Source organism: Mus caroli, unplaced genomic scaffold (genome assembly GCF_978045245.1).
Source record: "Mus caroli unplaced genomic scaffold, Mus_caroli_1 scaffold_8, whole genome shotgun sequence".
NCBI classification, from domain to species: Eukaryota; Metazoa; Chordata; class Mammalia; order Rodentia; family Muridae; genus Mus; species Mus caroli.
The window spans coordinates 41,493,256-41,562,683 of record NW_028227263.1 but is presented as its reverse complement, the minus strand read 5'-3'; the positions used below and the strand labels follow the sequence as shown (position 1 = coordinate 41,562,683).

At 40.1% G+C, this 69,428-nt stretch overlaps 2 protein-coding genes and 1 pseudogene across 3 annotated transcripts; 1 reads left to right on the top strand and 2 right to left on the bottom strand.

Annotated features, from left to right (window-relative positions):
• Nucleotides 1-8,873: 8,873 nt before the first annotated feature.
• Nucleotides 8,874-13,647, bottom strand: LOC110298020 (ubiquitin carboxyl-terminal hydrolase 17-like protein A). 2 transcript variants are annotated; one of them, XM_021167069.2, is made up of 3 exons: nt 13,626-13,647; nt 11,200-11,313; nt 8,874-10,417 (listed from the first exon to the last, which is right to left on the bottom strand). In XM_021167069.2, exons 2-3 carry the CDS (start codon nt 11,237-11,239, stop codon nt 8,874-8,876), a joined length of 1,584 nt encoding a protein of 527 aa, XP_021022728.2. In that variant the 5' UTR covers nt 11,240-11,313; nt 13,626-13,647. The 2 variants fall into 2 exon arrangements, with proteins under 2 accessions (XP_021022728.2, XP_085698653.1); XM_085842527.1 differs by lacking the exon at nt 13,626-13,647 and having other exon boundaries at nt 11,212-11,239.
• Nucleotides 13,648-37,723: 24,076 nt separating this feature from the next.
• Nucleotides 37,724-40,085, bottom strand: LOC110287778 (ubiquitin carboxyl-terminal hydrolase 17-like protein B). The gene is given in 3 exon segments (XM_021154314.1): nt 37,724-38,024; nt 38,026-39,268; nt 40,058-40,085. Coding segments are annotated over 3 exon segments (1,572 nt in total).
• A 20,841-nt stretch (nt 40,086-60,926) lies between these two features.
• LOC110298021 (ubiquitin carboxyl-terminal hydrolase 17-like protein A pseudogene) lies at nt 60,927-65,867 on the top strand (annotated as a pseudogene).
• The last annotated feature ends 3,561 nt before the right edge of the window (nt 65,868-69,428 follow it).

The window sequence follows — 69,428 nt, the reverse complement described above, 5'->3', positions numbered from 1 at the left end:
CAGCTTGCAGAAAACCCACCTCAGGGACAAAGTAAGACACTACCTCAGAGTAAAAGGCTGGAAAACAATTCTCCAAGCAAATGGTCCAAAGAAACAAGCTGGAGTAGCCATTCCAATATCAAATAAATTGACTTCCAAACCAAAGTTATCAAAAAAGACAAGGAGAGACACCTCATGCTCATCAAAGGTAAAATCTACCAAGGCAAACTCTCAATTCTAAATATCTATGCTCCAAATGCAAAGGCAGCCACATTCATTAAAGAAACTTTAGTAAAGCTCAAAGCACACATTGCACCTCACACAATAATAGTGGGAGACTTCAACACCCCACTCTCACCAATGGACAGATCCTAGAAACAGAAAGTAAACAGAGACACATGGACACTAACAGAAGTTATGAAACAAATGGATTTAACAGATATCTACAGTACATTTTATCCTAAAACAAAAGGATATACCTTCTTCTCAGCACCTCATGGTACCTCCTCCAAAATTGACCATATAATTGGTCACAAAACAGGCCTCAACAGATACAAAAATATTAAAATTATTCCATTCATCCTTTTTTTTTTTCTTGATATGGTTTTCATCACTCAGGATGACTTTTTTTTCTAGTTCCATAGACTTCTCTGAAATTCACAATTTCTCTTCTTTCTTAATGGTGGGGTAATGCTCCATTGTTGAACTGTACAACATTTTTAAAATACACTTCAGTTGAAGGCCATTCGTTTTTTTCCAGTTTCTGGCTATTGTGAGTAGCAGCAACAAACATGGTTGAGCAAGGGCTTTTTAGGTGTGATTAAGTGTCTTTGAGTCTTTGTCCAAAAGTGGTATAGCTGAATCTTGAGGTAGATTGATTCCTGTATTCCTGAGAAACTGCCAAACTAATTTCCACAGTGGATGTACAAGATTGTATACCCATCAGCAATGAATGAGTGTTTCCTTTCCTCCATATCTTTGTGAGCATAAGCTATCACTTGTGTTACTGATCTTTGTAATTCTGATGGGTGTAAGTTGAAATCTCAAAGTACTTTTGATTTGCATTTCCCTAATGATTAGGGATGCTGCACATCTCTTTAAGTGTTTATCAGCCACTTGAGTTTCCTCTTTTGAGAATTTTCTGTTCAGATATGTGGGAAAATTTTAAAATTATTATTATTATTCTTTAATCTTTTTCTTACAGAACAGTCATTACCCACCTGTTTGCAATTTTTAAAACTGAGTGATATGTTTTCTTGATATTTAACTTTTTAGTAGTATCTTATGTATTTCTCATGTGAATCTTGTATTGGAGATGTAGTTGGTGTAGTAAAAAAAAAAAAAAAAAAAAAAAAAAAAAAAAAAAAGTCCACTCTATAGGCTGCTGCTTTGTCCAAATGACCCTTTGCCATGCAGAAAGTTTTCCTTTTTATGAGGCCCTAGCTGTATGTGTAGCCAAGGATAGCCTCGTCAGTCATTAGGAGGAGGTCTTTTGTCCTGTGAAGGCTCTATGCCCCAGTATAGGGGAATGCCAGGACCAGGAATGGATGGGTTAAGGAACAGGGAGAGGAATGTTGAGCATCTCTTTAAGTGTTTATCAGCCACTTGAGTGGCTGATAGAGGTAGAGAAGAGGGAAATGAGGGAGGTAATATGTAGACAGCTATAATTAATAACTATTTGAGAAGTATTTTGCAAACCTGATACAGTAAAAATTCTCTCCCTTTATTTTGAATTTTTTTATTAAATAATTTCATCAAATAATTAACTGATGTTCTTAGTGCCTGTGCTAATGATGCTCTGTTCAGAATGTCTCCTCCTGTGCCTGTACAAATTCATAGCTATTCCCTACATTCTTTTCTTTCATGATTAGTGTATCTGGTTATACATTGAGCACTTTTATTTGGTGTTGAGTTTTGCTCAGGATGATTAAGTATATATCTATTTGGATCATTTTATGGTAGTGTCTTATCTTTCAGTTTGTTTATATAGTAGATTGCATTTATTGATTTACATATGTTGAACCATCCTTGGGTCTATGGAATGAAGGCTACTTGATTGTGATGGATGGACTTTTGGTATTCATTCATAAATATTTATTGAGTATTTTTGTACCTATGTTGATAAGAGAAATTGGTTCATAATTTTCTTTCTTTGCAGTGTCTTTATGTGATTTTTGGTATCAGTGTGACCGTACTTTTGTAAAATTATTTAGGCAATGTTCCTTCTGTTTCTATTTTGTAGAATAATTTGAAAGGTATTGACATTAACTATTCTTTGAACAGATTGCCAATCTTATAGATTTTCTTAAAGAACTAATTCTTTTATTCATTAATTGTTTGTATTGTTTTTGTTCTTGTTTCTATTTTATTGATTTCAGGCATGAGTTTAATCATTTCTTACCATATATTTTTTTTTAACTTTGAGGTATGCTGCTCAGTTATTAGAGTGAGATATTGGCAATGTTTTTATCTAGGCACTTAGTGCTTTGACCTGACCAGTTAGAACCAATTTCATGGTGTCCTTTATGTTGTGTATATTCAGTTTTATTTCTTTCTTAATTTCTGTCTTGATATATTTTATTTCTTTCAATAGTGAGTTGTTAGGTTTCTGTGAGTTTGTAAGCTTTCTGGTTTTTCTCCTGTTGTTGTTAACCAGCTTTAATCTATGGTGGTCAGGATGCAGGGAGTTATTTCAATTTTTTTATATTTGCTGAGACTTGATTTGAACCCAAGTGTGTGTTCAATTTTGGAGAACATTCCATAAGGTACCAAGCAAAAGGTATATTCTTTTGTGTTTGTGTAATCTTCTGTAAATATACGTTAGGTCCATTTGATTTATAGCATTAGTTAGCAGCAGCTTTTCTGTTTAGATTTTCTCTATTGGTGAGAGTTAGATACTAAAGTCTCCTCCTATCTTTGTATAATTCCAATATGTAATTTGAGCTATAATAGTGTTTTATGAACTTGGGTGTACTTGTATTTAGTGCACAGATGTGTAGAACTAGAATGTCCTCTTAGTGGACTTATCCTTTTAAAAGTATCTTTGTTAGAGTTTTGCTGCTCTGAATGGACACCAAGACCTAGGGAACATTTTTAAGGGCATATAATTGGGGCTGGTATCTTTCTAATCACAGTTAATTTCCTAGATCCAGCTAACCAGCAATTGTCCCAGTAAACAGGTCTATTTTTCAATCTAAAGCCAGAGCTACATGATGGAAGTTGTCAAGTTCTTCTGCTTGCAGGAAATGAAACATGGTCCCCTTTATTGAATCACCACCTTTCTGTGTTTAAACTCACTCTCTGCCTAAGCTTGGCTTTCCTAGAACTTACTCTGTAGATTGACCTTGAACTAGGAAGTCTTCTTGGCTCTATCTCCTGTACTTCTGGGATTAAAGGTGTGTACCACCATGACTGGTTTAAGCTTAAACTGGAACCTGCTTTGTCTCAGGTTGGCCTTGAAATCAGAGATCTGCTTGGCTTTGTCTCCTGGGATTAAAGGTGTGGAAGACCATGCCTGGATCTAAATTTAGCTTGGTAGGATCTTGCCCCCAAGTGCCTTAATCTGTTATCTCCTAGAACATAGAATTCATTTCCATTTCACTTCCTGGTACCACATTACTACTTGAACCATATATTTTACATCTTTCCTTTCTAAGCTTCTTCTTCTAAATGTTCTTCATGAGACTTAAACAGAGAACAAAGTCTCTGCTGGGCTTTTTTTCTTTCTTCTTCTTTTTTTTTTTTTTTTTTTGGATTTTTGAGAAATTTGCCTGCCTCGATCTCCTGAGTGCTGGGATTAAAGGCATGTGCCACCACTCCTGCCTTGTGCTGGGATTTTTTAAAACTTCTTTTGTCAATGCAATTTTCTGAGTCTCTTCACCTTAGTCTCAGGAAAACTTTTCGGACCAGGGCAAAAAGTAGCCACATTCTTCACCAGAATACCACAAAAACAGTCTTTATGCCACATTCTGAAATTCTTCTCCTTTGAAATCTCTTGAGCCAGGTCAACACAGTTCAAATTACTCCCAGCAATAACGTCTTCCATATTCCTACTAGGATGACCCATTGAACCCCATTAAAAGCATTCTACTGAGTTCCCAATCCAAAGTCCCAAAATCCATACTTTTTTTTAAATAAAAGCATGGTCAGGCCTATCACAGCAATACCCCTCTTCTGGTACCAACTTCTATATTAATCAGGGTTCTCTAGAGTCACAGAACTTATGGGTAGTCCCTATAAGGTAAAGGAATTTATTTATGGGTCACAGCCTGCGGTCCAACTCCAAACAATGGTCAGTAGCAGCTGTGAATGGAAGTCCAAGGATCTAGCAGTTGCTCAGTCCCATACAGCAAGCAGGTGAAGGAGAGAGAGAGAGAGAGCCTTCCTTCCAATGTCTCCAGCAGAAGGTGTAGCCCAGATTAGAGGTGTGTGCCACCACAACTTTAATCCCAGATGACCTTGAACTCAGAGATCTCCCTTTCTTAATCTGCTGGAATCCATAGCCACTATGCCTCAAGATCTCCATACCAAGATCCAGGTCAGAAACTTCTATCTCCCAGCCTCCAGATTAGGGTCACTGGTGAGCCTTCCAATTCTGGATTGTAGTTCATTCCAGATATAGTCAACTTGACAACCAGGAATATCCAGTACAGCCATCATACCAGGGTCTAAATTTAACTGGGTAGGATTTTGCCCCCAAATACCTTATCTGTTATCTCCTAGAAGATAGTATTCAGTTTTGTTTCACTTCCTAGCACCCCTGTATTAATTGAACCATATATTTTATATTTTTCCTTTCTAATATTGCTACACTTTTCAAAGCAGTCTATTTCTTATGGCCCAGTTAAGGTATTTTGATGGAAGATGTCATCTAATCTACTGAGTATACTGCAGTTAACATTGGGGTAAAAAATGACCTTCAACCTACGTCTGTTTCTTTAGTGTTTATCAGTACGGGCTTAGGCCCAAGCATTATGTTGTTGAGAATCTACACAAAGAATTCTGTAATTAGTTATAATGATATTTTATAGTGGTTTTTATCAGCCCTTGACTATATATACACTTGTCAGGTGATTCAGTCACCCATCTAATTCCATCATGCTGACACACTCCCACTGGAGTAATAAGATTAACTTTTAGGTGGACCATACCAGGCAAATCCTACATTTCTGTTTATTTTTGAGAAAAGGGTCATTTGTGTTTGAGAGTCCAGATCCTTTGATTTCTTAGAAAACCATCTTAAAGAACCTGACCTAAGGTTGAACACCAGTTAAATAACAGGCCAGTACCTATTACCAGTTTCCAGGTTACCTGCTATCCCAATAAGACCTGTGTCAAGCACTAGTTTCCAGCAGGTTACCTCTCAAAAATACCCAGGTGTAACACCAGTTCCAGGTTATTCCAAACAAATCTGTACCCCCAGGTAACAATCCTGCCCCTGGCACTTCACTTACTAACAACCACCAATAAACAAACAAACAAACAATCCAAAAAACCAAAGAACAACAACATCAAAACAAAAACCAAACAAACAACAAAAACCAGAACTTAAGTTTATGGTTTGGCTCCAAGCAAGAGACAAAAATATTAAAGGCCATAATGGCTTCCCAGTCAGATGTGTGCAATGATACCCATCTCTTCTCTCTATAAAACTCGCTTGAATAATGCAACCACAATGCAATTGCATGGGAATCATTCTTAGGTGATCTTTCAGGGGTTCACCAACTTTACTTGCACAAAATGGTCCAAATTGACCTTGAGCTTTGTCTCATCCTATGATGGCTTCAGCTCATGATCACTCAGTTGGCTGTCATTACCTGTATCAAATAGACACAAACACGAACATACACACACACACAAACACAATCACAAACAAAACACACACACACACTTCACACAATAAACACACATAATAAGCTACATCTGAAACAAAATTTGTATTGGTAAGTGTTGTATCTCCTTATGAAGCAGTGAAACCTGATTTTGTTTTTCTCCATTTTGAAACAGAGTGAACAAAATTCACACCATAGTTTTAATAATATTACCACTTAAGTTCAAATTTATCTTCTTGTTTTTAATGGTTGAATATCAATGATACAAATGTAGGCCTTGCACATTTGCTCTAAATCCTTTACCTCTGCCATGCAACTGCAGATCATTTCCATTATTACTTTCAGTCAGGAATTGTGTAAATTATCAGACTGTCCTTGAAGACAGGATATATACAGAATGCCAATTGCTTTCTGTCTAGTATACTAATCCCAAATGAACAAGGTATTAATTTTAGAGGAATGTTCAAGTTACTAAGATCTTTGGGTGTGCTGAGAAATATCGATCACTCCATTATATTGAAATTGTATTTTATCAGACTTGTAAGGAATTGATCATTATTCACATAGCATTTCAGAAAACTTGGAAAAACCAATCAGGCTATGGTGTTAAGAAAGTGGTAGATGATGGGAGAGTTCTGGTGTCTGTGTCTAGTTCTGCAGATTGCCATCTTCTAGCAATATACACAGTGTGAAAAAAAAGCCAAGCCTTTGGCCTTCATATTGGGGCCTCTCATGATGGGTCTGGTTTAAACACACCACACAAATGCCCTTACATTGGGTGGTATTCTACCTACTTGCCCTCTACCCATATCATATCTAATCGGTTCCATATGCATCTTCTGAACACTGCTATGTAATGGATGTTGGGTTTGAAGTGGATTCCTCCACTTAAAAGTCTCTCCTATGTGGTCATGGAACAGTGGTTCTCAATCTTTCTCTGATGCCATCTGAAGTTTCAATACATTTCTTCATAGTGTGACCCCACCCCAGTATAATGTTGTTTCCCATGCTCCTTTGTTACTGTGACTTTTCCACTGTTGAATTTCCAGGTGAATATATGATAGGCAGGATATCTGATATGCAACCCTTGTGAAAGAGCCATTCATCCCCAGAGAGGCTGAGACCTACAGGTTGAGAATACCATACTAAGCTTGTGTAGCCAGTAATCAAGTTGTGTTTAGTAAGCATTTTTCATACCAACTCTATATATCGTTCAGAGTGGTGCTTCCTCTCCTTCAAAGAGGCAACCTTTTCATTCCAATAGCAGAATTTGTCTTCTTTCAGCTTCTTAACAGGTTTAAGAAGTTTGGGGCCCGTGTGACCAGAAGGCACACTGAGGCTGATGGAGTCTTTGGCAGAGACTTGGAGGCCAGGCAGTTTGTCAGTCACAGACACTGCGAGTCCCACCTCAGCCTTTTCCATTTGTCTTTGATGAACACCTGATGCCACACAGGTGCTGATCCTCAACCTTTCTCTTTCAATCTCACAGCCTGAGTCTAGAAGCCAGGATTTCAGTGGTGCCTATGACCTCACCCCCACAGACAGGGTAGGTGGCAACTCTCTGGGAGAAAAGGATCCTCATTTAAAAACTTGTGAGTGATGATTCCTGTCTACACCTATGAGACCATGTTATAACCAGGTTCAGTACACTCTTCCAAGAGTATAAAATACTGATTTACATTCATGATAAGAACAAAACATAACATAACATAACAAAGGAAAAGAAAACAGAACAATAAAGAAGCAGACAAGATTGTGAAGTAACAGAATTTATTTGATCAAAGAACTGTCGATCACACACAAAGAATAAGAACATCTATCTCTACAGTGTGCACTACATAATTTTTGGGTAAGAGATTAGAAAGGGCAGTCGAAAAGCAACTTGTTGGCTGAGCGAAAAATCCAAACATCAAGAGCTCCAGTGTGTTCTCTTAGGGTCTCTAGCTGCATATGTAGCAGAAGATAGCCTAGTCAGCAATCATTGGGAAGAGAGGCCCCTTGGTATTGCAAACTTTATATGCCTCAGTAAAAGGGAACACTAGGGCCAAGAAGTGGGAGTGGCTGGGAGGGTGGCAGGGCAGGGGGCGGGGGGTATAGGGAACTTTCGGGATAGCATTAGAAATGTAAATAAAGAAAATATCTAATAACAAAAAATAAATTAAAAAAAGAAAAGAAAAGAAAAGAAAGGAAAGGAAAAAAGAAAAGAAAAGAAAAGAAAAACAATGCTCCAGTGTGGTGATTTAGTCTCTAAGCTGCTCAGATCCCATGAGTTGCAGGAGAGGCTATGCAGACCTCCCCTGGGTGTCCAGCTTCTTGTCTTTAACCTGTAGCAACAACCTGGGCAGTTTTTTCCACATTCAAACGATCATTCTCACAGAGTCAGTCAGCAAAATCAGGAAGGGCCCAGAGGATAGGTAGACCCCATGTGAAGGGTGAGGCATAGCCTGAGCAAAAACTCCAAACCTCAAGAGCTCCAGTGTGTTCTCTTAGGGTCTCTAGCTGCATATGTAGCAGAAGGTGGCCTAGTTGGCCATCATTGGGAAGAGAGGCCCCTTGGTATTGCAAACTTTATAAACCCCAGTACAGGGGAACGCCAGAGCCAAGAAGTGGGAGTGGGGGGGGGGGTAGAGTGGCAGGGTGGGGGGAGGGTATGGGGAACTTTTGGGATAGCATTTGAAATTTAAATAAAGAAAATATCTAATAACAAAAAATAAATTAAAAAAAAAAGGAAAGGAAAAAAAACAAAAGAAAAGAAAACTCCAGTGTGGTGATTTAGTCTCTATGCTGCTCAGATCCCATGAGTTGCAGGAGAGGCTATGCAGACCTCCCCCGAGTGTCCAGCTTCTTGTCTTTAACCTATAGCAACACCCTGGGCAGTTTTTTCCACATTCAAACGATCAGAAAGTCAGTCAGCAAAAACAGGCAAGGGCCCAGAGGATAGGTGGATACCACATGAAGGGTGAGCCATTGTCCCTGCCTGAAACAGAGGTCCAAACCTCTTGTTCCAGGCACCCTGGGTCAACAGTGTGTCCATAAGAGCCTGTGTGAGTGGGTGAGTGAGCACTAGCAAACAAGCAGAAGCCTCTGCCCTTGCTTGTTCTTGTTCTTCCCCTTCTTCGATCTTCGTCTTCCACCCTGACTACAGAGCTGCCCAGTGTTCACAGAGCCCTGAGAGGTGAGGAGCCTGTCAGCATTGTGCAAGGATTGATTCTCCTTGTCTGGAGCATCCCAGCCCCAGTTGGCTGTGGATCTGGGATGGTGAATCACAATTGCATCAGCAGGCAGATCAAGTTCACCTTCAGTATTCCTGAGGTTCTGCCCAGGTTTCTGGTGGTTCTGTTCCTGAGGCATGAGTTTGGTATTCCCGTGATTCTGCCCAGCTTTCTTGTGGTTCTTTTCCTGAAGCACTTTCCCCTCCCCAAAGGAGGTTTCTTTGGTTTCTCTCTTCTCCCTGATTTCCCAGGGCTCTCCCACATCATCTGTGCAACGGTATTTCTTCTTATGCTTTTTTCTCCAGGATTTCTTCAGCTGGTATTCAGGGTCAAGAACATCATTTATTCTTCCCTCTGGCATGTCAATACTGACCTGTTTGAGGTTGGCCTGCTGCACATAGAAGAGCACATAGGCATTCTCATTCAGGACAGAAGTCACATCACACCTGGTGACTTTAGTATCATCCATCTTGTACCACTTCCCATGACCAGCTTTGACACAACAGAAGTAATGTCCACTGTGAGAAGTTGCACCATCATGGACCAGGACAGCATAGAGGGCATAAGGCAAAGGTCCTCCAGTAGGCTGGGACAGGTATGGCTTCAGGTCAAGGAACTCAGGGTAGCTTACTTTTCTGTCTAACTTGTTACCCATGAAAGCCGAGAAGCGCTTTAACACTAGCATGAGTACCTTTGGGGCAATATGAACATGCAGGGTCTTGGAAGCTGGCATCTTCTGTCTACACCTACCACAGTAGTAGGCATTCTCTCCACGTAGCTCTTCTGACTTCTCTGTATCCCACAAGGCTTGCTTTACACTCTGAGCTGAGCTGATATCCAGGGGGACATCCAGGAAGGGATCGTAGGTATCTGAGGTGCCCTGGCAATGGAGACACTTGATCTGAGACCTCCACAAGCCTCCAAATATGTCATGAATGGGTGAGCTGTCCTCAGAGGTGGGGCACGATTGTCTGTGCACTTGAAGGCAGGATTCATGCATTGTTTCCAAGGTGAACATGAGAAACTCATGGGCATCTTCCTGCTGGTACTTGTGGAAGGCAGAGGTCAAAATCTGGGAGGGCTTCATGACATCCCCCGAGTGAGAGTGTAGGAGACTCTGGGTCACATGAGCTTCCATAACACACATCTTACAGCCTTCTGGGGAACAACAGGTTTGACTGTGCTTCCGGGACAGCATGTAGTGAGCTAGAGGTGGTGTGTGTGTCAAGCACTGCAGGGCTGCATTCATGTAACAGCTGTTGCCTGTGTTCTGGAGCCCGCATCCCGGTCCTTGGGGACTCTTCCAAATCAGACTGTACTTTCCATTGACAGTTAGCTCCTCCACCACCTGAGCTTCATTCTGATGCAGCTCTGGGGCACCAGAAGATGACAGGGCTGTGTTTGATATGGGACAAGAACACGAAAAGACTTTAGGGTATGCCAGTGACCAAATCCTTTACCTTCAGACTCCATTCTAGAAAACCTGACCTAACTTTCACCTCAGGAATACTAACAGGACAGTACCTAGAATTACATTCCAAGTTAACCGACCCCCTCCTCCGAAAATAAAACACTCACATACAACCCATCCCAAACTAAACATGAACATAAATCCAGTCTCTAGGTTCCACTCCCAACAAGACCAGTGTCTCCATGTTATTACTCCAACAGATCTGCAACCCCAGGTTCATAACATGCTCCCTCCCTTCCAAACCCCAATGCAGAGGGAAGCAGAAATCCAGCCTATGACTCCCTGGACCCACCAATATGTTACAGGCCACAAAATCTACCAAATTAGATGCTTGCACACTCACCCACATGCCACTGCTTGCTGCTTACTGTAAACTCTTACCCTGAGAGATATTCAGGGCTCATCATCACCAAAGCCTCCCTGCTAGACAGTGGCTATAGTAGTCTCCTAACTAGCTGGTAAAAAGGCCACACAGTGATTGCATCTCATCAGTTCCTGTCTAGTTTTGGGTGATGACTACTCTTTTCTGGCACTACACATGCAAACTGCAAAAGGCCTTATGATGAGACTCAACCTCTTAGAAGAGCAGAGCAGCCCCTTTGTCAACAAAAGTCTGTCCCAGCACACTCAATTCATCCTTATGTATGTCTAGGGCAGCTGGAGATGACAAGGCTGCTGGGGGACACATAAGACATAAAGACCTAACAGTGAGACTCACCTTCTGGGAAGGAAAGAGAAACCACCATGTCTCCAAAGACCTCTTCAAATAACTTTCTGGAGTCTTCTAAGGGAGCAGAAGGAATTTTTTCCCCTCCAATCTCTGCAAGTGACAACAAATGCTCAGTCTTTTATATCCCAGTCTTGTGACCACGCCTACAGTCTTCCCAAGACGGCCAATCCCAGACAAGCCTCTTACAAGTTGGGTGTGGTTTCTGCAAAGCAGCTCAGAAATATCATCTCTTTGGAGTGCATTTCCCTGAATTTAACTCCAATTTCCTAGGTGTCTTAAGCTTGGGTCTTACTTTGGAATAAAGTTACAAAACCATGTCAAATAGATGACTACACATGCCATACAACAGTTCCTATTACATTGCTAACCACACAGAACCAGTATAAAGAGCCTAGGCCTGGTTTTCCTTCCGTTTCCTCTTTCTTTCTTTCTTTCTTTCTTTCTTTCTTTCTTTCTTTCTTTCTTTCTTTCTTTCTTTCTTCCTTTCTTCCTTTCTCCCTTTATTCCTTTCTTTCTCCCTTTCTTTCTTTCTTTCTTTCTTTCTTTCTTTCTTTCTTTCTTTCTTTCTTTCTCTCTCTCTCTCTCTGTCCCTCCCTCCCTCCCTCTTTCCCTCCCTCCCTGCCTCCCTCCCTTCCTTCCCTCTCTCTCTGTTTCTCACTCTCTCTGTCTCTCTCCTCCTTCTGTGTTTAGATTTTCATCTTTGTTGACTTTGATTTGTAAGTAGATCATTTCTCTCTAGCAGATACATTTCTAGTCAAGGTCATATGTTCTATGAAGTCATCTAGTCCCCTAAGTAGACTGTTGATTCTCTCAGGAAAAAAAAAAATGACCTTGAATCTAAACTTTGCTTCTTTAGTGTGTTATCAGTACTCAAGATACGGAGCATTTTGATGTAAATGTTTTACCCACAACTAAATCTCTAATTACTTATAAGAAAATTTTTGCTGGCAATGGTTATGAACCCTGTGATCCCTGCACTTGGGAAGCAGATGCAGGCAGAATTCTCAGTTGGAGGCTACCCTGGTCTACAGAGTGAGGTCCAAGAAAACTACAGCTACACAGAAAAACCCTGTCTCAGACAACAAACAAACAAACAAACAAGCAAGCAAACAGAATATTTTTATAGTGCCATTGCCTCTAATGCTGCAACTGCTGAGTAGGTGATTCAATCACCCAGTTAGCTCCATTATGCAAATTAAGTCTTACTTGAGTAATAAGATTCACTGTAGGTGGACCAAACCAGGCAAATCCTCCCTTCCTGTATGTTTTTGAGACATTATGACTCATTCTCCATTCTGACCTTGAGCTTGGTATCAATCACACTATGATGGCTTCAACTCATAACAATTGGCTTTATTACAATGAAAAGAAAACAAACAAACAAACACACACACACATACTCAAACAAATAAACACACATCTTTAGCAAAATCTGTCTTAGTCAGGGTTGTATCTCTTTATAAAGCAGTGAAACTTGAAACTTTTTTTTTCCATTTCTACTCTCAGTGAATAACCTTCATACCTTCATGCCACAGTCTTAGTCATTATTTCCTGTTATATCCTTACTAGTTTCTGAATCTAGTGGCCTCTTTGTTTTTTATCCAGTAAGTTCAAATTTTTTTTGGGGGGGGGTTTATATGATTTTGTGTGTCAATGATGCAATCTTAGGCCTTGCCCATTCCTACTAAGTCATTTACTTCTAACTTTTACCTCAGGAAAACTAACAGGACAGTAACTAGCATTACATTCCAAGTTAAACGACCCCCTACCCCCCAAAATAAAACACTCACATACAACCCATCCCAAACCAAACATGAACATAAATCCAGTCTCTAGGTTCTACCCCTAACAAGTCCAGTGTCTCCAAGTTATTACTCCAACAGATCTGCAACCCCAGGTTCATAACCTGCTCCCTCCATTATGAACACCAAAGCAGAGGGAAGCAGAAATCCAGCCTATGAATCCCTGCACCCACCAATATGTTACAGGCCACAAAAACTAGCCAATTAGGTGCTTGCACACTCACCCACACCCCTCTGCTTGCTGCTTACTGTAAGCTCTTACCCTGAGAGATATTCCGGTCCTCACAACCCCAAAGCCTCCCTGCTAGACAGTGGCTCATGGTAGTGCCCTAGCTAGCTGGTAAAAAAGCTACACAGTGATTGCATCTCATCAGTTCCTGTTTGGTTTTGGGGGATGACTACTCTTTTCTGGCACTATACATGCAAGCTGCAAAAGACCTTATGATGAGAATCAACCTCTTAGAAGAGCAGAACAGCCCCTTTGTCAACAAAAGTCTGTCCCAGCACACTCAATTCATCCTTATGCAGGTCTAGGGCAGCTAGAGATGACAAGGCTGCTAGGGGACACACAAGACTTAAAGACCTTACAGTGAGACTTACCTTCTGGGAAGGAAAGAGCAACCACCACTTCTACAAAGACCTCTTCAAATAACTTGCTGGAGTTTTCTAAGGGAGCAGAATGAAGTTTTCCCCCTCCAATCTCTGCAAGGGAGGACAAATGCTCAGTCTTTTATACTCCAGTCTTGTGACCACGCCTATAATCTTCCCAGGGCAGCCAATCGCAGACAAGCCTCTCACAAGTTGGGAGTGGTTTCTGCATAGCAGCTCAGAAATGTCATCTCTTTGAAGTGTATTTCCCTGAATTTAGGTCCAAAATCCTAGGTGTCTTAAACTTGGGTCTTAATTTGGAATAAAGTTACAAAACCATGTCAAATACAAGACTACACATGCCATGCAAGAGTTCCCATTACCTTGCTAACCACACAGAACCAGTATAAACACCCTAGGCCTGGTTTTCCTTACTTTTCTCTCTTTCTTCCTCTCTTCCTCTCTTCCTCTCTTCCTTCCTTCCTTCCTTCCTTCCTTCCTTCCTTCCTTCCTTCCTTCCCTCTCCTGTCTCTCTCTCTCTCTGTCTCTCTCTCAGTCTCTCTCCCTCTGTCTCTCTCTCTCTCTCTCTCTTTCTCTCTCTCTCTCTCTCTTTCTCTCTCTCTCTCTCTTTCTCTCTCTCTCTCTCTCTCTCTCTCTCTCTCTATTTATCTCTATCTCTCTCCTCTTTCTCTATTTTGTTTTGCATCTTCGTTGACAATGGATTTGTAAGGAGATCATTTCTCTCTAGCAGATACATTTCCAGTCAAGGTCATATTGTCTATGAAGTCATCTAGTCAACTAAATAGACTGTTGATTCTCTCAGGAAAAAAAAAAATGACCTTGAATCTATACTCTGCTTCTTTAGTGTATTATCAGTACGCAAGAATACAAAGCATTTTGATGTAAATGTTTTACCCACAACTAAATCTCTAATTACTTATAAGAAATTTTATGCTGACAGTGGTTATGCAACCCTGTGATCCCAGCACTTGGGAGGCAGATGCAGGCAGATTTTTCAGTTGGAGGCTACCCTGGTCTACAGAGTGAGGTCCAAGAAAACTACAGCTACACAGAAAAACCCTGTCTCAGACAACAAACAAACAGAATAATTTTATAATGCCATTGCCTCTAAAGCTGCAACTGCTGAGTAGGTGATTCAATCACCCAGTTAGCTCCATTATGCGCATTCAGTCTTACTTGAGTAATAAGATTCACTCTAGGTGGACCAAACCAGGCAAATCCTCCCTTCCTGTATGTTTTTGAGACAATATGGCTCATTCTCCATTCTGACCTTGAGCTTGGTATCAATCACACTATGATGGCTTCAACTCATAACAATTGGCTTTATTACAATGAAAAAAAAAGAAAACAAACAAACACACACACATACACACACTCAAATAAATAACCACACATCTTTAGCAAAATCTGTCTTAGTCAGTGTTGTATCTCTTTATAAAGCAGTGAAACCTGAAACTTTTTTTTTCCATTTCTACTCTCAGTGAATAACCTTCATGCCACAGTCTTAATCATTATTTCCTGTTATATCCTTACTAGTTTCTGAATCTAGTGGCCTCTTTGTGTTTTATCCAGTAAGTTCAATTTTTTTTTTGAGTTTATATGATTTTGTGTGTCAATGATGCAATCTTAGGCCTTGCCCATTCCTACTAAGTCATTTACTTCTAACTTTTACCTCAGGAAAACTAACAGGACAGTAACTAGCATTACATTCCAAGTTAAACGACCCCCTACCCCCAAAAATAAAACACTCACATACAACCCATCCCAAACCAAACATGAACATATATCCAATCTCTTGGTTCCACCCCCAACAAGACCAGTGTCTCCACGTTATTACTCCAACAGATCTGCAACCCCAGGTTCATAACATGCTCCCTCCCTTAGGAACAGCAATGCAGAGGGAAGCAGAAATCCAGCCTATGACTCCTTGCACCCACCAATATGTTACAGGCCACAAAAACTAGCCAATTAGATGCTTGCACACTCACCCACACCACTCTGCTTGCTGCTTACTGTAAGCTCTTACCCTGAGAAATATTCCAGGCCTCACCATCGCCAAAGCCACCCTGCTAGATAGTGGCTCATGGTAGTGCCCTAGCTAGCTGGTAAAAAGGCCACACAGTGATTGAATCTCATCAGTTCCTGTCTGGTTTTGGAGGATAACTACACTTTTCTGGCACTACACATGCAAGCTGCAAAAAGACCTTATGATGAGACTCAACCTCTTAGAAGAGCAGAGCAGCCCCTTTGTCAACAAAAGTCTGTCCCAGCACACTCAATTCATCCTTATGCAGGTCTAGGGCAGCCAGAGATGACAAGGCTGCTGGGGGACACACAAGACTTAAAGACCTTACAGTGAGACTTACCTTCTGGGAAGGAAAGAGCAACCACCACGTCTCCAAAGACCTCTTCAAATAACTTGCTGGAGTTTTCTAAGGGAGCAGCAGGAATTTTTTCCCCTCCAATCTCTGCAAGTGAGAACAAATGCTCAGTCTTTTATACTCCAGTCTTGTGACCACGCCTACAGTCTTCCCAGGGCAGCCAATCACAGACAAGCCTCTCACAAGTTGGGAGTGGTTTCTGCAAAGCAGCTCAGAAATGTCATCTCTTTGAAGTGTATTTCCCTGAATTTAGGACCAAAATCCTAGGTGTCTTAAACTTGGGTCTTAATTTGGAATAAAGTTACAAAACCATGTCAAATACAAGACTACACATGCCATGCAATAGTTCCCATTACCTTGCTAACCACACCAAACCAGTATAAATAGCCTAGGCCTGGTTGTCCTTCCTTTTCTCTCTTTCTTTCTTCCTTTCTTGCTTCCTTGCTTCTCTCTCTCTCTCTCTCTCTTTCTCTCTCTCTCCTCTTTCTCTGTTTTGTTTTCCATCTTCGTTGACAATGGATTTGTAAGAAGATCATTTCTCTCTAGCAGATACCTTTCCAGTCAAGGTCATATTGTCTATGAAGCCATCTAGTCCACTAAGTAGACTGTTGATTCTCTCAGGAAAAAAAAAAAAAATGAACTTGAATCTACACTCTGCTTCTTTAGTGTGTTATCAGTACTCAAGATACAAAGCATTTTGATGTAAATGTTTTACCCACAACTAAATCTCTAATTACTTATAAGAAAAATTTTTGCTGGCAGTGGTTATGCCACCCTGTGATCCCAGCACTTGGGAGACAGATGCAGGCAGATTTCTCAGTTGGAGACTACCCTGGTCTACAGAGTGAGGTCCAAGAAAACTACAGCTACACAGAAAAACCCTGTTTCAGACAACAAACAAACAAACAAACAAACAGAATATTTTCATAATGCCATTGTCTCTAATGATGCAACTGCTGAGTAGGTGATTCAATCACCCAGTTAGCTCCATTATGCAAATTAAGTCTTACTTGAGTAATAAGATTCACTGTAGGTGGACCAAACCAGGCAAATCTTCCCTTCCTGTATGTTTTTGAGACAATATAGCTCATTCTCCATTCTGACCTTGAGCTTGGTATCAATCACACTATGATGGCTTCAACTCATAACAATTGGCTTTATTACAATGAAAAGAATAGAGAACAAACAAACAAACACACACACACTCAAATAAATAACCACACATCTTTAGCAAAATCTGTCTTAGTCAGTGTTGTATCTCTTTATAAAGCAGTGAAACCTGAAACTTTTTTTTTCCATTTCTACTCTCAGTGAATAACCTTCATGCCACAGTCTTAGTCATTATTTCCTGTTATATCCTTACTAGTTTCTGGATCTAGTGGCCTCTTTGTTTTTTATCCAGTAAGTTCAATTTCTTTTTTTTTTTTTGAGTTTATATGATTTTGTGTGTCAATGATGCAATCTTAGGCCTTGCCCATTCCTACTAAATCATTTTCTTCTAACTTTTACCTCAGGAAAACTAACAGGACAGTACCTAGCATTACATTCCAAGTTAAACGAACCCGTACCCCCCAAAAATAAAACACTCATGACCATTGGCTTTCATTAACTCAAGGAATAGAAAAGAAAGTAAAGAAAAGAAAAGAAAAGAAAAGAAAAGAAAAGAAAAGAAAAGAAAAGAAAAGAGAGGAAACGAAACACACACACACATTCAAACAAATAACCACACATCTTTAGCAAAATCTGTGTTAGTCAGTGTTGTATCTCCTTATGAAGCAGTGAAACCTGATACTTTTTTTCTCCATTTCTACTATCAGTGAATAACCTTCATGCTACAGTCTTAGTCATTATTTCCTGTTATATCCTTACTACCTTCTTGATCTATTTGCCTCTTTGTTTTTTATCCAGTAAGTTCAATGTTTTTTCTAACATTATATAGTTTTGTGTATCAATGATGCAATCTTAGGCATTGCCCATTCCTGCAAAATCATTTCATTCTGTCATGCTCCCAAAGTGCCATTCTATTCTTAGTCTCAGTCAGGGTTAGTCTAAGATTTCTGAGTGTTTTTCACGGTAAGATATACACTTTCTACTTTAATAAACCCCTAATTATCTGGGTTATATTTTTCAAGGAATACTTAATTTAGTAGGATTCTTCTCTATGCTAAGTCATAATCATCATTCCATTATTTTGAAATTATATTTTCCAGAGCCTACTTTTGAATAATATAAGTGAAGTACATAAATCTCCCTTTGAGCATCCCTCATAATAGACTTTAAATGCTTGAAAATGACTGGAAGAAGAAACAGAAGCAGAGCAATGAATCCTATAATAATTCCCAAGTTATAAGAAAATTCCATAAAAAATATGTTTAACAAAATTTATTATTGAACTTGAATCATAATGAGCAAATTCTCCTGAAGAAGTTTTCAGTCTGGAGTGACTGAAGCACTGATCTGGGAATGTAAAATCTCCATATCGATAGTGATTTGCGAATTGTCTCACATACCAGACAGATGTATTTGTGTTGTTTCCAGGATATTTCTGACCCGTTTTAGGACAGCGGGTGACACCAATCAAATTATAATTGCCATGACATGAGGTCATAAAGTGCCAGAGAAGTGTTAGTGATCTCTCAAAGAAACAGACAGGAGCAGATCAGATGCAACTCTCAGCAGGGTCTTTCTTTTATTCAAGTTAGCTCAGACCCCTCCAATGCACCATGTCATACAAAGTGGGTTTTGATGATGAGAGAGCTCTAAATATCTGTCCAGGCAAGGCCTTATTTATAGTAAGCAGCAAGTGGAGTGCGAGTATGCAAGGGTCTAATTGGAAAGCTACTGTGACCTTTAACATAATTGGCTGGTGCTGGGAGACATATCATAAACTTAATTTCTGCTTCCCTCTGCATTGGTGGTCCTTAATCAGGGGTGGTTTGTAACCTGGGGGTTTAAGTTTGTTGGGGGAATAACCTAGACCCAAGGTCTTGTTTAGGGTTGGCCCAGAATCTGGAGCTAGGGTTGGGTTTTGTTGGGCAAGGGGGACTTGGGAGACTTGGATACTATTGCTAGGTACCAGCTTGTTAGTTTATTTGAGTTCAAAGTTAGGGGATTTCAATGGAGTATGAGAAACTAGGAGTCAAACTCCAATTTGAAAGGTTCTTATGTTTAAACAAGGACATTGTCTGATGTTAAGCCCTTGGTATTATAAAATAATGAAACAAACACTCTATCATATCTTTGAAAGTTTTCCCAGGTTAGGCAAAGGCATAAACAGCAATGAGAATTAATACATACAGGAATAAAGGCTAACTTTCCAAAAGACAGTCCATATGTAACATTTGTCTGTTTTAAATCACAAGGGCACAGGCTCATCAAGGGTTAATTCCCATGCTGAGCTGACAGATTTGCAGGAATGCAGGAGCAGTTCCTCTGAGTGCACAGGTGATTTGATGATGATTTTGCTAAGTTACCTTCCTAGAAAAAGGAATAATTTTTGTAAATGAATTAAAATTGTTCTGACCTTCATGCATAGGCACAGAAAGCATAGACTGAACTTGAACATGTCCAGTAGAGAAAAGGCGATTTCTAAATTGAAATTCTGAAAGTTAGGGCTAAAATTGTGAAATAGCTATAAAACAATGACACAGTTTTTAAGAAGGGGCTTGTCCTTATTATTAAAAAGACTATAGTTTTTGTCACTAGCTCTGTTTGTTATGTAAAGGTTTCATGTGTGAAGAAAATCCTTTTAAGATAGTTAAGATAATCCTTTTAAGATAGTTAAGATAATTCTTTTAAGATAGTTAAGGTAACCTGTTCAGGAGGAGTCAGGAGTAAATATTTTTGTCCTGTCTGGGATTGTCTACTGCAGCTGTTGGATAGTCCTTCTTTGACAAATGGATTGATTGGTCACCTGAGGCTGTTGAATTACCTCCATTGTGTGAGGGGCCTGAGGTAGGTCCCTTGCCCAGTTTTCCTGGTTTGATAAGATCCCTATATTATTAGGGATTACAGTAGCACCAGATAAGGGAGCTATGAGATCTATATTCGTTTTCCCAATGAAATCCTCTGACAATGAGGACATGGAGAAAAAAGTTTGGATTTCTGTTCTGATCAGGGTTAGGAATGTTAAAAGCCTGATATGGCTGTCTCCTGAGAGGCTCTGCCAGAACCTGACAAATATAGAGGAGGAAGCTTGCAGCCAACCATTGGACTGAGCTGGGGGTGGGGAGGCGTTGCTCTCTGATGGAGGAGATAGAGAAGGGGCTGAGGGAGCTGAGTGGGTTTGCAGCCCCATGGAGAGATCAACAGTGTCAACAGCCAACTCTCCCACACCCCGGAGCTCCCAGAGACTGGACCACCAACCAAAGAATACACATGGCACTGGTCACATAAGTGGCAGGAGATGACCTTGTTGGACATCACTTGGAAGAAATGACCTAGGGCCTGAGGGTGTTCAATGCCCCAATGTAGGGGAATGCCAGGGTGGGAAATTGGTAGTGTGTGTGTGTGTGTGTGTGTGTGTGTGTGTGTAGGAACACCCTCATAGAGGCAGGGGGAGGGGGATGGATAGAGGGTTTCTGAAGGGGAGACCTGGAAATGAGAAAACATTTGAAATGTAAATAATGGCTGTGAGTGGTGGCACACACCTTTAATCCCAGCACTTGGGGGAGCCAGGGCTACACAGAGAAATCCTGTCTCAAAAAAAAAAAAAAAAAAAAAAAAAAAAAGAAAGAAAGAAAGAAAGAAAGAAAATATCCAAGAAAGTAAAATTAAATAAAAAAATTTTACAGCAACTTCTGCTCTATTAAGACATTATCTACGGATATGTCTAGGCTTGTCACAAGAATAACATTCTTGGGTCATGTCTGCCTGATAAAGCTTTCATTTTCCTTGGTTATTTAGAAATTGAGTTGTAGTCTTACCATGTAAAGTTGCTGTAATGTCCACATGCAAAAATATGGTGAATAATCTTGGTACATGCTCTAAAAAAATTCATAAATATTTTCAGATTTTTAATTGTCTTTAGAAGAGACTGACAAGTGGGTATAGCATTCCCAAAGGCCACTTGCTTTTTTATTTTTTATTTGTTTGTTTGTTTCTTTGTTTGTTCAATTTTATAGCCTCTGTAAGCTGAACAAGAGAGTCCCCAATGTTTTTCTGGTTTGTGTATTCTGGAGATGCTTGCCTAGTAGATACAAAAATCAAAAAGGTTGCTAATATAATACAGAAACCAGATTCTTCCTCTGAGTTTGAATTTTCCTCTTCTGATTCACTACTACCCTCCTCTGAGCTGCTTCTCTCAGACATTTCTGTTGAGAAATAGACAGTGTTCTTAATCCTAAGATAGACTGTAGTAATGGAATCCCATCACAAGGAGGTGAATCTAATGTCTCCTGAGCACATATGGCATTTTGCCATCCACTGATGCCTTCCTAAGCACACTCCAAATAGCAAACGCTGTAAGGGGCATGCCCAATCCTCCATTCTCTGTAAACATGTTTTTAATATCTAACCCTACTTTCACCCATGCATCCACATCTACAGTTCTCTCCCTAGAAACCAAGGACTGACCATTTGTACAAACTGAAGAAAGTCAGTCAGCTGGCTAGTGCTAACTTTAATGACTTTTTCTTTAATAGTATGCTTAATAACATCCCTAAATAGCTCTCTGTCTGTAGATTCACATTGTAATATCTTGAAAGATACCCACAAAATGCAAACATCCCAGAGCTGATGAATCCTGACTTAAGATGGGTGCTGATCTATGTACATAACTATTTATGCAAGACAGACATTTGGCTTTGGCTTGCTTAAAGAAGAAGGAAGTCCTCTCAATAAAAACAGTAGTTAAGTAAGTGGGTTATTCTCACATGTATCTCCAAGCTCACCCCCATAGTTCCACGTTAATCCTAGTTATTTTCAAAACTCTCTATTAAAATATTTACATAAAGCAATAATGTTTTCCTATCTGAAAACTAATTCCCATGTTCAAGTTGTTGTATTTCCCTGAATAAAAATGTTAAACTTCATCAAAAAAAAAAAAAAAAAAAAAAGATGGGTGCTGACAGCTCACAACAGAACAGTTAGGCACTGATAGCACCTAGTATCAGCCTCTGCTGATGGCAGCAGGCAATTAAAGCCAGAGCTGATGGCTCCTGGTTTAACCAAAGTATTGATGTTACCCAACCAAACCAACCAGGTGCTGATGGCTCCTACTATTAACCACAACAGTAAACAAAGTCAGAGCTAATGGCTCCTGGCATAGCCTGTGCATTGATGGTGCCCCAATCAGCCACAGTTGATGGCAGTAGGCAATATCAACTCCCATTTCTCACCCTCAATAACCATGCACTCCCTAGCCAAGGGGTTTGCAGGACCCAGTTGAGAGTCCTATCTGTGTTGATTTACCTTCTTCAAAGTCCCTGTTCTAAGGCAGCAGTTTAGATGCTGGGAGCCTCCTGACCTGGAGCAGGTTGAAATGGGATACAGAGTAGGACTCTGGTATAGCTTTAAAGACTAGTGGTCTCCAGACATTCTAGCTCTCTAACTATTCTAAAATGCTGATGATAACTTTTAAAAAGCCCTAGGGCTGGTGAGATGGCTCAGTGGGTAAGAGCACCCAACTGCTCTTCCGAAGGTCCAGAGTTCAAATCCCAGCAACCACATGGTGGCTCACAACCATCTGCAACAAGATCTGGCGCCCTCTTCTGGAATGTCTGAAGACAGCTACAGTGTACTTACATATAATAAATAAATAAAATAAATAAATAAATAAAATAAAAAGCCCTAAAAACTGTCTTGCCCTTTCTGAGGGTAAAAAGCTGCTGGCTTAGAAATTGACACCTCTAGCCTAACAGAGGGGTGGGGTGGAATTAAGTAATGTGACCTTTGTTCTATCTCAGCAGGAACTGCTCTGTTCTTTCAGCCAGCTCTTAGGAGGAAAAAGGGACACTTTAAAAAGTGATTATATTATAACCTTTATCACTAAATTGTAAAAAAGTTTCCTTTGAAAGCTTGTTGAGTAAAAGGGGAAAATGGATTGAATGAAGAAGGAGGATAAGGGAAAATTTTTTTTTTAAGAAGTATACTATCAAGAAAAAAAAAATTCCTTAGCTCAATTCTGACTCTTCTCTTTGTCCTCAGCACTTAAACCTCTTTCAGAATACATGATCAGGTAAAAAGTTCATTACAAGTTTATATATTCCATCACAACAAAGTTTACAACAGAGAACATATAAATGCATATCCATTAGGAATAATTATCCTGTTACATTATCAGCTGTCACAGCTCCACAGGTTCACTGAGAGTTAAAAACCATATTTAAAAGCCTGCCTGGTGGCACATGCTTTTAATCCCAGCACTTGGGAGGCAGAGGCAGGCAGATTTGTGAGTTCAAGGCCAGCCTGGTCTACAGTTTGAGTTCCAGGACATCCCAGGCTACCTAGATAAACCCTGTCTCAAAAAACTAGAAAAAACAAACAAACAAACATAATTATTACTGAAGTTTTGTATAGATAAAACCAGTCAATATTTTATCTTCTCTCCTACCACCTATAATAAATTCTTAGTGCCCTTTTTATGACCTTTGCTTAATGTGTTTGTTGTCTTTTTGAATGTGTCCTGAGTAGTAGAAAGTCTGGTAACCCTCTAGAAGCCATTAACTGGTGACACATGGGAGACTGACAGAGTTCTCACTGAAGTTTTGACTATCAGAAAAAGATCTAATAGCAGTTCCTTTATAAAGAGCTTAGTAAATAGTGATATAATTTTAGGAATTCTTATAAGATCATCATAAAGAATTGAGAAGTCATCTATCTGTCTATATAGCATCAATCCAAGAAGGTACATCTTCATAGTTTTACAGAGATCTGCTCAAAAAAGTGGGCTAATTCCTAGTGATTGTCACATATGTTTAATAATAACAGGAAAAGCATCTTAATGGCAGGATTCTTTCCTAAAATGATTTCCCCCCTGGCCTTACCTAACAGAGTTTCATCTTAGATTTTAATCTAAGGGGGTCATCTCAGGAAGATCACGTGCTAGTTATTAGCTTGTCTTATGATGACTCCTGACAATATCTTATTAATACTTTCAGTCTAAGGTATTGATCATTGCTCACATAGCATTTCAGAAGACTTGTAAAACCACGTGGGGTGTAGTGTGAAGCAAGTGGGAGATGATGTGAGAGTTCTGGTGTCTGTGGCTAGTTCTGCAGATTGCCACCTTCTAGCAAGACACACAGTGTGAGAAGAAAGCCAAGCCTGTGGCCTTCCTGTTGTGGCCTCTGATGATGGGTCTGATTTAAAAACAGTCATCCAATGGCACATACAGTGGGTAGCAATCTACTTACTTTCCCTCTTCCCTGTATCTAATCAGTTCCTCTAGGATATTCTGAACACTGGTATATAATTTTTGTTGGATTTGAAATGAAATTTTCCACTTAAAAAATCTCTCCAGTTTCACATTCTGTTTGCTTTTCAACTGTAGTTTGTTTTGTTGTGCCAGGAAACATCTGTGACCCCCAAAAGACCACCAAGGAGCCAATTCTGAAGCAATAGCATCAGCATAGGTCTCTATTCAAGCAGGAGCTTAGACTCCCTGCCAACCCTGCCACAGCAGAAAGGTGGAACCCTGAGCCCAATTTTAGGCAAGCATTTATGGAGGCAAGAAAGGGGTGTCTAGCCTGATATACATTTGATTGGGGATGGGAGGGGCATTATGGCCTTTAATATAATTGGCTGGTGGTCTGAGGCAAACCATAATCTTAAGTTCTGCTTTCCTCCTGATTGGTGGTTGTTAGGAAGTGAACTGCCATGAACTGGCTTGAATCCTAGCGGTACAGATTTGTTGGGAAATAACCTGGAGACTGGTGCTAGACCCAGGCTTTGTTGGGGATAACCTGAGAACTGATATTAGACATAGGTGTTGTTGACAAGTAGCCTGGAAACTGGTGCTAGATACCAGCCTCTTAGTTAACTTGAGTTCAACCTTAGGTCAGACTGTTTAAGTTGAATTCTGAACTGAAAAGATTTAGTCTCTCAGTTTCTAAGGATAAAAGTGTGGTATAGAAAACTGAGATTTTCCATGGAAAATCAGTAAAAAAAATAATGTGATGTATGAAAATCATGATGGCAGAAAGTGATACCTAGAAATTGTTAGGTCACATATTGGACAATATATTCCCTTTTTCATATATTCAGCTCCATTTCTCTGTCTGCCTTAAGGTTGGGTTTTCCTTGTAACTAATTTACAAAATCACATCAAATAAAGAAATGATGTCAAACCTGCCATTCAAGTCTTTCCCTCATGTTGTTAACCCCACTCAATGAATGTTTCCACCATGGACCCATTTCTTTCTTTCTTTCTTTTTCTTTTTTATTTAGGTTGAATTTAAGAAGCTTTACTTCTGTGCTCAGCAAAGCCAGTGGAATGCTGGCTCCTCCTTATCCTGGGCTCAGGAGATCAACAGGGAATAAACTTTCTAGGTCCTTTTTATAGGGCAAAATCTGTGTTTTTATTTATTTATTTTTTTAAAGAAATTTGCAACATTAAAACTTGGTAAGTAAAATACAAAAGCAAAGCCGGGCGTGGTGGCGCACGCCTTTAATCCCAGCACTCGGGAGGCAGAGGCAGGCGGATTTCTGAGTTCGAGGCCAGCCTGGTCTACAAAGTGAGTTCCAGGACAGCCAGGGCTCTACAGAGAAATCCTGTCTCGAAAAACCAAAAAAAAAAAAAAAAAAAAAAAAAAAAGCAAATAATTTAGTGATGATTTGGCAGAATGTCTTATGCTTTTGCCATATGTCAAGATGGATTCAGGGTGAAGATCACAGGGATCAAGTTGCACTCCAGAAAGGTTCAAGGTGTAAGGGTCCAAGAAGCACTGAAGAAAATATCCCAGACTTAAAAAGTACTCAAAAGCAAAGAGCATTTGCCGAAATCTAGCATGTAAGTGTCTACCATTCACTAGGATGGAAACAGAGGTGTGGTCTTTGTAGGCTCAAATTAAAGCAGATTAAGGGAATTCCAGTGAGGAATAAGTAACCTTTATCCTGATTGATGGGCCTTATTTCCAGGGGTATGGGTGTCACTGAGATTGGTTAGGGCTCTAGGGATTTTCTAGGGAGAGCTTAGAATCCATTGCTGACTCTTCCTGACTGTTTTTGCCTCAGGACACATGACTAGCCTGCTCTTGATTGACTGACCTTAGACTGTGGTGTTTTTTTCTGGAACTGGTTTATTCTGTTCTGGGAAACAGAATCTTAGATCTAGTCTTGAATTCGCATTTTCCAGCCTGCCATGGAGTCAGTCTAACTCCAGCCTCTCAAAGAAAATATCAGTTCAAATTCCAAGAAATAACAACTTAAGTTTTATAACCAACAGAAAAACTTTCTTTTACATTATAAAAAGCTTCTGTAAGACTCTGACAAGCCTTAACTTACCAGATTCCTCGAGTGAACAAAAGTGGAGGATTGAGGCCAAATCAAGAGGAATTTTGTTTGTTCCAACATGCTGGGAGTCACCCTGCAGAGAGATAACTACCATGGGCCGCTTGTTCACTGAGTTTTATGCAGTTTTCAGAACAGCATCCATTAGGCACAATGTGATTGATAGAACAGTGTGACCTTTAAACTGATTGGTCTTTAGGAAATGAGGTGGCCAACAATTGTCTTTAGGTGGCCAAGAGTCTGTCCAACCTGCAAAATGTGTCTACATGCTCTGGGCCTCCCCAACCCACAGATGGCTGATGGTCACTCCACCCACCCTGTGGTCTGAGGAATGTAATTACCCTTTCCCTTCCAGAGGGGTGCCTGAGTGCTCTATGACTTTTCTCTTCCAGGAGAGGAGGGTTCTGGTGGGATTTTCCAAAGGTCCTGAACTGGCCTCTTCACTTCTGATCTTAAAATTGAATCAGGCTGGATCATTTGTGTGTTAGCCAGCACCTCACATGAGAGTGTGGGACACAATTCTGTTCTTAAACTAGCCTTCAGGTGGATCATTTTTTCCCAAACTTTATTGGGGACTATGATGGCTACTCTTGGTGGTCAATTTGACTACATCTGGTGTTAACTAAAAAGCAAAAAATGGAGGACACACCTATGGTTTTCTTTTGTTTTTCTAAATTGAAGAGGGAGAATAAACTTCTGATCTGAATCTTTGAGGAAGACACACTTTAATACATATCTGGAAGGGAGAAGATAAATTTTGAATCCAAATCTCGACTCCAGATCTAATCTAGACAACACCTGCTACAAGACAAGGACATGGGAAAAGGAAGCTTTTTGCTCTTTGCCTGTTTAACCTTACCTTGGTAGCAAGTCCATTTCTGCATTGATATTATAGCCTACATTTTAGTGATTCCACTAATTACTTAGTCATTCTTATTGGTGCAGGAAGGAATCTCCTTTTGATTTGCATTTTTGTGATGACTAAAAACATTTTTTTTTTTTTACTTTAGTGATTCCTGGCCATACAAGATTCCTTTGTTGAGAATTCTGTTTAACTCTGTACCCCATTTTTAAATTGGGTTATTTGGATTGTTTCTGTCTAACGTCTTGGGTTCTTTCTTTATTTTGGATATTAGCCCTGTGTCAGATATAGGTTTACTACAGATTCTCACTCTGTAGGATGCCATTTGTTGTTTTATTGACAGTGTCCTTTGTATTACAGAAGCTTTGTAGTGTTATGAGTTTCCCTTTATCAACTATTATCTTATAGCCTGAGCCACTGATATTAAGTTAAAGAAATTGTCTTCTGAACCAATGAACTCAAGGCTATTTCCCACTTTCTGTTTTATCAGATTCAATGTATTCAGTTTTCTGTTGAGGTCTTTGATTCACTTGAACCTGAGTTTTGTGCAGGCTGATAAAATATGCATCTATATGAATTCTTTTATATGCAGACATACAGTTAAACCAGGACCATTTGGTCAAGATACTTTCTTTTTTTCCATTGTATGATTTTGCCTTCTTTGTTAAAAATCAAGTTTCTATAGGTGTGAGGGTTAATTTCTGGGTCTTCAATTGAATTCCATTGATCAACCAGTCTGTTTTTCTATCAATGCTATGTAGGTTTTGTTTTGTTTGGTTTTGTTTTCTCCACAGTTGCTCTGTAGTATAGCTTGAGGTCAGGGATGATGGTTCTTCCAGAAGTTCCTTTATGTTACTGATCAGTACTGTTTTAGCTATCCTGACTTTTTCTGTCTTACCATATGAAGTTGAAAATTGTTCATTCAAGGCCTACAGAGGGTTGTATTGGTATTTTGATGGAAATTGCATTGAGTCTGTAGATTGCTTTTGGTAAGATGGCCATTTTCACTATGTTAATCCTATGGATCCATAAGTGTGGGAAATCTCTCTGTCTTCTGATTTCTTCTTCAATTTCCTTCTTCAGAGACTAGAAATTCTTGCCTTACTGATCTTTCACCTGCTTGGTTAGAGTTGCACCATGATATTTTAGATTACTTGTGGCTATTATGAAGCGTGTTGTCTCTCTAATTTCTTTCTCAGCCAGTTTTTTTTTTTTTTAAATGAAGGAAGGCTACTAATTTCTTTGAGTTAGTTTTTGTATCCAGCCACTTTACTAAAGTTGTCTATCAGCTGTAGGTGTGCTCTGGTATAATTGTGTATTGCTTATGGATGCTTTCATATCATTCACAAACAGATACTTTGACTTCTTCCTATCTAATTCGTGTTTTCCTTGATCTCCTTTACTTGACTTACTCAAGTTCTATGTTAAAGACATGGGGAGAGTGTACAGCCTTATCTATCCCTGATTTCAGTGTAATTGCTTTAAGGTTCACCTCACTTTATTTGATGTTGGCTATTGCCTTCCTGTATGTTGCTTTATGGATAGGTATATATGCCTTGTATCTCTGATCACCCCAAGAATTTTAACATGAAGGGGCTGTTGTATTTTGTCAAAGGCTTTTCACCATCTAGTGGTATGAACATGTGATTTTTTTCTTTCAGTTTTGTATATGGTGTGTTATGTTAATTGATTATTGAATATTGAACCATCCCCACATCCCTGGGATGAAGCCTACTTGACCATGGTGAAATGATGTTATTGATGTTTCCTTGGATTTGATTTGTGAGTATTGTATAAAATTTTTTGCATCAATATTCATAAGAGAAATTAGTCTGAAATTTTTTCTTTGTTGAACTTTGTGTCTTTTACATATCAGGATGACTGTGGCCCCATAGAATGAATTTTGCACTGTTACTTCTGTTTCTATTTTGTAAATTAGTATTAGGAATGTTCATATCAGGTAAAGTTTCAAAGGCTTTTTTTTTGGTTGGGAGTCTTTTAGTGACTATTTCCGAAAAGGCTATAAGATGATTTAGGTAGTTTACCTGATCTTGAGTTAACTTTGGTAAATATTATCTGTCATTTTTGATTTTGTTAATTTGAATTCTCTCTCTCTCTCTCTCTCTCTCTCTCTGTCTTTTAGTTAGGTTGACTATGGGTTTGTCTACTTTTTTGATTGTCTCAAAGAACCAGTTCATGGTTTTTTTAATACTTTGTATTGAACTCTTTGTTTCTGATTAATTGATTTTAACCCTGAGCTTGACTATTTCTCAAAGTCTACTACTCTTAGGTGTGTTTGTTTCTTGTTTTTTCTACAACTTTTAGGTGTGCTGTTGTCTTAGGGTTTGTATTCCTGCACAAAGGTCATTACTAAGAAGCAGTTGAGGAGTAAAGGGTTTATTCAGCTTACACTTCCATGTTGCTGCTCATTACCAATGGAATCAAGACTGGAACTCAAAGTGGAGTTTTCTGGGAGCTCAGAAAGCAGGAGCTGATTCAGAGGCAATGGCAGGATGTTACTTACTGGCTTGCTTCCCCTGGCTTGCTCAGCCTGCTCTCTTACAGAACCCAAGACTACTACCCAACTTTGAGGTATGCAGCTCAGTTACTAGTGTGAGACATTGTCGATGTTATTATCTAGGCACATAGTGCTTTGAACTTACCACTTAGAACCACTTTTATGGTGTCCCTAATACAATGTATGTTCAGTATTCATTTATTTCTTTTTTTTAATGCTCTTTTTTTAATTGGGTATTTATTTCATTTACATTTCCAATGCTATCCCAAAAGTCCCCCACATGTTCCCCCCCACTCCACCCCCCACTCCCACTTCTTGGCCCTGTCATTCCCCTGTATTGAGGCATATAAAGTTTGCACAACTAATGGGCCTCTCTTTCCACTGATGGCCGACTAGGCCATCTTATGATTCATATGCAGCTAGAGACACGATCTCCGGGGGGAGGGGGGTGCTGCATATTTCATATCATTGTTCCACCTATAGGATTGCAGATCCCTTTAGCTCCTTGGGTACTTTCTCTAGCTCCTCCATTGGGGGCCCTGTGATCTATCCAATAGCTGACTGTGAGCATCCACTTCTGTGTTTGCTAGGCCCCAGCATAGTCTCACACGAGACAGCTCTATCTGGGTCCTTTCAGCAAAATCTTGCTAGTGTATGCAATGGTGTCAGCGTTTGGAAGCTGATTATGGGATGGATCCCCGGATATGGCAGTCTTTAGATGATCCATCCTTTCGTCACAGCTCCAAACTTTGTCTCTGTAACTCCTTCTATGGGTGTTTTGTCCCCAATTCTAAGAAGGGGTAAAGTGTCCACACTTTGGTCTTCGTTCTTCTTGAGTTTCATGGGTTTAGCAAATTGTATCTTGGGTTTCCTAAATTTCTGGGCTAATATCCACTTATCAGTGAGTACATATTGTGTGAGTTCTTCTGTGATTGGGTTACCTCACTCAAGATGATGCTCTTCAGGTCCATCCATTTGCCTAGGAATTTCATAAATTCATTCTTTTTAATAGCTGAGTAGTACTTCATTGTGTAAATGTACCATATTTTGTGTGTCCATGCCTCTGTTGAGGGGCATCTGGATTCTTTCCAGCTTCTGGCTATTATAAATAAGGCTGCTATGAACATAGTGGAGATTATTGTCTTGACACAGTTTTTTCTTCATTCAATAGTGAGTTAGGTTTTTGTGAGTTTGTAAGCTTCTGGTTTTTCTCCTGTTGTTGTTAACCAGCTTTAATTTATGGTGGCTAGGATGCAGGTAGTTATTTCAATTTTTTATATTTGTTGAGACTTGATTTGTACCCAAGTGTGTGTTCAATTTTGGAGGACATTCCATGAGGAACTGAGTTAAAGGTATATTCTTTTGTGTTTGTATAATGTTCTATAAATACATGTTAAGTACATTTGATTTATAGCATCAATTAGCAAAAGCTTTTCTGTTTAGATTTTCTCTATTGGTGAGAGTTGGATACTAAAGTCTCCTCCTATCTTTGTATAATTCCAATATGTAACTTGAGCTATAATAGTGTTATATGACCTTGGGTGTACTTGTATTTAGTGCACAGATATTTAGAATTAGAATGTCCTCTAATTGGATTTTTTTCTTTGATAAGTATCTTTATTAGGGTTTTACTGCTGTGAACAGACACCATGAGCAAGGGAACATTTTTAAGGACATTTAATTAGGACATGCTTACAAATTCAGTCCAGTATCATCAAGGTGGGAGCATGGCAACATCCAGGCAGATATAGTGCAGGAGGATCTGAGAGTTCTAGATCTTCATCTGAAGACTGCTAGTAGAAGACTGGCTTCTAGGAAACTAGCATGAGAGTCTTAAAGCCCACACTCCCAGTGATACACCTATTCCAACAAGGCCACATCTAGTCTGACAGGGCCATAACTTCAAATTGTGCTACTCCCTTAGCCAAGCATATACAAACCATAACATTCCACTACCTGTCCCTCATGGGATTGTTTAAACATATGAGTCTATGGGGGACATACCTAAGCATAGCATAATGAAAAATACACTTATTCCAACTTCCAAAGCCCCCAGTCTATAGCAGTCTCAACAATGTGAAAGGTTCAGTCTCTTCTGAAATTCATTCAATCACTTAACTATAATTTCCAAAGCCAAATAGGAAACCAGTTGGGCCAACTCCAAACTCCACATGTCCATGTCTGATATCAAAGCAGTCTTCAGATCTCCAACTCCCTTTTCATCCGTGTTGACTACAACAAACTTCTTTCTCCTGGCATGGTTCCACTTCCTTTTAGCAGCTTTCTTCAGCAAATAGATAGCCCATGGCTCTGGCTTCCTGAACATCTTGGGATCTCCAAGACAACTTCAGTTTTACAGCTTCTTGTTGCAGTGTCTGGGATCCACACATGATCTTCTAGACTCCTCCAAAAGGCTTGAGTCACTTCTCCAGCTCTGTCCTGTGTAGCAATCTAAGCTCAGGTTGATCCATTCCCCTGTCACTGCTATTCTTGGTACTGATCATCCCTTGGTACTTGCATCTCCAATACACTGGGGTCTTCCACTACAATTAGGCTTAACCAATAGCCTCTCATAGACTCTCTTCATAGTGCCACACCTCAATTCCTTTGCATGACCCCTTCAGCCCTGTGCTGTCAACAACACCTGAGCCAAAAGCTTCACAAATGCCCTTCCATTACTTCTCACTGTGCATCAAGGTTCACCTATTCTTGATGTCCCCTTCTTGCCTTCAAAACGAGTACCACCTGGGTGACGTTTACACAGTACCAAATACAGCTGTAACAAGAGTTAAAACCTTGGCTATCTCAGAAACACAGCTTCTTTGTGCTCTCAGAAAACACTTCCCAGATATCACCTCAGTGATACTGGTCTCTTCTTAATCAGAGCTAATTCCCTAGCTCCAGGTAACCAGCAATTGTCCCAGTAATCCCTTCTATTTTTCAATCTAAAGCCAGAGCCACGTGATTGAAGTTGGCAAGTTCTGCTGCTTGCAGTAAATGAAACATGGTCCCCTTTATTCAATTACCACCTTTCTGTGTTTAAACTCCCTCTCTGCCTAAGCTTGGCTTTCCTGGGATTTACTCTGTAGATTGAACTTGAACTCAGAAATCTTCTTGGCTCTGTCTCCTGTACATCTGGGATTAAAGGTGTGTACCACCATGACTGGTGTTAAGTTTAAACTGGAACCTACTTTGTCTCAGGTTGGCCTTGAAATCAGAGATCTGCTTGGCTTTGACTCCTGGGATCAAAGGTGTGGAAGACCATACCTGGATCTAAATTTAGCTTGGTAGGATCTTGCCCCCAAGTACCTTAATCTGTTATCTCCTAGAACATAGAATTCATTTCCATTTCACTTCCTGGTGCTTCATTAGTACTTGAACCATATACTTTCCTTTCTAAGCTTGCTAGTCTTCTTCTAAATGCTCTTCATGAGACTTAAATGGAGAACAAAGTCTCTGCTGGGCTTTTTTTTTTGTTGTTGTTTTATTTTGTTTTTTGTTTTTTGAGACAGGGTTTCTGTATATAGCCCTGGCTGTCCTGGAACTCACTTTGTAGACCAGGATGGCCTCGAACTGAGAAATCTGCCTGCCTCTATCTCCTGAGTGCTGGGATTAAAGGCATGTGCCACCATTCCTGCCTTCTGCTGGGCTTTTCTGAAACTTCCTTTGTCAATGCAATTAATCTGAGTCTCTTCACCTTAGCCTCAGGAAGACTTTTCAGACTAGGGAAAAAAGTAGCCACATTCTTCACCACAATACCACAAAAAGAGTCTTTATGCCACATTCTGAAATTTTTCTCCTTTGAAATCTCTTGTGCCAGGTCAACACAATTCAAATTACTCCCAGCAACAAAGTCTTCCATATTCTTAGTAGGATGAAACATTAAGCCTCATTAAAAGCATTCTACTGAAGTCCACATCCAAAGTCCCAAAATCCACATTTTTTCAAATAAAAGCATGGTCAGGCCTATCGCAGCAATACCCCTCTTCTGGTACCCACTTCTGTATTAGTCAGGGTTCTGTAGAGTTACAGAACTTGTGGGTAGTCCCTAAAGGAATTCATTGATGAGTTACAGTCTGTAGTCCAACTCCCAACAATGGTCAGTAGCAGCTGTGAATGGAAATTCAAGGATCTAGCAGTTGTTTAGTCCCTCATGACAAGCAGGCAAAGGACAGACAGAGATAGCCCTCCTTCTTCCAATGGTCTCCAGCAGAATGTTTATCCCACTTTAAAGGTTTTATTCCAGCTGACCTTGAACTTGGAGATATCCCTGTCTTAATCTTCTGGAATCCATAGCCACTATGCCCTAACATCTCCATACCAAGATCCAGGTCAGAAACTTCTATCTCCCAGCCTCCAGATTAGGGTCACTGGTGAGCCTTCCAATTCTGGATTTTACTTCTTTCCAGATACAGTCAAGTTGACAACCAGGAATATCCAGTATAACCATCATACCAGGATCTAAATTTAACTAGGTAGAATCTTGCCCAAATACCTTAATCTGTTATCTCCTAGAAGATAGGATTCAGTTCCATTTCACTTCCTAGTGCCCCTGTCGTAATTGAGCCATATATTTTATATTTCTCCTTTCTAATATTTTTACACTTTTCCAGAGATCTCTTTCTTATGGTCCAGTCAAGGCCTTCTGGTGGAAGATGTCATCTAATCTACTGAGTATACTGCAGTTGACATTAGGATAAACAATGACCTTCAACCTACATTCTGTTTCTTTAGTGTTTTTCAGTAGGGGCTTAGGCCCAAGCATTATGTTGTTGGGAATCTATTCACAAAGAATTCAGTAATTAGTAATAATGACATTTTATATTGTTGTTTTTTTTTTTATCAGCCCTTGACTGTGTAATACACTTTGCAGGTGATTCAGTCACCCAGTTTATTCCATCATGGTGACACACTCCCACTGGAGTGATAAGATTAACTTTTAGGTGGACCATACCAGGCAAATCCTACATTTCTTTTTATTTTTGAGAAAAGGGTTATTTGTGTTTGAGAGTCCAGATCCCTTGATTTCTTAGAAAACCATCTTAAAGAACCCGACCTAAGGTTGAACACCAGTTAACGAACAGGCCAGTACCTATTACCAGTTTCCAGGTTACCCCCTCCCCAAAGAAGACCTGTGTCAAGCACAAGTTTCCAGCAGGTTACCTCCCCAAAATACCCAGGTGTAACACCAGTTCCAGGTTATTTCCCAACAAATCTGAACCCCCAGGTAACAATCCTGCCCCTGGCACTTCACTTCCTAACACCCACCAATAAGCAAGCAAAGAAATAAACAAACCAAAAAAAAAAAAAAAAAAAAAAACAAAGAACAAAAAAAACCCAAACAACAAAAACAAGAATTTAAGTCTATGGTTTGGTTCCCAGTAAGAGACAACTATATTAAAGGGCATAAAAGACAACTATATTAATGGCTTCCCAGTTAGATGTGTGCAATGATACCCATCTCTTCTCTCTATAAAACTCGCTTGAATAATGCAACCACAGTGCAATTGCATGGGAATCATTCTTAGGTGGTCTTTTGGGGGTTCACCAACTGTCCTTTGCACAAAATGGTCCAAATTGACCTTGATCTTTATCTCATCCTATCATGGCTTCAGCTCATGATCACTCAGTTGGCTGCCATTACCTAAATCAAATAGACACAAACATACACACACACACACAATCACAACCCACAAACAAAAATCACACACACTTCACACAATAAACACACTAAAAATAAACTACATCTGAAACAAAATTTGTCTTGGTAAGTGTTGTATCTCCATATGAAGCAGTGAAACCTGATTTTGTTTTTCTCCATTTTCAAACAGAGTGAACAAAATTCACCACAGTTTTAATAATATCACCACATAAGTTCAAATTTATCTTCTGGTTATTATGGTTGGGCATACCAATGATACAAATGTAGGCCTTGCACATTTGCACTAATTTCTTTACCTCTGCCATGTAACCGCAGTTCATTTCCATTATTACATTCAGTTGAGAATTTTCTAAGTTGTCAGACTGTTCTTGAAGACAAGATATCTATAGAATGCCAATTGCTTTCTGTCTAATATACTAATCCCAAATGAACAAGGTGTTAATTTTAGATGAATATTCAAGTTACTAAGATCTTTGGGTGTGCTGAGAAATATTTTATCAAAATTATAAGGAATTGATCATTACTTACATAGCATTTAGGAAAACTTGGAAAAACCAGTCAGGTATAGTGTGAAGAAAGTGTGAGATGATGCAAAGTTCTGGTGTCTGTGGCTAGTTCTACAGATTGCCAACTTCTAGCAAAACACACATTGTGAGAAGAAAGCCAAGCCTGTGGCCTTTCTATTGGGGCCTCTAATGATGGGTGTGGTTTAAATACAGCCACACAAATGCCCTTACATTTAATAGGATTATACCTACTTGTCCTCTTCCCATATCATATCTAACCAGTTCCATATGAATGTTCTGAACACTGGTATGTAATTATTGTTGTGTTTGAAGTGGATTTCCCCACCTAAAAGAATCTCCTACATGGTCCTAGAACAGTGGTTCTAACCTTCCTCTAATGCTGTCTGAAGTTTCAATACACTTTTTCATGTTGTGACCCTCCCCCAAGTATAACATTGTTTCCCATGCTACTCTGTTACTGTGACTTTGCCAGTGTTGTTGAATTGCCAGGTGAATATCTGATAGGTAGGATATCTGATATGCCACCCTTGTGAAGGAGCCATTCATCCCAAGATAGGTTGAGACCTACAGGTTGAGAACACCACACTAAGCTTGTGTAACCAGTAATCAAGTTTTCTTTAGGTCACATTTTTCATTGCACCAATTACTAACTCTGTATATCTTTCAGAGTGGAGCTTCCTCTCCTACAACGAGGAAAGTTTTTCATCCCAATGGCAGAATTTGTCTTCTTCCAGCTTCATAACAGGCTTAAGAAGTACTTGGGGCCCGGGTGACCAGAGGGCACACTGAGGCTGATGGAGTTTTGGCAGAGACCTTGATGGAGCTCCTGAAGTTTGTCAGTCACAGACTCTGCAAGTCCCACCTCAGCAAGTCCCACCTCAGCCTTTTCCATTTGTCTTTGATGAACACCTGATGCCACACAGGTGCTGATCTTCAACCTTTCTCTTTCAATCTCACAGCCTGAGTCTAGAAGCCAGGAGTTCAGTGGTGTCCATGACCTCCCCCCACAGACAGGGTAGGTGGTAACTCTCTGGGAGAAAAGAATCCTCATTTAAAAATCTGTGAGTAATGATTCCTGTCTACACCAATGAGACCATGTTATAAACAGGTTCAGTACACTCTTCCAAGAGTGTACCATACTGATTTATGTTCATAAACAAAACATAACATAGCATAACAAAACAAAAGAAAACATAACAATAAGGAAGAAGACAAGGATTATGAAGTAACAGAATTTATTTGGTCAAAGAACTGTTGATCACACACAAAGAACAAGAACTTCTATTTTTACAGTGTCTACTATACATTTTCTGGGAAAGAGGTTAGAAAGGGCAGTCGCAAAGCAACTGAGTGAAAACTCCAAATATCAAGAGCTCTAGCATGTTGATTTAGTCTCTACCCTCCTCAGATTCCAGGAGTTGCAGGAGAGGATATACAGTCCTCCCCTAGGTTTCCGGCTTTATTGTCTTTAGCCTGTACCAACACCCTGGGTAAATTTTTCCACATCCAAACGATGATTCTCAGTCAGTCAGCAAACACGGGCAAGGGACCAGAGGAAAGGTGGATGCCATAGGAAGGCCACATGGGTGAGGCATTGTTTCTGCCTGTGACAGAGGTCCAATTCTCTTGTTCCAGAGGCTTCAGGTGGGCAGTTTGTCCACAGGAGCCAGTGTAAGTGGGTGGGTGAGTACTAGCGAACAAGCAGAAGCTTCTGCCCTTGCTTGTTCTTGTTCCCCTTCTTCGATCTTCGTCTCCTTTCCAGTCTACAAAGCTGCCCAGTGTTCACAGAGTCCTGAGAGGTGAGGAGCCTGTCAGCATTGTGCAAGGGTTGATTCTCTTTGTCTGGAGCATCCCTGCCTCAGTTTGCAGTGCATATAGGTTGGTAAATCACAATTGCGTCAGCGGGCCGATCAAGTTCACCTTCAGTATTCCTGAGGTTCTGCCCAGGTTTCTGGTGGTTCTGTTCCTGAGGCATGAGTTTGGTATTCTCGTTTCTGCCCAGCTTTCTGGTGGTCCTGTTCCTGAAGAACTTTCCCCTCCCCTAAGGAGGTTTCTTGGGATGATCTCTTCTCCCTGTTTTCGAAGGGCTTTCCTGCATCTTCTGTGTCAGGGCTTTTATTATGTTTTTTTTCCCGTGATTTCTTCAGCTGGTATTCGGCGTTGAGAACCTCATGTATTCTGCCCTCTTGCATGTCGATACTATCCTTTTTGAGGTCATTCTGCTGCACATAGAAGAGCACATAGGCATTCTCATTCAGGACAGAAGTCACATCGCAGCTGGTGACCTTAGTATCATCCATCTTGTACCACTTCCCATGGCCAGCTTTGACACAACAGAAATAATGTCCACTGTGACAAGTTGCACCTTCATGGACTAGGACGGCATAGAGGGCATAAGGCAAAGGTCCTTCAGTAGGCTGGGACAGGTATGGCTTCAGGTCAAGGAACTCCGGGTAGCTTACTTTTCTGTCCAACTTTTTACCCATGGAGCCCGAAAAGCGCTTTAACACTAGCAGGAGTACCTTTGGGGCACTATAAACCTTTAGGGTCTTAGAAGCTGGCATCTTCTGTCTACAGCTACCACAGTAGTAGGAATTCTCCCCACATAGCTCTTCTGCCTTCTCTGTATCCTGCAAGGCTTGCTTCACACTCTGAGCCGAGCTGATATCCAGGGGGATGTCCAGGAAGGGATCATAAGAATCTGAGGTGCCCTGGCAGTGGTGACACTTGATCTGAGATCTCCACCAGCCTCCAAATATATCATGAATGGGTGAGCTGTCCTCAGAGGTGGGTTCTGATTGTCTGTGCACTTGAAGGCAGGATTCATGCATGGTTTCCAAGGTGAACATGAGAAACTCATGGGCATCTTCCTGCTTGCGCTTGTGGAAGGGAGAGGTCAAAATCTGGGAGGGCTTCATGACATCCCCTGAGTGGGTGTGCAGGAGACTCTGGGTCACATGGGCTTCCATAGCACACATCTTACAGCCTTCTGGGAAACAACATATCTGAGTGTGCTCTTGGGACAGCATGTAGTCAGCTAGAGGTGGTGTGTGTGTCAAGCACTGCAGGGCTGCATTCAGGTAGCAGCTGTTGCCTGTGTTCTGGAGCCCGCATCCCGGTCCTTGGGGGCTCTCCCAACTCAGACTGTGCTTGACATTGGCAGCCAGCTCCTCTACCACCTGAGCTTCATCCTGATGCAGCTCTGGGGCACTAGGAGGTGACAGGGATGGATCTGCTATGGGACAAGAATACAAAAAGTCTTTAGGGCATGCCAGTGGCCACATCCTTTACCTTCAGAATCCATTCTAGAAAACCTGACCTAACGTTCACTTCAGGAAAAATAACAGGACAGTACTAGCATTTCTTTCCAAGTTACTCCCTCTCAACAATCTCAATAAAGAAAACACTCAAAAACACCCACAACCAAACCAAACATGAACCTAAATCCAGTCTCTAGGTTACACCCCCAACAAGACCAGTGTCTCCACGTTATTACTCCAACAGATCTGCACCGCCACGTTCAAAGTCCAACCCCTCCCTAACTACTACCCATGCAGAGGGAAGCAGACATTCAGCCTATGACTCCCAGGACCCACCATTATGTTACAGGCCAAAAAACTAGCCAATTAGATGCTTGCACAGTAACCTACACCCCTATGCTTGCTGATTACTGTAAACCCTTACCCTGAGAGATATTCATGGCTCATTATCCCCAAGGCCTTCCTGCTGGACAGTGGCTCACAGTGGTGCCTTAGCTAGCTGGCATAAAAAGGCCTCACAGTGGTTGCATCTCATCAGTTCCTGTCTGGTTTGGGTGGATGACTACTCTTTCCTGGCACTACACATGCAAGCTGCAAAAGGCCTTATGATGAGACTCAACTTCTTAGAAGAGCAGAGCAGCCCTTTTGTCATCAAAAGCCTGTCCCAGCACACTCAATTCTTCCTTATGCAGGTCTAGGGCAGCCAGAGATGACAAGGCTGCTGGGGGACACACAAGATGTAAAGACCTTGCAATAAGACTCACCTTCTGGGAAGGAGAGAGCAACCACCATGTCTCCAAAGACCTCTTCAAATAACTTGCTGGAGTCTTCTAAGGGAGCAGAAGGAAGTCTTTCCCTCCAGAGAATCTCTGCAAGTGAGGACCATTCCCAAATGCTCAGTCTTTTATACTCCAGTCTTGTGGCCACGCCTACAGTCTTCCAAGGACAGCCCATTCTAGACAAGCCTCTCCCAAGTTGGGTGTGGTTTCTGCAAAGCAGCTCAGTAATCTCATCTCTTTGGAGTGAATTTCCCTAGCTCCAATGTCTTAAGCTTGGGTTTTACCTGGAATAAAGTTACAAAACCATGTCAAATAGAGGAATTGATGACTACACATGCCATACAAGAGTTTCCATTACCTTGCTAACCACACAGAACCAATATAAACAGCCTAGGCTTTGTTTTCCTTCCTTTTTTCTTTCTTTTTTCATTCCTTCCTTCCTTTCTTCCTTCCTCCTCCTTCTCTCTCTCTCTCCATCTCTCTCTCTCTCTCTCTCTCTTTCTTTCTTTCTTTCTTTCTTCCTTTTTCTGTTCTGTTTTCTGTCTTCGCTGATGTTGGATTTGCAAGGAGATCATTTCTCTGTAGCAGATATATTTCCAGTCAGGGTCATACCTTCTATGCAGTCATCTAGTCCAGTAAGTAGACTTTTGATTCTCTCGGGGGGGGGGGGGGGGGTGGCGGTGGAGGGGGGGGGGGAGAGAATGACCTTGAATCTACACTCTGCTTTTTAAATATATTATCAGTATCCAAGTATACAAAGCATTTTGATGTAATTGTTTTACCCACTACTTACTCTCTAATTATAAGAAAATTTTTGCTGGCAGTGGTTGTGCACACCTTTAATCCCAGCACTTGGGAGGCAGATGCAGGCAGATTTCTATGTTTGAGGCTAGCCTGGTCTATAGAGTGAGGTCCATGACAGCCAGGGCTACACAGAAAAACTTTGTCTCGGAAAACCAACCAACAACCAACCAACCAACAAACAAAATATTCTTATAGTGTCATTGCCTCTAATGGTGTAAGTACTGTGTAGGTGACTCATTCACCCAGTTAGTTCCATTATGCTCATTCAGTCTTACTTGAGTAATAAGATTCACTGTAGGTGGATCAAACCAGGCAAATCCTCCCTTCCTGTATGTTTTTGAGACAATATGGCTCATTCTCCATTCTGACCTTGAGCTTGGTATCAATCACCCTGTGACGGCTTCAACTCATGACCATTGGCTTTCACTACTTCAAAGAAAGGAAAACACACACACACACACACACACACAGACACTCACACAAATAACCACACATCTTTAGCAAAATCTGTCTTAGTCACTGTTGTATCTCCTTATGAAGCAGTGAAACCTGATACTATTTTTTCATTTCTATGATATCAGTGAATAACCGCCATGCCATAGTCTTAGTCATTATTTCATGTTATATCCTTACTAGTTTCTGGATCTAGTGACGTCTTTGTTGTTTATCCAGTAAGTTCAATTTTTTTCTAACTTTATATGATTTTTGTGTGTCAATAATGCAATCTTTTCCTTGCCCATTCCTGCTAAATCATTTACTTTTGTCATGCTCCCAAAGTCCCCTTCCATTCTTTTTTTATTTTATTTTTTTTTTTTTGCTAAAAAAATGCTTTATTAAGTCTAATAAGTATAGTAAAGGATAACAAACACAACGCAGGTTCAGCATCCACTATTCAAAATGATTAGTACCAGAGAAGAGTACCAGAAACAAACCATATGATGCATGATTTTTGGATCAGGAATGTCAAATGTTTTTGGCATGTCTGAATTTTGTGTGGTCTTACTACATGAGTTGTGATGTGTAGTTTTCTACTTATGGAAACATGAGGGTGCTCAAAAGATTCTGGATTTTGGAACAGTTGAGATTTGGGCTATGTAAGTTAATGATGAGATCTGAGTCGTTACTAGACAGTATTCACAGCCGTTTATTTTACACTGGACAAGCAGACATTTTCTTCTGTGACTTTTATATTCACAAACCATTATTTCTTTAGATAGTAAGAATCAAAAGGTCATAAATAAATGCATTTTTGAGAAGGAGTCACCAACCCATGAGAAATGTCAAGGTGTCATTTGTTGGAAAAGGGTGACATTGGTTTTTGTTGCTGTGGTTATTTTTCATCGCAGGATATAAAATGCCACTTCTTTCTAAGTAGTAGGTGTGACTTCTATACTTGTCCCTTATTCTCAGTCAGGATTTGTCTAATTTTTCCCAGAGTGCTTCAAGGTAAGATATATACTTTCTACTTTAATAAACCCCTAATTGTCTGGGTTTTAATTTTTGAGGAATGTTTAATTTAGTAGAGTTTTACATTCCCAGATCAGTGCTTAAGTCACTCCAGACTGAAGACTTCTTCAGAAGATTTGACTCATTATGATTCAAATTCAATAATAAATTTTGTTAAATATAATTCTTTATGGAATTATCTTATAATTTGGGAAATATTATAGGATTAATTGCTCTGCTTCTGTGTCTTCTTCCAGTAATTTTCAAGCACTTAAGGTCTGTTACAAGGTATGCTGAAAGGGAGATTTATTTACATCAATGATATTATTCAAAAGAAGGCCCCAAAAATATAATTTCAAATTTATGGAATGATGATTATGACTTAGCACATAGAAGAATCCTAATAAGGACATTGGAAGAAGGAGGGCTGTCTCTCTCTCTCCTTTGCCTGCTTGTCATGTGGGACTAAACAACTGCTAGATCCTTGAATTTCCATTCACAGCTGCTACTGACCATTGTTGGGAGTTGGACTACAGACTGTAACTCATCAATGAATTCCTTTAGGGACTACCCACAAGTTCTGTAACTCTACAGAACCCTGACTAATACAGAAGTGGGTACCAGAAGAGGGGTATTGCTGCGATAGGCCTGACCATGCTTTTATTTGAAAAAATGTGGATTTTGGGACTTTGGATGTGGACTTCAGTAGAATGCTTTTAATGAGGCTTAATGTTTCATCCTACTAAGAATATGGAAGACTTTGTTGCTGGGAGTAATTTGAATTGTGTTGACCTGGCACAAGAGATTTCAAAGGAGAAAAATTTCAGAATGTGGCATAAAGACTCTTTTTGTGGTATTGTGGTGAAGAATGTGGCTACTTTTTTCCCTAGTCTGAAAAGTCTTCCTGAGGCTAAGGTGAAGAGACTCAGATTAATTGCATTGACAAAGGAAGTTTCAGAAAAGCCCAGCAGAAGGCAGGAATGGTGGCACATGCCTTTAATCCCAGCACTCAGGAGATAGAGGCAGGCAGATTTCTCAGTTCGAGGCCATCCTGGTCTACAAAGTGAGTTCCAGGACAGCCAGGGCTATATGCAGAAACCCTGTCTCAAAAAACAAAAAACAAAATAAAACAACAACAACAAAAAAAAGCCCAGCAGAGACTTTGTTCTCCATTTAAGTCTCATGAAGAGCATTTAGAAGAAGACTAGCAAGCTTAGAAAGGAAAGTATATGGTTCAAGTACTAATGAAGCACCAGGAATTGAAATGGAAATGAATTCTATGTTCTAGGAGATAACAGATTAAGGTACTTGGGGGCAAGATCCTACCAAGCTAAATTTAGATCCAGGCATGGTCTTCCACACCTTTGATCCCAGGAGACAAAGCCAAGCAGATCTCTGATTTCAAGGCCAACCTGAGACAAAGTAGGTTCCAGTTTAAACTTAACACCAGTCATGGTGGTACACACCTTTAATCCCAGATGTACAGGAGACAGAGCCAAGAAGATTTCTGAGTTCAAGTTCAATCTACAGAGTAAATCCCAGGAAAGCCAAGCTTAGGCAGAGAGGGAGTTTAAACACAGAAAGGTGGTAATTGAATAAAGGGGACCATGTTTCATTTACTGCAAGCAGCAGAACTTGCCAACTTCAATCACGTGGCTCTGGCTTTAGATTGAAAAATAGAAGGGATTACTGGGACAATTGCTGGTTACCTGGAGCTAGGGAATTAGCTCTGATTAAGAAGAGACCAGTATCACTGAGGTGATATCTGGGAAGTGTTTTCTGAGAGCACAAAGAAGCTGTGTTTCTGAGATAGCCAAGGTTTTAACTCTTGTTACAGCTGTATTTGGTACTGTGTAAACGTCACCCAGGTGGTACTCGTTTTGAAGGCAAGAAGGGGACATCAAGAATAGGTGAACCTTGATGCACAGTGAGAAGTAATGGAAGGGCATTTGTGAAGCTTTTGGCTCAGGTGTTGTTGACAGCACAGGGCTGAAGGGGTCATGCAAAGGAATTGAGGTGTGGCACTATGAAGAGAGTCTATGAGAGGCTATTGGTTAAGCCTAATTGTAGTGGAAGACCCCAGTGTATTGGAGATGCAAGTACCAAGGGATGATCAGTACCAAGAATAGCAGTGACAGGGGAATGGATCAACCCGAGCTTAGATTGCTACACAGGACAGAGCTGGAGAAGTGACTCAAGCCTTTTGGAGGAGTCTAGAAGATCATGTGTGGATCCCAGACACTGCAACAAGAAGCTGTAAAACTGAAGTTGTCTTGGAGATCCCAAGATGTTCAGGAAGCCAGAGCCATGGGCTATCTATTTGCTGAAGAAAGCTGCTAAAAGGAAGTGGAACCATGCCAGGAGAAAGAAGTTTGTTGTAGTCAACACGGATGAAAAGGGAGTTGGAGATCTGAAGACTGCTTTGATATCAGACATGGACATGTGGAGTTTGGAGTTGGCCCAACTGGTTTCCTATTTGGCTTTGGAAATTATAGTTAAGTGATTGAATGAATTTCAGAAGAGACTGAACCTTTCACATTGTTGAGACTGCTATAGACTGGGGGCTTTGGAAGTTGGAATAAGTGTATTTTTCATTATGCTATGCTTAGGTATGTCCCCCATAGACTCATATGTTTAAACAATCCCATGAGGGACAGGTAGTGGAATGTTATGGTTTGTATATGCTTGGCTAAGGGAGTAGCACAATTTGAAGTTATGGCCCTGTCAGACTAGATGTGGCCTTGTTGGAATAGGTGTATCACTGGGAGTGTGGGCTTTAAGATTCTCATGCTAGTTTCCTAGAAGCCAGTCTTCTACTAGCAGTCTTCAGATGAAGATCTAGAACTCTCAGATCCTCCTGCACTATATCTGCCTGGATGTTGCCATGCTCCCACCTTGATGATACTGGACTGAATTTGTAAGCATGCCCTAATTAAATGTCCTTAAAAATGTTCCCTTGCTCATGGTGTCTGTTCACAGCAGTAAAACCCTAATAAAGATACTTATCAAAGAAAAAATCCACTAAGAGGACATTCTAATTCTAAATATCTGTGCACTAAATACAAGTACACCCAAGGTCATAAAACATTATTATAGCTCAAATTACATATTGGAATTATACAAAGATAGGAGGAGACTTTAGTATCCAACTCTCACCAATAGAGAAAATCTAAACAGAAAAGCTTCTGCTAATTGATGCTATAAATCAAATGTACTTAACATGTATTTATAGAAGATTATACAAACATAAAAGAATATACCCTTTGCTCAGCTCCTCATGAAATGTCCTCCAAAATTGAACACACACTTGGGTACAAATCAAGTCTGGACAAATATAAGAAATTGAAATAACTACCTGCATCCTAGCCACCATAAATTAAAGCTGGTTAACAACAACAGGAGAAAAACCAGAAGCTTACAAACTCACAAAAACCTAACTCACTATTGAATGAAGAAAAAACTGTGTCAAGACAATAATCTCCACTATGTTCATAGCAGCCTTATTTATAATAGCCAGAAGTTGGAAAGAACCCAGATGCCCCTCAGCAGAGGAATGGACACACAAAATGTGGTACATTTACACAATGAAGTACTACTCAGCTATTTAAAAAAATGAATTTATGAAATTCCTAGGCAAATGGATGGACCTGGAGGGCATCATCCTGTATGAGGTAACCCAATCACAAAAGAACTCACACAATATGTACTCACTGATAAGTGGATATTAGCCCAGAAATTTAGGAAACCCAAGATACAATTTGCTAAACCCATGAAACTCAAGAAGAACGAAGACCAAAGTGTGGACACTTTACCCCTTCTTAGAATTGGGGACAAAACACCCATAGAAGGAGTTACAGAGACAAAGTTTGGAGCTGTGATGAAAGGATGGACGATCTAGAGACTTTCATATCAGGGGATCCATCCCATAATCAGCCTCCAAACGCTGACACCATTGCATACACTAGCAAGATTTTGCTGAAAGGACCCAGATAGAGCTGTCTCGTGTGAGACTATGCTGGGGCCTAGCAAACACAGAAGTGGATGCTCACAGTCAGCTATTGGATGGATCACAGGGCCCCCAATGGAGGAGCTAGAGAAAGTCCCAAAGGGATCTGCAATCCTATAGGTGGAACAATGATATGAAATAACCAGCACCCCCCCCCCTCCCCGAGATCGTGTCTCTAGCTGCATATGAATCAGAAGATGGCCTAGTCGGCCTTCAGTGGAAAGAGAGGCCCATTGGTCATGCAAACTTTATATGCCTCAGTACAGGGGAATGACAGGGCCAAGAAGTGGGAATGGGGGCGGAGTAGTGGGGGGGTGCATGTGGGCGACTTTTGGGATAGCATTGGAAATGTAAATGAAATAAATACCCAATAAAAAAAGAGCATTAAAAAAAAGAAATAAATGAATACTGAACATACATTGTATTAGGGACACCATAAAAGTGGTTCTAAGTGGTAAGTTTGAAGCACTAAGTGCCTAGATAATAACATCGACAATGTCTCACTCTAGTAACTGAGCAGCATACCTCAAAGTTGGGTAGTAGTCTTGGGTTCTGTAAGAGAGCAGGCTGAGCAAGCCAGGGGAAGCAAGCCAGTAAGTAACATCCTGCCATTGCCTCTGAATCAGCTCCTGCTTTCTGAGCTCCCAGAAAGCTCCACTTTGAGTTCCAGTCTTGATTCCATTGGTGATGAGCAGCAACATGGAAGTGTAAGCTGAATAAAGCCTTTACTCCCCAACTGTTTCTTGGTCATGACCTTTGTGCAGGAATATAAACCCTAAGACAACAGCACACCTAGAAGTTGTAGAAAAAACAAGAAACCAACACACCAAGAGTAGTAGACTTTGAGAAATAGTCAAGCTCAGGGTTAAAATCAATTAAATAGAAACAAAGACTTCAATGCAAAGTATTAACAAAACCATGAACTGGTTCTTTGAGACAATCAAAAAAATAGACAAACCCATAGTCAACCTAACTAAAAGACAGAAAGAGAGAGAAAGAGAGAGAGAGTGAGAGAATTCAAATTTACAAAATCAAAAATGAAAATGGGATACATAACAACAAAAACTGGAGAAATTAAAAAAAAATCATTACTTCAAAAGCCTGTTCTCCACAAAATTGGAAAATATAAATGAAATGAAAGATTTTTCTAGACAGATAATATTTACCAAAGTTAACTCAAGATCAGGTAAACTACCTAAATCATCTTATAGCCTTTTAGGAAATAGTCACTAAAAGACTCCCAACCAAAAAAAAGCCTTTGAAACTTTACCTGATATGAACACTCCTAATACTAATTTACAAAATAGAAACAGAAGTAACAGTGCAAAACTCATTCTATGGGGCACAGTCATCCTGATATGTAAAAGACACAAAGATTCAACAAAGAAAAAAATTTCAGACCAATTTCTCTTATGAATATTGATCCAAAAATATTGATAAAATACTCACAAATCAATTCCAAGGAACATCAATAACATCATTTCACCATGGTCAAGTAGGCTTCATCCCAGGGATGTGGGGATGGTTCAATATTCATAAATCAATTAACATAATACACCATATACAAAAACTGAAAAAAAAAAGTCACATGTTCATTCCACTAGATGCTGAAAAGCCTATGACAAAATACAACACCCCTTCATGTTAAAATTCTTGGGATGATCAGAGATACAAGGCATATATACTTAACCATAAAGCAACATACAGGAAGGCAATAGCCAATATCAAATATAGTGAGGAGAAACTTAAAGCAATTACACTGAAATCAGGGGTAGATAAGGCTGTACACTCTCCCCATGTCTTTAACATAGAACTTGAGTAGTAAAGGAGATTAAGGAAAACACCAATTAGAAAGGAAGAAGTCAAAGTATCTCTTTTTGTTTATTATATGGCAACATCCATAAGCAATACACAATACTACCAGAGCACTCCTACAGATGATAGACAACTTTAGTAAGTGGCTGGATAAAAAACTAATTCAAAGAAAGTAGTAGCCTTCCTTCATACAAAAATAAACTGGCTGAGAAAGAAATTAGAGAGACAACACCCTTCATAATAGCCACAAGTAATCTAAAATATCATGGTGCAACTCTAACCAAGCAGGTGAAAGATCAGTAAGGCAAGAATTTCTAGTCTCTGAAGAAGGAAATTGAAGAAGAAATCAGAAGACAGAGAGATTTCCCACACTTATGGATCCATAGGATTAACATAGTGAAAATGGCCATCTTACCAAAAGCAATCTACAGACTCAATGCAATTTCCATCAAAATACCAATACAACCCTCTGTAAACCTTGAATGAACTATTTTCAACTTCATATGGTAAGACAGAAAAAGTCAGGATAGCTAAAACAGTACTGATCAGTAACATAAAGGAACTTCTGGAAGAACCAGCATCCCTGACCTCAAGCTATACTACAGAGCAACTGTGGAGAAAACAAAACCAAACAAAACAAAACCTACATAGCATTGATAGAAAAACAGACTGGTTGATCAATGGAATTCAATTGAAGACCCAGAAATTAACCCACACACCTATAGACACTTGATTTTTAACAAAGAAGGCAAAATCATACAATGGAAAAAAAGAAAGTATCTTGACCAAATGGTCCTGGTTTAACTGTATGTCTGAATATAAAAGAATTCATATAGATGCATATTTTATCAGCCTGCACAAAACTCAGGTTCAAGTGAATCAAAGACCTCAACAGAAAACTGAATACATTGAATCTGATAAAACAGAAAGTGGGAAATAGCCTTGAGTTCATTGGTTCAGAAGACAATTTCTTTAACTTAATATCAGTGGCTCAGGCTATAAGATAACAGTTGATAAAGGGAAACTCATAACATTACAAAGCTTCTGTAATACAAAGGACACTGTCAATAAAACAACAAATGGCATCCTACAGAGTGAGAATCTGTAGTAAACCTACATCTGACACAGGGCTAATATCCAAAATAAAGAAAGAACCCAAGAAGTTAGACAGAAACAATCCAAATAACCCAATTTAAAAATGGGGTACAGAGATAAACAGAATTCTCAACAAAGGAATCTTGTATGGCCAGGAATCACTAAAGTAAAAAAAAAAAAAATGTTTTTAGTCGTCACAGAAATGCAAATCAAAAGGAACCTGAGATTCCATCCTGCACCAATAAGAATGACTAAGTAATTAGTGGAATCACTAAAATGTAGGCTATAATATCAATGCAGAAATGGACTTGCTACCAAGGTAAGGTTAAACAGGCAAAGAGCAAAAAGCTTCCTTTTCCCATGTCCTTGTCTTGTAGCAGGTGTTGTCTAGATTAGATCTGGAGTCGAGATTTGGATTCAAAATTTATCTTCTCCCTTCCAGATATGTATTAAAGTGTGTCTTCCTCAAAGATTCAGATCAGAAGTTTATTCTCCCTCTTCAATTTAGAAAAACAAAAGAAAACCATAGGTGTGTCCTCCATTTTTTGCTTTTTAGTTAACACCAGATGTAGTCAAATTGACCACCAAGAGTAGCCATCATAGTCCCCAATAAAGTTTGGGAAAAAATGATCCACCTGAAGGGAATGCTGCTTCAGGGTACTTTCTTACTCCACCATGAAAGCTAGTTCAAGAACAGAATTGTGTCCCACACTCTCATGTGAAATGCTGGCTAAAGCACAAATGATCCAGCCTGATTCCATTTTAAGATCAGAAGTGAAGAGGCCAGTTCAGGACCTTTAAAAATCCCATCAGACACCTCCTCTCCTGGAAGCGAAAAATCATAGAGCACTCAGGCACCCCTCTCGAAGGGAAAGGCTAATTATATTCCTCAGACCATAGGGTGGGTGGGGTGACCATCAGCCATCTGTATGTGGAGGAGGCCCAGAGCATGAAGACACATTTTACAGGTTGGACAGACTCTTGGCCACCTAAAGACAATTGTTGGCCACCTCATTCCCTAAAGACCAATCAGTTTAAAGGTCACACTGTTCTATCAATCACATTGTGCCTAATGGATGCTGTTCTGAAAACTGTATAAAACTCAGTGAACAAGCTGCCCATTGTAGTTATCTCTCTGTAGTGTGAAGGGCGACTCCCAGCATGCTGGAACAAACAAAATTCCTCTTGATTTGGCCTCAATCTTCCACTCCACTTTGTTCACTCAGAGGGACTCTGGTAAGTTAAGGCTTGCCAGAGTCTTACAGAAGATTTTTATAATGTAAAAGAAAGTTTTTCTGTTGGTCATAAAACTTTTTTTTATTTCTTGGAATTTGAACTGATATTATCTATGAGAGGCTGGAGTTAGATTGAATCCATGGCAGGCTGCAAAATTCGAATTCAAGACTAGATCTAAGAATCTGTTTCCCAGAACAGAATAAATCAGTTCCAGAAAAAAACACCACAGTCTAAGGTCAGTCAATCAAGAGGTGGCTAGTCATCTGGCCTGATGCAAAAACAGTCAGGGAGAGTCAGCAATGGATTCTAGGCTCCCCCCTGGAAAATCCCTAGAGCCCTAGCCAATCTCAGTGACACCCATACCCCTGAAAATAAGGCCCATCAATCAGGATAAAGGTTACTTATTCCTCACTGGAATTCCCTTAATCTGCTTTAAATTGAGCCTACAAAAATCACACCTCTGTTTCCATCCTAGTGAATGGTAGCCCCTTGTATGCTAGATTTCTTCAGAGTAAATGCTCTTTGTTTCGAGTACTTTTAAAATCTGGGGTATTTTCTTCAGTGCTTCTCAGACACTTACACCTTGGACCTTTCTGGAGTGCAACTTGATCCCTGTGATCTTCACCCTGAATCCATCTTGACATATGGCAAAAGCAGAAGACATTCTGCCAAATAATCACTAAATTATTTGCTTTTGTACTTTACTTGCCAAGTTTTAATATTCAAATTTCTTTTAAAAATAAATAAATCAAAACACAGATGTTGCCCTATAAAAAGGGCCTAGAAAGCTAATTCCCTGATGATCTCCTGAGCCTAGGATAAGGAGGAGCCAGCATTCCACTGGCTTTGCTGAGCACAGAAGTAAAGCTTCTTAAATTCAACCTAAATAAAAAAGAAAAAGAAAGAAAGAAATGGGTCCATGGTGGAAACATTCATTGAGTGGGGTTAACAACATGAGGGAAAGACTTGAATGGCAGGTTTGACATCTTTTCTTTATTTGATGTGATTTTGTAAATTAGTTACAAGAAAAACCCAACCTTAAGGCAGACAGAGAAATGGAGCTGAATATATGAAAAAGGGAATATATTGTCCAATATGTGACCTAACAATTTCTAGGTATCACTTTCTGCCATCATGATTTTCATACATCACATTATTTTTTTTACTGATTTTCCATGGAAAATCTCAGTTTTCTATACCACACTTTTATCCTTAGAAACTGAGAGACTAAATCTTTTCAGTTCAGAATTCAACTTAAACAGTCTGATCTAAGGTTGAACTCATGTTAACTAACAGGCTGGTATCTAGCACCAGTTTCCAGGCTACTTGTCAACAACACCTATGTCTAATATCAGTTCTCAGGTTATCCCCAACAAAGCATGGGTCTAGCACCAATCTCCAGGTTATTTCCCAACAAATCTGTACCCCTAGGATTCAAGCCAGTTCATGGCAGTTTACTTCCTAACAACCACCAATCAGGAGGAAAGCAGAATTTAAAATTATGGTTTGCCTCCCACCACCAGCCAATTATATTAAAGGCCATAATGCCCCTCCCACCCCCAATCAAATGTATATCAGGCTAGACACCTCTTTTTTGCCTCCATAAATGCTTGCCTAAAATTGGGCTCAGGGTTCCACCTTTCTGCTGTGGCAGGGTTGGCAGGGAGTCTAAGCTCCTGCTTGAACAGAGACCTATGCTGATGCTATTGCTTCAGAATTGGCTCCTTGGTGGTCTTTTTGGGGTCACAGATGTTTCCTGGCACAACAAAACAAACTACTGTTGAAAAGCAAGCAGAATGTGAAACTGGAGAGATTTTTTAAGTGGAAAATTTCATTTCAAATCCAACAAAAATTATATACCAGTGTTCAGAATATCCTAGAGAAACTGATTAGATACAGGGAAGAGGGAAAGTAAGTAGATTGCTACCCACTGTATGTGCCATTGGATGACTATGTTTAAATCAGACCCATCATCAACAGGAAGGCCACAGGCTTGGCTTTCTTCTCACACTGTGTGTCTTGCTAGAAGGTGGCAATCTGCAGAACTAGCCACAGACACCAGAACTCTCACATCATCTCCCACTTGCTTCACACTACACCCCACGTGGTTTTACAAGTCTTCTGAAATGCTATGTGAGCAATGATCAATACCTTAGACTGAAAGTATTAATAAGATATTGTCAGGAGTCATCATAAGACAAGCTAATAACTAGCAGGTGATCTTCCTGAGATGACCCCCTTAGATTAAAATCTAAGATGGAACTCTGTTAGGCAAGGCCCAGGAGAAAATCAGTTTAGGAAAGAATCCTGCCATTAAGATGCTTTTCCTGTTATTATTAAACATATGTGACAATCACTAGGAATTAGCCCACTTTTTTGAGCAGATCTCTGTAAAACTATGAAGATGTACCTTCTTGGATTGATGCTATATAGACAGATAGATGACTTCTCAATTCTTTATGATGATCTTATAAGAATTCCTAAAATTATATCACTATTTACTAAGCTCTTTATAAAGGAACTGCTATTAGATCTTTTTCTGATAGTCAAAACTTCAGTGAGAACTCTGTCAGTCTCCCATGTGTCACCAGTTAATGGCTTCTAGAGGGTTACCAGACTTTCTACTACTCAGGACACATTCAAAAAGACAACAAACACATTAAGCAAAGGTCATAAAAAGGGCACTAAGAATTTATTATAGGTGGTAGGAGAGAAGATAAAATATTGACTGGTTTTATCTATACAAAACTTCAGTAATAATTATGTTTGTTTGTTTGTTTTTTCTAGTTTTTTGAGACAGGGTTTATCTAGGTAGCCTGGGATGTCCTGGAACTCAAACTGTAGACCAGGCTGGCCTTGAACTCACAAATCTGCCTGCCTCTGCCTCCCAAGTGCTGGGATTAAAAGCATGTGCCACCAGGCAGGCTTTTAAATATGGTTTTTAACTCTCAGTGAACCTGTGGAGCTGTGACAGCTGATAATGTAACAGGATAATTATTCCTAATGGATATGCATTTATATGTTCTCTGTTGTAAACTTTGTTGTGATGGAATATATAAACTTGTAATGAACTTTTTACCTGATCATGTATTCTGAAAGAGGTTTAAGTGCTGAGGACAAAGAGAAGAGTCAGAATTGAGCTAAGGAATTTTTTTTTTCTTGATAGTATACTTCTTAAAAAAAAAATTTTCCCTTATCCTCCTTCTTCATTCAATCCATTTTCCCCTTTTACTCAACAAGCTTTCAAAGGAAACTTTTTTACAATTTAGTGATAAAGGTTATAATATAATCCCTTTTTAAAGTGTCCCTTTTTCCTCCTGAGAGCTGGCTGAAAGAACAGAGCAGTTCCTGCTGAGATAGAACAAAGGTCACATTACTTAATTCCACCCCACCCCTCCACCCCATCTTCTGTTAGGCTAGAGGTGTCAATTGCTAAGCCAGCAGCTTTTTACCCTCAAAAAGAGCAAGAAAGTTTTTAGGGCTTTTTAAAAGTTATCATCAGCATTTTAGAATAGTTAGAGAGCTAGAATGTCTGGAGACCACTAGTCTTTAAAGCTATACCAGAGTCCTACTCTGTATCCCATTTCAACCTGCTCCAGGTCAGGAGGCTCCCAGCATCTAAACTGCTGCCTTAGAACAGGGACTTTGAAGAAGGTAAATCAACACAGATAGGACTCTCAACTGGGTCCTGCAAACCCCTTGGCTAGGGAGTGCATGGTTATTGAGGGTGAGAAATGGGAGTTGATATTTCCTACTGCCATCAACTGTGGCTGATTGGGGCACCATCAATGCACAGGCTATGCCAGGAGCCATTAGCTCTGACTTTGTTTACTGTTGTGGTTAATAGTAGGTGCCTTCAGCACTTGGTTGGTTTGGTTGGGTAACATCAGTACTTTGGTTAAGCCAGGAGCCATCAGCTCTGACTTTAATTGCCTGCTCCAATCAGCAGAAGTGGATAGTAGGTGCCATCAGCACCTAGTTGCTTTTGTTGGGTATCATCAGTGCCCAGGTTAAGCCAGGAGCCATCAGCTCTGGCTTTAATTGCCTGCTGCCATCAGCAGAGGCTGATACTAGGTGCTATCAGTGCCTAACTGTTCTGTTGTGAGCTATCAGCACCCATCTTAAGTCAGGATTCATCAGCTCTGGGATGTTTGCATTTTGTGGGTATCTTTCAAGATATTACAACGTGAATCTACAGACAGAGAGCTCTTTAGGGATGTTATTAAGCATATTATTAAGTCATTATTATTATTATTATTATTATTATTATTATTAAGTCATTAAAGTTAGCACTAGCCAGCTGACTGACTTTCTTCAGTTTGTACTAGGGAGAGAACTGTAGATGTGGATGCATGGGTGAAAGTAGGGTTAGATATTAAAAACGTGTTTACAGAGAATGGAGGATTGGGCATGCCCCTTACAGCGTTTGCTATTTAGAGTGTGCTTAGGAAGGCATCAGTGGATGGCAAAATGGCCATATGTGATTAGGAAACATTAGATTCACCTCCTTGTGATGGGATTCCATTATTACAGTCTATCTCAGGATTCAGAACACTGTCTATTTCTCAACAGAAATGTCTGAGAGAAGCAGCTCAGAGGAGGGTAGTAGTGAATCAGAAGAGGAAAATTCAAACTCAGAGAAAGAATCTGGTTTCTGTATTATATTAGCAACCTTTTTGATTTTTGTATCTACTAGGCAAGCATCTCCAGAATATAGAAACCAGAAAAACATTTTGAGGAGTCTCTTGTTCAGCTTACAGAGGCTACAAAAATAAATAAATAAATAAACAAATAAAAAATAAAAAAGCAAGTGGCCTTTGGGAATGCTATACCCACTTGTCAGTCTCTTCTAAAGACAATTAAAAATCTGAAAATATTTATGAAATTTTTTAGAGCATGTACCAAGATTACTCACCATATATTTGAGGTGTGGACATTACAGCAACTTTACAGGGTAAGACTACAACTCAATTTCTAAATGACCAAGGAAAATGAAAGCTTTATCAGGCAGACATGACCCAAGTATGTTTTTCTTGTGAGAAGCCTGGACATATATTCTTAGACAATGTCTTAATAGAGCAGAAGTTGCTGTAAATTTTTTTTATTTAATTTTATTTTCTTGGATATTTTCTTTCTTTCTTTCTTTCTTTTTTTTTTTTTTTTTTTTTTGAGACAGGATTTCTCTGTGTAGCCCTGGCTGTCCTGGAACTCACTTTGTAGACAAGGCTGGCCTGGAAATCTGCCTGCCTCTGCCTCCCAAGTGCTGGGATTAAAGGTGTGTGCCACCACCCACAGCCATTATTTACATTTCAAATGTTTTCTCATTTCCAGGTCTCCCCTTCAGAAACCCTCTATCCATCACCCTCCCCCTGCCTCTATGAGGGTGTTCCTACACACACACACACACACACACACACACACACACACACTACCAATTTCCCACCCTGGCATTCCCCTACATTGGGGCACTGAACACCCTCAGGCCCAAGGCCATTTCTTCCCAGTGTTGTCCAACAAGGCCATCTCCTGCCACTTACGTGACCAGTGCCATGTGTATTCTTTGGTTGGTGATCCAGTCTCTGGGAGCTCCGGGGTGTGGGAGAGTTGGCTGTTGACACTGTTGATCTCTCCATGGGGCTGCAAACCCACTCAGCTCCCTCAGCCCCTTCTCTATCTCCTCCATCAGAGAGCAACGCCTCCCCACCCCCAGCTCAGTCCAATGGTTGGCTGCAAGCTTCCTCCTCTATATTTGTCAGGTTCTGGCAGAGCCTCTCAGGAGACAGCCATATCAGGCTTTTAACATTCCTAACCCTGATCAGAACAGAAATCCAAACTTTTTTCTCCATGTCCTCATTGTCAGAGGGTTTCATTGGGAAAACGAATATAGATCTCATAGCTCCCTTATCTGGTGCTACTGTAATCCCTAATAATATAGGGATCTTATCAAACCAGGAAAACTGGGCAAGGGACCTACCTCAGGCCCCTCACACAATGGAGGTAATTCAACAGCCTCAGGTGACCAATCAATCCATTTGTCAAAGAAGGACTATCCAACAGCTGCAGTAGACAATCCCAGACAGGACAAAAATATTTACTCCTGACTCCTCCTGAACAGGTTACCTTAACTATCTTAAAAGAATTATCTTAACTATCTTAAAAGGATTATCTTAACTATCTTAAAAGGATTTTCTTCACACATGAAACCTTTACATAACAAACAGAGCTAGTGACAAAAACTATAGTCTTTTTAATAAGGACAAGCCCCTTCTTAAAAACTGTGTCATTGTTTTATAGCTATTTTACAATTTTAGCCCTAACTTTCAGAATTTCAATTTAGAAATCGCCTTTTCTCTACTGGACATGTTCAAGTTCAGTCTATGCTTTCTGTGCCTATGCATGAAGGTCAGAACAATTTTAATTCATTTACAAAAATTGTTCCTTTTTCTAGGAAGGTAACTTAGCAAAATCATCATCAAATCACCTGTGCATTCAGAGGAACTGCTCCTGCATTCCTGCAAAGCTGTCAGCTCAGCATGGGAATTAACCCTTGATGAGCCTGTGCCCTTGTGATTTAAAACAGACAAATGTTACATATGGACTGTCTTTTGGAAAGTTAGCCTTTATTCCTGTATGTATTAATTCTCATTGCTGTTTATGCCTTTGCCTAACCTGGGAAAACTTTCAAAGATATGATAGAGTGTTTGTTTCATTATTTTATAATACCAAGGGCTTAACATCAGACAATGTCCTTGTTTAAACATAAGAACCTTTCAAATTGGAGTTTGACTCCTAGTTTCTCATACTCCATTGAAATCCCCTATAGATCTTAGGAACATGCCTTTATAAAATGAGCCCATCAGACCTTAGAAGATATAAACATCTAAAGTACAAAATAAAATTATAATTATTCACCTATTTATAATACTTAGTAGAACAATAAATAAGTCCATTTTTTAAACCATTCTAGCCTAAAATAAAATAAAGACCTCCTAACTGGATAATAAAAAAGACTTGATGTTTTTCCAGGAGGAACTCTGTTTATGTATTTACAGGACCCCAGCAAAAGAAGATACTGAAGACAGGGTTCCTGATTGCATCTCTTTGAACTTTTAATTCTATATCCAGTGGATATAGGGATGTAAAATTGTTAAGTATCAATCTATATGTATCATCTCCTACCAGAATGTCACTTTACCAATTGTACAACTTCACCATGAATCATAATGGTTTTTCTCTTTGTATACTAGCTGCCTTATGATTTGTTACCAGTTACTTTCTCACAGCCTTGATGTAATGCTTCTGCTTTGTTTGCCTCGGTACATACAGACTGTTAATTCCCATTCATGACCTAAGAGACTTAGTGTCAAGCTCATCTTAGGCATTACAATCTTGGCTGCTATCTTAGGGCTGGTTACAGCTTCTGCTGACTCCTTAGTCCAACAGGTACACACTGCTAATCATGTAAATTCCTTGACGAAAAATATTTCTCTAACACTGATTACTCTGGTTAGGACTGATAGAGGTTTGACAGTTGGAATGAATGTTTTAGAGGAAGGCATCCTTTACATAGGTACTCAGACTCAAAATATTAAAACATGTTTAACTACTGAGAGGCCAAATCTTTTAAGTTCTGACTCCATTTTAGAGAACCTGACCTAACTTTGAACTCAGATAAACTAACAAGCTGGTACCTAGCATTAGTATCCAAGTCCCCCAAGTCCCTCTTAACCAACAAAGCCCAACCCTAGCTCCAGATTCTGGGCCAACCCTCAACAAGACCTGGGGTCTAGGTTATTCCTTCAACAAACTTACACCCCCAGGTTACAAACCACCCCTGATTAAGGACCACCAATGCAGAGGGAAGCAGAAATTAAGTTTATGATATGTCTCCCAGCACCAGCCAATTATGTTAAAGGTCACAGTAGCTTTCCAATTAGACCCTTGCATACTCACACTCCACTTGCTGCTTACTATAAATAAGGCCTTGCCTGGACAGATATTTAGAGCTCTCTCACCATCAAAACCCACCTTTATGACATGGTGCATTGGAGGGGCCTAAGCTAGCTTGAATAAAAGAAAGACCCTGCTGAGAGTTGCATCTGATCTGCTCCTGTCTGTTTCTTTGAGAGATCACTATCACTTCTCTGGCACTTTATGACCTCATGTCATGGCAATATAATTTGACTGGTGTCATCCCTCTGCCCTAAAATGGGTCAGAAATATCCTGGAAACAACACAAGTACATCTCTATGGTGTGTGGGACAATTCACAATGAGTTATGATATGGAGATTTTACATTCCCAGATCAGTGCTTCAGTCACTCCAGACTGAAAACTTCTTCAGGAGAATTTGCTCATTATGATTCAAGTTCAATAATAAATTTTGTTAAACATATTTTTTATGGAATTTTCTTATAATTTGGGAATTATATAGGATTCATTGCTCTGCTTCTGTTTCTTCTTCCAGTCATTTTCAAGCATTTAAAGTCTATTATGAGGTATGCTCAAAGGGAGATTTATGTACATCACTTATATTATTCAAAAGTAGGCTCCGGCAAATATAATTTCAAAATAATGGGATGATGATTATGACTTAGCACAGAGAAGAATCCTACTAAATTAAGTATTCCTTGAAAAATAAAACCCACATAACTAGGAGTTTAGTAAACTAGAAAGTATATATCTTACCGTGGAAAACACACAGAAAACATAGACAAAGCCTAACTGAGACTAAGAATGGAAGGGCACTTTGGGACCATGACAGTAGTAAATGATTTAGCAGGAATGGGAAGGCCTAAGATTGCATTATTGAAACACAAAACCATATAAAGTTAGAAAAAACGTTCAACTCACTGGATAAAGGACAAAGAGGAAACTAGATCAAGAAGCTAGTAAGGATATATCATGAAATAATGACTAAGACTGTGGCATGAAGGTTATTCACTGATAGTAGAAATGGAGAAAAAAGTATCAGGTTTCACTGCTTCATAAGGAGATACAACACTGACTAAGACAGATTTTGCTAAAGATGTGTGGTTATTTGTTTGAGTGTCTCTCTGTGTGTGTCTCTCTGTGTGTGTGTTTCTTTTCTTTTCTTTTTCTTTCTTTTCTTTTCTCTTTTCTTTCCTTTCCTTTTCTTTTCTTTTCTTTTATTTTCTTTTATTTTCTTCTCTTTTCTTTTCTTTTCTTTTCTTTTCTTCTCTTTTCTTTTCTTTTCCTTGAGGTAATGAAAGCCAATGGTCATGAGTTGAAGTCATCATAGGTTGATTGATACCAAGCTCAGGGTCAGAATGGAGAATGAGCCATATTGTTTCAAAAACATACAGGAAGGGAGGATTTGCATGATATGGTCGAACTAGAGTGAATCTTATTACTCAAGTAAGACTGAATGAGCATAATGGAGCTAACTGGGTGATTGAATCACCTACTCAGCAGTCTAACCATTATAGAGACAATGGCACTATAGTAATGTTTTTGTTTGTTTGTTTGTTTGTTTTGTTTTGTTTTGTTTTGTTTTTCTAGACAGGGTTTTTCTGTGTAGCCCTGGCTGTCTCAGACCTCACTCTGTAGACCAGGGTAGCCTCCAACTGAGAAGTCTTCCTGTATCTACCTCCCAAGTGCTGGGATCACAGGGTTGCATAACAACTGCCAGCAAAAATTTTCTTATAAGTAATTAGAGAGTTAGTTGTGGGTAAAATATGTACATCAAAATGCTTTGTATTCTTGAGTACTGATAACACACAAAAGAAGCAGAGTGTAGATTCAAGGTCTTTTTTTTTTTTTTTCCTGAGAGAATCAACAGTCTACGTAGTGGACTAGATGACTTCATAGACCATATGACCTTAACTGGAAATGTATCTGCTACAGAGAAATGATCTTGCAAATCCAAAGTCAACGCAGATGAAAAAGAAAACAGAGAAAGAGGAGAGAGAGATAGAGAGAGAGACAGGGAGAGGGAAGGAAGGAAGGAAGGAAGGAAGGAAGGAAGGAAGGAAGGAAGGAAGGAAGGAAGGGAGGAAGAAAGGAAGAAAGGAAGAAAGAAAGAGAAAAAAGGAAGGAAAACCAGGCCTAGGCTGTTTATACTGGTTCTGTGTGGTTAGCAAGGTAATGGGAACTCTTGCATGGCATGTGTAGTCTTCTATTAGACATGGTTTTGTAACTTTATTCCAAAGTAAGACCCAAGTTTAAGACACCTAGGATTTTGGAGCTAAATTCAGGAAAATACACTTCAAAGAGATGACAATTCTGAGCTGCTTTGCAGAGACCACACCCAACTTGTGAGAGGCTTGTCTGGGATTGGCTGTCCTGGGAAGACTGTAGGCATGGTCACAAGACTGGAGTATAAAAGACTGAGCATTTGTCCTCACTTGCAGAGATTGGAGGGGAAAAACTTCCTTCTGCTCCCTTAGAAGACTCCAGCAAGTTATTTGAAGAGGTCTTTGGAGACGTGGTGGTTGCTCTTTCCTTCCCAGAAGGTAAGTCTCACTGTAAGGTCTTTAAGTCTTGTGTGTCCCCCAGCAGCCTTGTCATCTCTGGCTGCCCTAGACCTGCATAAGGATGAATTGAGTGTGCTGGGACAGACTTTTGTTGACAAAGGGGCTGCTCTGCTCTTCTAAGAGGTTGATTCTCATCATAAGGTCTTTTGCAGCTTGCATGTGTAGTGCCAGAAAAGAGTAGTCATCCCCCAAAACCAGACAGGAACTGATGAGATGCAATCACTGTGTAGCCTTTTTACCAGCTAGCTAGGGCACTACCATGAGCCACTGTCTAGCAGAGAGGCTTTGGGGTGGTGAGGCCCAGAATATCTCTCAGGGTAAGAGCTTACAGTAAGCAGCAAGCAAAGGGGTGTGAGTGAGTGTGCAAGCATCTAATTGGCTAGTTTTTGTGGCCTGTAACATATTGGTGGGTGCAGGGAGTCATAGGCTGGATTTCTCCTTCCCTCTGCTTTGGTGTTCATAAAAGAGGAAGCAGGTTATGAACCTGGGGTTGCAGATCTGTTGGAGTAATAACATGGAGACACTGGTCTTGTTAGGGGTGGAACCTAGAGACTGGATTTATGTTCATGTTTGGTTTGGGATGGGTTGTATATGAGTGTTTTATTTTTTGGGGAAGGGGGTCAGTTAACTTGGAATGTAATGCTAGGTACTGTCCTGTTAGTTTTTCAGAGGTAAAAGTTAGAATTAAATGACTTAGTAGGAATAGGCAAGGCCTAAGATTGCATCATTGACACACAAAACCATATAAATTGAACTTGCTGGATAAAAAAAAAAAAAAAAAAAAGAGGCCACTAGATCCAGAATCTAGTAAGGATATAACAGGAAATAATGACTAAGGCTGTGGCATGAAGGTCATTCACTGAGAGTAGAAATGAAAAAAAAAAAGTTTCAAGTTTCACTGCTTTATAAAGCGATACAACACTGACTAAGACAGATTTTGCTAAAGATGTGTGGTCATTTGTTTGAGTGTGTGTGTGTGTGTGTGTGTGTGTGTGTGTGTGTGTTTGTTTTCTTTTCTTTTCATTGTAATAAAGCCAATTGTTATGAGCTGAAGCCACCAATAGTGTGATTGATACCAAGCTCAAGGTCAGAATGGAGAATGAGCCATATTGTCTCAAAAATATATAGGAAGGGAGGATTTGCCTGGTTTGGTCCACCTAGAGTAAATCTTATTACTCAAGTAAGACTGAATGAGCATAATGGAGCTAACTGTGTGATTGAATCACCTACTCAGCACTTGCACCATTAGGAACAATGGCATTATAAAAATGTTCTGTTTGTTTGTTTGTTTGTTTGTTTGTTGTCTGAGACAGTGTTTTTCTGTGTAGCTGTAGTTTTCTTGGACCTCACTCTGTAGACCAGGGTAGCCTCCAACTGAGAAATCTGCCTGCATCTGCCTCCCAAGTGCTGGGATCACAGGGTTGCATAACCACTGCCAGCAAAAATTTTCTTATAAGTAATTAGAGATTTAGTTGTGGGTAAAACATTTACATCAAAATGCTTTGTATCTTGAGTACTGATAACACACTAAAGAAGCAGAGTGTAGATTCAAGGTAATTTTTTTTTTCCTGAGAGAATCAACAGTTTACTTAGGGGACTAGATGACTTCATAGACAATATGATCTTGACTGGAAATGTATCTGCTAGAGAGAAATGATCTTCTTACAAATCGAAGTCAACAAAGATGAAAATCTAAACACAGAAAGAGGAGAGAGACAGAGACAGAGAGAGTGAGAGACAGAGAGAGAGGGAAGGAAGGAAGGAAGGAAGGAAGGAAGGAAGGAAGGAAGGAAGGAAGGGAGGGAGGGAGGGAGGGAGGGAGGGAGGGACAGAGAGAGAGAGAGAAAGAAAGAAAGAAAGAAAGAAAGAAAGAAAGAAAGAAAGAAAGAAAGAAAGAGAGAGAGAGAGAGAGAGAGAGAGAGAGAGAGAGAGAGAAAGGGAGAAAGGGAGAAAGGGAGAAAGGGAGAAAGGGAGAAAGAAAGGGAAAAAGGGAGAAAGGAAGAAAGGAAGAAAGAAAGAAAGAAAGAAAGAAAGAAAGAAAGAAAGAAAGAAAGAAAGAGAAAAACAGAAGGAAAACCAGGCCTAGGCTGTTTATACTGGTTCTGTGTGGTTAGCAATGTAATAAGAACTGTTGTATGGCATGTGTAGTCATCTATTTGACATGGTTTTGTAACTTTATTCCAAAGTAAGACCCAAGCTTAAGACACCTAGGAAATTGGAGTTAAATTCAGGGAAATGCACTCCAAAGAGATGATATTTCTGAGCTGCTTTGCAGAAACCACACCCAACTTGTGAGAGGCTTGTCTGGGATTGGCTGTCCTGGGAAGACTGTAGGCATGGTCACAAGACTGGAATATAAAAGACTGAGCATTTGTCCTCACTTGCAGAGATTGGAGAGGAAAAACTTCCTTCTGCTCCCTTAGAAGACTCCAGCAAGTTATTTGAAAAGGTCTTTGGAGACATGGTGGTTTCTCTTTCCTTCCCAGAAGGTGAGTCTCACTGTTAGGTCTTTTTGTCTTGTGTGTCCCCCAGCAGCCTTGTCATCTCCAGCTGCCCTAGACCTACATAAGGATGAATTGAGTGTGCTGGGACAGACTTTTGTTGACAAAGGGGCTGCTCTGCTCTTCTAAGAGGTTGAGTCTCATCATAAGACCTTTTGCAGTTTGCATGTGTAGTGCCAGAAAAGAGTAGTCATCCCCTAAAACCAGACAGGAACTGATGAGATGCAATCACTGTGTAGCCTTTTTACCAGCTAGCTAGGGGACTACTATAGCCACTGTCTAACAGGGAGGCTTTGGTGATGATGAGCTCTGAATATCTCTCAGGGTAAGAGTTTACAGTAAGCAGCAAGCAGAGTGGTGTGGGTGAGTGTGCAAGCATCTAATTGGGTAGATTTTGTGGCCTGTAACATATTGTTGGGTGCAGGGAGTCATAGGCTGGATTTCTGCTTCCCTCTGCATTGGGGTTTGGAAGGGAGGGAGCAGGTTATGAACCTGGGGTTGCAGATCTGTTGGAGTAAAACGTGGAGACAGTGGTCTTGTTGGGGGTGGAACCTAGAGACTGGATTTATGTTCATGTTTAGTTTGGGATGGGTTGTATGTGAGTGTTTTATTTTTGGAGGATGGGGTCGGTTAACTTGGAATGTAATTCTAGGTACTATCCTGTTAGTTTTCCTGAGGTGAAAGTTAGGTCAGGTTTTCTAGAATGGAGTCTGAAGGTAACAGATTTGGCCACTGGCATACCCTAAAATCTTTTCGTGTTCTTGTCCCATATCAAACACAGCCCTGTCTTCTTCTGGTGCCCCAGAGCTGCATCAGAATGAAGCTCAGGTGGTGCAGGAGCTAACTGTCAATGGAAAGTACAGTCTGATTTGGAAGAGTCCCCAAGGACCGGGATGTGGGCTCCAGAACACAGGCAACAGCTGTTACATGAATGCAGCCCTGCAGTGCTTGACACACACACCACCTCTAGCTCACTACATGCTGTCCCAGAAGCACAGTCAAACCTGTTGTTCCCCAGAAGGCTGTAAGATGTGTGCTATGGAAGCTCATGTGACCCAGAGTCTCCTACACTCTCACTCGGGGGATGTCATGAAGCCCTCCCAGATTTTGACCTCTGCCTTCCACAAGTACCAGCAGGAAGATGCCCATGAGTTTCTCATGTTCACCTTGGAAACAATGCATGAATCCTGCCTTCAAGTGCACAGACAATCGTGCCCCACCTCTGAGGACAGCTCACCCATTCATGACATATTTGGAGGCTTGTGGAGGTCTCAGATCAAGTGTCTCCATTGCCAGGGCACCTCAGATACCTACGATCCCTTCCTGGATGTCCCCCTGGATATCAGCTCAGCTCAGAGTGTAAAGCAAGCCTTGTGGGATACAGAGAAGTCAGAAGAGCTACGTGGAGAGAATGCCTACTACTGTGGTAGGTGTAGACAGAAGATGCCAGCTTCCAAGACCCTGCATGTTCATATTGCCCCAAAAGTACTCATGCTAGTGTTAAAGCGCTTCTCGGCTTTCATGGGTAACAAGTTAGACAGAAAAGTAAGCTACCCTGAGTTCCTTGACCTGAAGCCATACCTGTCCCAGCCTACTGGAGGACCTTTGCCTTATGCCCTCTATGCCGTCCTGGTCCATGATGGTGCAACTTCTCACAGTGGACATTACTTCTGTTGTGTCAAAGCTGGTCATGGGAAGTGGTACAAGATGGATGATACTAAAGTCACCAGGTGTGATGTGACTTCTGTCCTGAATGAGAATGCCTATGTGCTCTTCTATGTGCAGCAGGCCAACCTCAAACAGGTCAGTATTGACATGCCAGAGGGCAGAATAAATGATGTTCTTGACCCCGAATACCAGCTGAAGAAATCCTGGAGAAAAAAGCATAAGAAGAAATACCATTGCACAGATGGTGTGGGAGAGCCCTGGGAAATCAGGGAGAAGAGAGCAACCAAAGAAACCTCCTTTGGGGAGGGGAAAGTGCTTCAGGAAAAGAACCACAAGATAGCTGGGCAGAACCTCAGGAATACTGAAGGTGAACTTGATCTGCCTGCTGATGCAATTGTGATTCACCATCCCAGATTCACAGACAACTGGGGCAGGGATGCTCCAGACAAAGAGAATCAACCCTTGCACAATGCTGACAGGCTCCTCACCTCTCAGGGCTCTGTGAACACTGGGCAGCTCTGTAGTCAGGGTGGAAGACGAAGATCGAAGAAGGGGAAGAACAAGAACAAGCAAGGGCAGAGGCTTCTGACACAGGCTCTTATGGACACACTGTTGACCCAAGGTGCCTGGAACAAGAGGTTTGGACCTCTGTTTCAGGCAGGGACAATGGCTCACCCTTCACGTGGTGTCCATCTATCCTCTGGGCATTTGCCTGTTTTTGCTGACTGACTCTGATCATTTGAATGTGGAAAAAACTGCCCAGGGTGTTGCTATAGGTTAAAGACAAGAAGCTTGACACCCGGGGGAAGTCTGCATAGCCTCTCCTGCAACTCATGGGATCTGAGCAGCATAGAGACTAAATCACCACACTGGAGCTTTCTTTTATTTTTTTTTTCTTTTTTTTTTAAATATATTTTTTTGTTATTAGATATTTTCTTTATTTACATTTCAAATGCTATCCCAAAAGTTCCCTATACCCTCCCCACACCCTGCCACTCTACCCACCCATTCCCACTTCTTGGCTCTGGCGTTCCCCTGTACTGGGGTATATAAAGTTTGCAATACCAAGGGGCCTCTCTTCCCAATGATGGCCAACTAGGCCACCTTCTGCTACATATGCAGCTAGAGACCCTAAGAGAACACACTGGAGCTCTTGAGGTTTGGAGCTTTTGCTCAGGCAACAGGTTGCTTTTCAACTGCCCTTTCTAACCTTTTACCCAGAAAATGTGTAGATCACACTGTAGAGATAGATGTTCCTATTCTTTGTGTGTGATTGACAGTTCTTTGATCAAATAAATTCTGTTACTTCACAACCTTGTCTGCTTATTTATTGTTATGTTTTCTTTTCCTATGTTATGTTATGTTCTTATCATGAATGTAAATCAATATGGTATACTCTTGGAAGAGTGTACGGAACCTGGTTATAACATGGTCTCATAGGTGTAGACAGGAATCATCACTCACAGGTTTTTTAAATGAGGATTCTTTTCTCCCAGAGAGTTACCACCTAACCTGTCTGTGGGGGGAGGTCATGGGCACCACTGAAATCCTGGCTTCTAGACTCAGGCTGTGAGATTGAAAGAGAAAGGTTGAGGATCAGCACCTGTGTGGCATCAGGTGTTCATCAAAGACAGATGGAAATAGTCCAGGTGGGACTTACAGAGTCTGTGACTGACAAACTGCCTGAGCTCCATCCATGTATCTGCCAAAGACTGCATCAGCCTCAGTGTGCCTTCTGGTCAACCGGGCCCCAAGTACTTCTTAACCCTGTTAAGAAGCTGGAAGAAGACAAATTCTGCTATTGGAATGAAAAGGTTGCCTCTTTGAAGGAGAGGAAGCACCACTCTGAACGATATACAGAGTTGGTAATCAGTGCAATGAAAAATGCTTACTAAACACAACTTGATTACTGGTTACACAAGCTTAGTGTGGTGTTCTCAACCTGTAGGTCTCAGCCTCTCTGGGGATGAATGGCAATTTCACAAGGGTTGCACATCAGATATTCACCTGGAAATTCAACAACAGTGGCAAAGTCACAGTAACAAAGGTGCATGGGAAACAACATTATACCTGGGTGGAGTCACACTATGAAGAAGTGTATTGAAACTTCAGATGGCATCAGAGGAAGATTGAGAACCACTGTTCCAGGACCACATAGGAGAGACTTTTAAGTGGAGAAATCCATTTCAAACTCAACATCTATTACATAGCAGTGTTCAGAAGATCCATATGGAACTGATTAGATATGATATGTGTAGAGGGCAAGTAGGTAGAATACCACCCAATGTGTGCTGTGTTTAAACCAGATCCAGCATGAGAGGCTCCAATATGAAGGCCACAGGCTTGGCTTTTTTTTCACACTGTGTATATTGCTAGAAGATGGCAATCTGCAGAACTAGAAACAGACACCAGAACTCTCCCATCATCTACCACTTTCTTAACACCATAGCCTGATTGGTTTTTCCAAGTGTTCTGAAATGTTATGTGAATAATGATCAATTCCTTATAAGTTTGATATAATACAATGTCAAAATAATGGAGTGATCAGTATTTCTCTGCACACCCAAAGATTTTAGTAACTTGAACATTCCTCTAAAATTAACACCTTATTCATTTGGTATTAGTATATTAGAGAGAAAGCAATTGGCATTCTGTATATATCCTGTCTTCAAGAACAGTCTGACAACTTACACAATTCCTGCCTGAAAGTAATAAGGGAAATGAACTGCGGTTGCATGGTGGACGTAAAGAATTTAGAGGGAATGTACAAGGCCTACATTTGTATCATTGATATATCCAACCATAAAAACCAGAAGATAAATTTGAACTTAAGTGGTAATATTAAAACTGTGGTGTGAATTTTGTTCACTCTGTTTCAAAATGGAGGAAAACAAAATCAGGTTTCAGTGCTTCATAAGGAGATACAACACTTACCAAGACAAATTTTGTTTCAGATGTAGTTTATTTTGAGTGTGTTTATTGTGTGAAGTGTGTGTGATTTTTGTTTGTGGGTTGTGTTTGTGTGTGTGTATATTTGTGTTTGTGTCTATTTGATTTAGGTAATGGCAGCCAACTGAGTGATCATGAGCTGAAGCCATGATAGGATGAGATAAAGATCAAGGTCAATTTGGACCATTTTGTGCAAGGACAGTTGGTGAACCCCCAAAAGACCACCTAAGAACAATTCCTATGCAATTGCATTGTGGTTGCATTATTCAAGCGAGTTTTATAGAGAGAAGAGATGGGTATCATTGCACACATCTAACTGGGAAGCCTTTAATATACTTGTCTTTTATGGCCTTTAATATAGTTGTCTCTTGCTGGGAGCCAAACCATAAACTTAAGTTCTGGTTTTTGTTCTTTGGGTTTTTTTTGATTGTTTGTTTGTTTGTTTATTTATTGATGGTTGTTAGGAAGTGAAGTGCCAGGGGCAGGATTGTTACCTGGGGGTGCAGATTTGTTGGAAAATAACCTGGAACTGGTGTTACACCTGGGTATTTTTGGGAAGTAACCTGCAGGAAACTAGTGCTTGACACAGGTCTTATTGGGGTAGGGGGTAACCTGGGAACTGGTAATAGGTACTGGCCTGTTAGTTAACTGGTGTTCAACCTTAGGTCGGGTTCTTTAAGACAGTTTTCTAAGAAATCAAAGGATCTGGACTCTCAAACACAAATTACCCTCTTCTCAAAAATAAACATAAATGTAGTATTTACCTGGTATGGTCCACCTAAAAGGTAATCTTATCATTCCAGTGAAAGTGTGTCAGCATGATGGAATTAGCAGGGTGACTGATACATCTGCCAAGTGGATATATAGTCAAGGACTGATAAAAACACTATAAAATATCATTATAACTAATTACAGAATTCTTTGTGTAGATTCCCAACAACATAATGCTTGAACCTAAGCCTGTACTGATAAACACTAAAGTAACAGACTGTAGGTTCAAGGTCATTTTTTACCCCAATGTTATTTTACCCCAACTGCAGTCTATTCAGTAGATTAGATGATATCTTCCATCAAAATACCTTGACTGGACTATAAGAAAGAGACTGTTTTGAAAAGTATAGCAATATTAGAAAGGAAAAATATAAAATATATGGTTCAATTACTACAGGGGCACTAGGAAGTGAAATGGAATTGAATCCTATCTTATAGGAGATAACAAATTAAGGTATTTGGGCACAAGATCCTACACAGTTAAATTTAGACCCTGATATGATGGCTGTAGTGGCTATTCCTGGTTGTTGAACTACAATCCAGAATTGGAAGGCTCACCAGTGACCCTAA

Excerpts from the sequence above, each read along its gene's own strand:
- LOC110298020 (XM_021167069.2), bottom strand. The coding sequence starts at position 11,239 with ATGGTGGTTTCTCTTTCCTTCCCAGAAGGTGAGTCTCACT. Across the intron at positions 10,418-11,199 it reads CCCAGAAGGTGAGTCTCACT|CCCTGTCATCTTCTGGTGCC; the intron begins GTTAGGTCTTTA and ends TATCAAACACAG.